This window comes from Amphibalanus amphitrite, unplaced genomic scaffold (genome assembly GCF_019059575.1).
Source record: "Amphibalanus amphitrite isolate SeventyFive unplaced genomic scaffold, NRLGWU_Aamphi_draft 000360F_arrow, whole genome shotgun sequence".
Taxonomy (NCBI): Eukaryota; Metazoa; Arthropoda; class Thecostraca; order Balanomorpha; family Balanidae; genus Amphibalanus; species Amphibalanus amphitrite.
In genome coordinates, this window is record NW_024881854.1 from 216,201 (window position 1) to 287,103 (window position 70,903).

The 70,903-nt window shown below is 48.4% G+C and overlaps 1 protein-coding gene and 2 long non-coding RNA genes across 4 annotated transcripts in view; 2 read left to right on the plus strand and 1 right to left on the minus strand.

Moving 5' to 3' along the window:
• LOC122389493 overlaps positions 1–11,643 on the plus strand; it is a 16,523-nt gene extending 4,880 nt beyond the window's left edge. Inside the window, exons 3-7 of one of the 2 annotated variants that reach the window (XR_006257982.1) lie at positions 2,967–3,091; positions 9,921–9,963; positions 10,573–10,643; positions 10,883–11,007; positions 11,181–11,267. This is a non-coding gene — a long non-coding RNA (uncharacterized LOC122389493). Of the gene's footprint in view, positions 1–2,966; positions 3,092–9,920; positions 9,964–10,572; positions 10,644–10,882; positions 11,008–11,180; positions 11,268–11,534 lie in introns of those variants that run through there. The other variant, XR_006257983.1, reaches the window with a different exon arrangement.
• Positions 11,644–41,386: 29,743 nt separating this feature from the next.
• Positions 41,387–52,994, minus strand: LOC122389494. Its single transcript, XR_006257984.1, has 3 exons — positions 52,585–52,994; positions 41,988–42,106; positions 41,387–41,530 (listed from the first exon to the last, which is right to left on the minus strand). It is a non-coding gene; the product is annotated as an uncharacterized LOC122389494 (long non-coding RNA).
• Positions 52,995–58,221: 5,227 nt separating this feature from the next.
• Positions 58,222–60,020, plus strand: LOC122389503 (trichohyalin-like). Its single transcript, XM_043381617.1, has 3 exons — positions 58,222–58,237; positions 58,544–59,314; positions 59,811–60,020. Exons 1-3 carry the CDS (start codon positions 58,222–58,224, stop codon positions 60,014–60,016), a joined length of 993 nt encoding a protein of 330 aa, XP_043237552.1. The 3' UTR covers positions 60,017–60,020.
• The last annotated feature ends 10,883 nt before the right edge of the window (positions 60,021–70,903 follow it).

The following is a 70,903-nucleotide window of genomic DNA, read 5'->3' on the forward strand; positions in this document are numbered from 1 at the left end:
AAAGTACTCATCTGAAGCGTCTCGTCGCGCTCTTTCGTTTGCCGCCTCGTGCGTTTCGCTGCGCCTATTGGTTCTCGAGTTATCGGCTGGGGGCGTTTAACGCCCCCCCCCCCCCCAGCAAAGGGTGGGTGGCGAAATACCCCAGCAACTGCCGGGTTAAATTGCATGTCATTTATATTAAAGGAAATAGTTCACTTTTTAACATGGGTTTTGAACTGGAATAGCAGTTCCGTAGCTTGGGCTGAGACGAGCATAAATCAGGAGCTTTTACAGCCCAACGATCACCCTAGGCAAAGATATTCTATTTCTCGTCCCGAAAAAGGTGTCTTGCGTTGAGGATGTGTGCCTTGCATAAATTTCCATCCAGTATGAAAAGAGCATGGGTCCCGAAAATTCTTCAGAAACTAAAGAAATTATCTACGAGAACTCTAGAGAAATTCTCGTACTGATCAATTAGGACATTCAGGGGAACATTATCAGATCGAGCAGATCGCCCAAATGCCGGTGGCTGCGATAATTTCTCTGTTTCTGAAGAATTTTCGGGACCCATGCTCTTTTCATACTGGATCGCGTGTGCCTTACAGAAACTGAGAAGTTCTTCCTATATCAAAATATAGAAAAAAAATCTTTTGTTATAAAAAGGTTTTATTTTCTTTGCTGATTATTTTGAACATAAAAAATAATAAATCGTTGCAAAAAAAAATAATTTCGTGAAAGTGAACTATTTCCTTTAACCCTCGCATGTGTAGGGGGGGGGGTCGGATGGACCCCCCCATGGTTTTTCGCGAATAACTCGCGTAAAAAGCGGCCGATCGCGACGAAACTTTCAGTACCCTCGCATTGATCAATTTTACACCTACCCTGAAAATTTCATGACCCTGACCCAAATGACCTTTGACCTGTGACCTCTTTTCCGAGACCATGTTTGGCCGGAATCGCGATTTCGCGTATGTCGGCTCGCACTAGCCGCGTGTTTGCAAGCTTTTCGTGGTTTCAAACGTTCAAACATGTGATTTGATGTTACTCCCGTGTGTGTCAAGGTCACCTGAAGGTCAGGTCAGGTCATTGACCTTTGGTGACCTCGGGTGACCTCGGGTCACTTTTTCGAGTTTTACATGTTTCTAGGCTAGTTTTTTGAGCTGAATTCGAATCTAGCAGCCATTTGAACATTTACGAAGTAGTTTTGGTGACTTCGTAACATGTTACGAAGCTGTCAGAGGCGGTTGACACGTACTACGAATACCCGTCACGACGCCTACTGGTTGACCTGACCTGACCTGACCCGACCTGGTCTAAATGCTTCAAGACATCATCTGTGATCAAAACTAACACGATATTCGTGATCAGCACCCCGAAAAAACCCTTAGCAGCCACACTTTACGACTTTCTAACAGGTCCCGATTTTCCCGACTTTGGGTCATTGACCTGACCTGGAAGGTCAACCAATGACCTAGGACCTTAAAATTGGGTATCATCGGCTTCCTTTCGTCACGGGCAACACGCTCGTTTTTTCCGCGAAGCTCTAGCTCGATCAGGGGCCAAACGGCAAGGGGGGGGGTCCAACCGACCCCCCCCCCCCTACACATTAGAAGCTGGCAAACGCCGCACACATGCGAGGGTTAATTTGCTTGTCATTTATTTTAAATAGCATGTCAGTTGTTTTAAGCTGAATGTCACGTGTTTTAATCCACCTGTCAATTGTTTTATTTCAGGAATCAACTGTTTTAAATCGGACTTCATTTGTCTTAACCCTCGCACGACCAGGTCATTTCTCATAACACGAACGACCAGGGGGGGGGGGTTGTTACGACCCCCCCCCCTGGCGTTTCGAAACGGAAGGTCGTAGAGCTTAGCGGAAAAAACAACGGATTGCTCTCAACGAGATCTCGCGATTGGTGGTATATTTTTTGGTCCTAGGTCAACATTTGACCTACTTATGACCGGTCAAAGGTCAAATTTTCCGAAAACATCAAACTTTTTCAACTTTCCGCGGCGATTGCGGCAAAACGGTGGGAGATATCGACTTGAAACCTTCACTATCGTGTTCCTTGATCAATTCTCTATCGTTTGGTATGTATTTCGTTTCCCTAGCTCAAAAAATGGCGCGTTGGGAGCGCCGGAAGGCGGCAAGGTCACAGTCGGCGGCAGAAATTCGAAAAATCAAAATTTAAATTTTTGAAATCTGATTGTATTTTTGGATTTGGGAGGTCCATTTGCTCCCTATAGAAGCTAATATTGCTGCATATTCCCATTGAGGTGACAAGAATTAGCAAAATAGTGGTTCGGGCGCTTTTCAAAAATAGTACCGGACGCTGTTCCTCTTGTGACGTCATAGCTCCGTGACCTGACCTGACCCGGTCAATTTTCTTGCACCACACGATAGCCAATGCTTGCCCCAACATGCATGGGAAGTTTCATCATGATCCATCAAACAATGTGGGTATCACCGGCAGAAAACCTAGGGATTCGGCGCACACGTTTGGTAACTGTCGGCCGGAGGCTGTACCTCTTATGACGTCATAACTCCGTGACCTGACATGACCCGATCAATTTTTTTTCGCCAAAAGATGCGCAAAGGTTGCCCCAGAGGGTATTGAAAATTTCAGCCCGCTACGACAAGCCGTTTAGCGTGCACTTCGAAAAAACCTCAGGGGGGGGTTGATACAACCCCCGCCCTAGGCGTTCTAGGGTTAAAATGCATCGAAAATGTGTAGAATACCTAGGGATTCTATAGAATGCCTGGTCGGTCAGGCATTCTATAGAATGCCTGATTCCACACATTGCCTGTAACATACACATATTTTTATGTGTCAATATCCTGTGTTCCGTTCCGTGTCCCGTCCCCGTGTACCTTTTTTATTTAGTCCCCTTTACGTGAAAAATAAGTAAATACAACTAGAAACATGCCGGTCATATCATAGATACATCAGCTGGAGTAACCATCTGTCCATTTACTGTACCGGCAGGTTGACGGAGGCGGGTGTGCGGCTCTGGCGCAGCTGAGCCGTCGACCGCCGGAGCCAATCCGGCAGTCCGGCATTTCAGCTGCCGCACACTCGCCCGTCACAGGATCAGAGGCCTCCCGAGACAGGTTAGTCTCGGGGAACGTTTTTTTGGGGAGGGGAATTGATGCTCTGGAATTAATTTGGAGCTGTACTTGATAACAAGCGAGCTGTTGATCATGCCATTTCTCAAAACCATTAAACCATTAAATTTACCGTTACCATACCATTAAATTTAAAGATATCTAATGAAAACATTTATTTTAGCTATCTCATTTCAGGTGCAGCTGAGAAGTGACAGTCGCCACATCGCTCCTCGGGTGGTAAGAGTCAAATGTGAAATTGGAGAACGATTTAAGAGTGTTGTGATAGCACAAGTGGAGTTTTACTCCATTTTGATGCAATAATTTCATTAACCCGCGCCCCGCTGGGGGGGGGGGGCGGGGCAGAATCTGCCCCCCACCCCACCCCTCCTCCCGTTTCTCGCCAATAACTTCTAAACGCGTTACGCCAGCAACGTCAAACTTTCAGTACCTTATCGTACTATAATATGACACGTTCCCGGAAAATTTGAGCGAAATCCGTCGGAAGTGTTTTGAGAAATTGACGTTTTAGTGACGTCATGTTCGCCATTTTCGCCTCAAAAACGGCAAAATTTCAAACGCTGCTAACATCTTCATTTTTAATAACCCGCGCCCCGTAGGGCTACCGGCGGACCCTACCACCCGTAGGGGGGGGGGCCGTTTCGGCCCCCCCCCCTAAGATCTCGGAAAGTTACCGGCCGATTTTCAAAATTCAAACGGCTTTTGATAGCCCTACCCGGGAACTACCTTGTGACCAAATTTCATTGACCTAGGTCAAACCGATGACGTCACAGGTCAGGTCAAAGGTCAGATTTTCACCGTTCACAGGCAATTCAAGAAATGTGCTGTGAAATCAAGTAAATTGGTAATTTATTGAAAACCATCGATGGTATATTGTTCGTCAACAGGGACGTATCCAAGGGGGGGGCGACGGGGGCGGTCGCCCCCCCCCCCCCCCTGGGCCCTGCCGGGCCCCAAAAGCGGGCCCGGCAGGGCCCGCTAGGCAGCAAGAAAGCGGGCCCGAAGGGCCCGCTTTGGGGCCTAGTCAGGAACAATTTGGGGTCGGCTGGGCCAAAAAGCGGAAAGGCATGTTCAGAAGGATTTGTTCGAATTTTTTGGTTCGCGGATGGGCCCCTGGGGCCCTGCCGGGCCACAAACAGGTCCGTAACTGGGCCCTTCGGCCCACTTTTGGGCAGAGCGAGGGCAATTTGGAGCCCGGCAGGGCCCCAAAAGCGGAAAGACCCGTTCAGAAGGATATGCTCGAGCCTTCGAGCTTGAGGAAGGGCCCCTATGGCCCTGCCGGACTCCAAACGGGTCCCTTATCGGGCCCAAAGGTATCGCTTTTGAGCTAATTGGCCCCGGAGAAGTTATGGTTAGCGGATCCGAAAAAATCCTCTTCCGTGCCCAGTCACAGGGCCTGTCTGTGCCCTAGATGTGGAAGGGCCCGCTGAGAAGATCTTGCCCAGGCTTTCGGGTCCAAAAAGGGCCCATAGGGTCTTGCCGGTGCTCATATGGGTCCCTAGCCGGGCCCCACAAGCGGACCGGGCCAAGCCAATGACAACCGGGGGCCCGGGAGGTCTACAAAAGCGGAAGGGCCCGCTCAGAAAGCCTTGAAGCAGGCTTTTGAGCTTAAGTATTGGTCCCTCGGCCTCGACAACGTATCAAGAAAGCGAGCCCAGATATACACTTCCGTGCCCAGTCTCAGAAACAGCTTGTCCTGGCCGGGCCCCAGAAACGGAAGGGCCCGCTGAGAAGGCCCTGCCCAGGCCATGGGGCCCGAGGAACAGGCAACAGCCGATGATGGGACCCTTTCGACTGACCTCATGGGGCTGCTCCTGTTTACAGTTTTCCGAACAAAATGAGCTCCATAGTTGCGCCACGGATGGCGTTTGGGACAGGCGGTGGGGGAGGCGTTTGAACACCCTCTCTCTCTAACTCGGCTCCTGGGCCACGTAGCGACACGTAAGCGTACGTGGCATTCGGAAGAGCGTAAAAAATCATGCCGAAAGTAACTCGGTCATTTTCTAGGTCAGGTCAAAGGTCAGGTCACCATAAGTCAGCAAAGGTCACATTTTGCCTATTTCAACATTGTTTGACAACTCCGGCGCATAACCCGGGTACAAACAGAGCTGCAACGCCACAAAAAGAAAAACGCATTCAATAGTTCTTTTAACGTTCTTTCCGTAAACTGTTCTCAGAATTGACCTGCGATTAACCCGCGCACCGACGGGGGTCCGCGCCAACTTAGAACCGACGGGGGGGGGGCGGATGACCGCCCGCCCCCTGAGATCTCAAGAACGAAGCAAGATAGCGACAAGCGGTAAACGGCATGGGGTACGCACGGACAAGGTCTACAATTTTTAATTAGGTCATTTCCAGATCAGGTCAAAGATGACGTCACAGGGGCAAAAAAAGTCAAAATGGCGGCGCTAGATATGAAGTTTTTCTCGAATAACTTTCGAATTAGCCAAGCTAGGAATAGGAACAAACTAAGGGCACCATCGTGATCCTCTCGTCAATCCGCATCGAATCATACTCCATTATCTACTGTAGCTCTGACACGACGTGACAAAGTTGCAAAAAGTGATTTGAGGTTGGGTCATTCGAAGTAACCTGGTGATCTGACCTTAAAAGTTAGGAGGTTCAAACTTGCACACCATGTGTAAAATTAATGAGAAAATAGTCATGCCAAATTTCGCGGCGCTACGCGCCGCGGTTTTCCCGCATAACCTCAAGGGGGGGGGGCGGATAACAGCCCCCCCCGTCGGTGCTCGGGTTAACGGTTTAGCCTCTTGAGAGAAAAAACTTTTAAAATAGTCGTTTTTATGAAACACTTTTTTTCTTTAACAATTTTCGACTCAGGAAAAGGCACGACATTTCTTTTGTCAGCATCGTGTTACTCTCGTCGAGACGCGTCGAATGAACTACATATAATTTGACCTTATCAGGTCATTTAGAAAATTTGAACTAAATTCAAGGTGACCTGACCTGAAAGGTCATGTTGCACATCCGTCAAACCGTATCGTCGATAAGGCCTGAACACATCTAAGGTGTTTTCAACGCTCTAGCGTGTCTCTAACAAATGCTATTGTCAAAAGCTGTGGAGACGTTTCGTGACCTGAGATGACCCCATAGACATAAGGAGGGGTCACGGGTACAAATTTCCGATCTAGGTTGTCATTTTTTATGTAACCAGGTGATTGAGGGTGCCTAGGATGACGTTTGCCTAAAAGAGGCACCTTTCGATTTTCTCCCATTTATAAAACCTAATGGAGAGGGTGCAAAAATTAAGTTGACCTTATGTCACCACCGGTATGCAAATTTCGAGATAATCATTTTATACATACTGTTACTCTTATCAATCGCTAAAAGTTTCAAGCCGATCGTTCAGTCGGTGTGGCTATGGAGAGCATTCTAACCTTTTCTGAGGTGAGGTCACTTGACGTGGTCTGGTGACCTGACCTTGAGCGACCTGGGTGTAAAATTTTCATATCTGTAGATAAGATTCATCCCTCTTTTTTATATCCACGCAAAACCGCAAGGAGGAGGTGTTCAAACAGCCCCCCCCCCCGGCCGGGCGCGGGTTAACGAACTTTAACGGAAGTGAACTGCAAAAACGAACTTCAACGGAAGCTAACTGCAAACATGTTATCAAGGTCGAGAAACGCAAGACAATGCATTTTCATTTACAATGCCAAATTCTATCGTAAATTTGCTGTTTTTTCGACATTCTCGAATTTTTACACGCCAGGATAGGCAGTCGCTGTGGGGCCCCTTTTGGCTGACCTCCGGGCCCTTCTCGGCTGTCGCCCCCCCCTGAGCGAAATCCTGGATACGTGCCTGTTCGTCAAATACATACTTTGCTATCTGAGGTCACTGATACCAGGTCAGGTCACAGCGAGGTCAGGTCACCGGGGGTCACAATATGAATGTGTCGTGTGATACATGTTTTATGGTCCATTTTACATGACAAATGCGATTATGTGGGTTAGGCAGCCTTTGGGGCCAGCCTAGGTCACGTTTTGGTGAAGGTCAGGTCAAGGTCAGGTCAAATTAGGTCAAATTTCAAAGTTGATATTTTTGCATAAAATGGGTATCCATTCGATGCAGCTCTTCACGGGGAGTCTAATGGTGGTCTTTGTTTTGCTCTACGAGTTCTAGAATTGCCAAAAATTGAGTTTGAAAATTTGACGTCATCATTTTTGAACAGTTTTTTCGCTATAACTTGGCCAAAAAACGAGGTATCGATCTGAAATTGGGTATGTAGATAGAAGACGGTAGGTACTATCACATATATTCCGGTTTTTTCGAAACTCAAAAAACTTTTTGGATTTTTCGGCTAATATATCCAAAAAAATGCTTTTTTGATTTTGGGGATCAAAACTCAAAAATTTCAAAAATCCGAGATAGCAGTTTTGTAGCCCTTTCAATTCTACACCTTTTATGTGTTGATCATTTTTCTGTATCTTCAAAGCTGTAGGCCTGACAGGTCTTCTCGCGAAGGTCTTTTTTCGGTCGAAAATGACAGAACATGACGTCATTCTGACGTCATTTGTGGCCAACCTATCACAGCCTCTGGAAAAATTTTTGGTCACAATGTGTAAAATTGATGCCCGGAGGGGTCCTGAAAGTTTGGTGGCGATATCTCCAGCCGTTTAGGAGATATTGACCGAAAAGGACAGGGGGGGGGGCCGTTTCGGCCCCCCCCCTACGGGGCGCGGGTTTAAAGGAATTAAGACGTAACAAAAAAAGGTTATACGTGGTTCTGTTTTGTCTATCAAATGGCTATCTCGGTTTTTTGAAAATGTTGGATTTTTGCCCATTTTTTTCTTCAAAAAACTTACTTTTTTGGGAAAATAATTATAAATTCCAAAATTTTGAGTGAATAAAAAAAAAAACGGAATATATGTCAGAGAAGTGGTCTATGTGCACCTAAATACCAATTTTTAGAAGAATCGGTTCAAAAATGTGGGAGTTATTTAAAATTTTATGAAGTCACTACAAACAAAACTTTTGAGAAAAAAAAAATTGGAAGTTCTAGACCTCGTACGGAAACAAAAACAGCACCATTCGATTCGCCTTTTTTGCAAAGAAATAAGCTGCCACTAAACACAAGTCAATTGTCTAGGTGCTGGTAATACAACTATCGTCTTTCAGGTTCTCTACCAGCATTGGCAGCACCATCACCAGCACCGCCGGCCTCAGGACCAAGCCCACCACCAGCGGGCGTGAGTACACCAGCGGAATCTGCTTATTGTTTTTTGTTTTACCAATTGACCGGTTATCGTGTCCCGTTCCCGTGTACCTTTTCCCGTGTCCTGTTTCAGTTTTGTGCATTATCAAGTCCACCTTACGTTTATTCTAACCCTCGCCGGACCTATTGGTTTTCTACATACGCGCCGGCCGTGGGGGGGTGGGGGGCGGGTACGACCCGCCCTCGCCGTTTCGCCCCTGGTGGAGCTAGCGTGTCGCGGAAAAAACGAGCGTGTGCGCCGTTACGAGACGCAGAGATTGGTACCCGATTTTAAGGTCCTAGGTCAATCGGTGACCTCTGAGGTCAGGTCAAGTGCCCCAACGTACGGTTCAGTTTTTGGTGAATAACTTCGCAAAAACGGCCGCAGAGCGCCAATTTTGGCAGCATCTTGTTTGCCTCGCTCAGGCGCGTCGATTGATATACTTTTTGTCCGGGTCAGGTCAACTTGGGGTGTTGACCTCAGGTCAAGGTCAGGTCAGCACCCTCAGGTCACGAAGTTGGTCAAAAGAGGTCACGTCGCATATCATTCGAATCGGTATGTCTTCCTGAATCCATTGGTTGCTTTCCCGACTCGCTAGCTCAATTTGATCAAGAGTTATTGACGAAAAACTAATATGACCTTGATGACGTCATAAACGACGTCACGTTAGGTCAACATTGCAAAAGTGACGCATCTAACCTTGCAAGGAGTGCATCAAATCACGATTCTGTGTGCTTGAGATAGTTAGAGATCGTTCGCGGCGCCAGAATAGCAGATTTCATTTTTCCCCATTGACTTATAAATTATAAGTCATTTTCGTCATTTTCATGACCTCACCATTATAAGTTATAATGGTGAGGTCACGAAAATGACCTGACCTCATATGACCTTTAGGAAAAATCCGAGATATACAAGTTGTGAGACTTACCTATAATGGATACTAGATCCTGCAAGTTTCATTTCCCTGTGACATTTCCTCTGGCAGTGAGGGCGTTGCGAAGTTGCGACATATGAAGACCGTGCATAGGTTCACTTATGACGTCATAGGTCAGTGACCTGACCTGACCCAAAAATGCGGTTGGTGTCAAAAGATCCGGCTTGAATCAAAGGTCAGGTATGCCAAGTTTCAGCTCTCTATCGCCAGCGTGCTCGGAGCTATCGCGAAAAAAAAACCCTATGGGGGGGGCGGCACCCGCCCCCCCCCCTCGGCCGGCGAGGGCTAAATAATGTTGACTACATGAATATAAAAACACCATACATAAATCATCTGGAATGACCATCTGTCCATTTACTGCACTGGCAGGTTGACGGAGGCGGGTGTGCGGCTCTGGCGCAGCTGAGCCGTCGACCGCCGGAGCCAATACGGCAGTCCGGCATTTCAGCTGCCGCACACTCGCCCGTCACAGCATGAGAGGCCTCCCCGAGACAGGTTAGTCTGGGGGACTTTTTTTTGAAGGGGGAGAGGATTTGATGCTCCGGAATTTATTTTGTAACTATACCTACTTCATAACAAGCAAGCTATTGATCATACCATTTCTCAATCATATCCACCAAATTATAGATCTCTAATGAAAACATTTATTTTAGCTATCTCATTTCAGGTGCAGCTGAGAAGGTGAAAGACACCACACCGCTCCTCGGGTGGTAAGAGTCAAATATGAAATTGGAGAACGATTGAAGAGTTTTGTGATAGCACAAATCGAGTTTTACTTCATTTTGAGGCAATAATTTCATCGAATTACTTTTAGCATAACGTTTCAGTTTGGCATATGCCTTATTCTTCTGCGTATCGAGTAGTGATATCAATTACGGAAAATCGGAATACCGATACCAAACCAAATACCAACCAAAACCACGGGAAAATACCGAAAACAAACCAACTTGGGAAATGAGGGAAATACCAACTTTTTCCGATTTCTTAGCCTCTTATACATTAGTGAAGGTTTATGATACAAACAAAATACCAAACACATTACGATTGAAATACCAAATACCAAGTTGGTATCGGTTTGGTATCGGTATACCAAAAAGTTGGTATGTGATTTATATCTCTAGTATCGAGTATCCAGTCGTATATAGAATATCGAGGAGAATATCGAGTAGACGTGCTGTAGAAAATTGATTCATAAAATACATTTGTAAGAAGTGACGAATTACAATGCTCTAACGTATGCGATTTTTTGCACCTAAATAAGCTGCCACTGAACACAAATCAATTATCTAGGTTCTGGTAATACATCTACCGTCTTTCAGGTCCCCTGCCAGCATTGGCAGCACCACCACCAGCACCGCCGGCCTCAGGACCAAGCTCACCACCAGCGGGCGTGAGTTCACCAGCGGAATCTGCTTATTGATTTTACCAATTGTCCGGTTATCGTGTCCCGTTTTCGTGTCCAGTTCCCTTGTTTCGCTTCCGTGTCCTGTTTCCCGTGTCCCGTTTCAGTTTTGTTCCTTATCAAGTCCACCTTACGTTCATTCTAAGTAATTGTGACTAGTCATGAAACTAGGAACATCATACATAAATTAGCTTGAATAATATTTTGTCCATTTACTGTACCGGCAGGTTGACGGAGGCGGGTGTGCGGCTCTGGCGCAGCTGAGCCGTCGACCGCCGGAGCCAATCCGGCAGTCCGGCATTTCAGCTGCCGCACACTCGCCCGTCACAGAATCAGAGGCCTCCCGAGACAGGTTAGATTGGTGGGCTATTTTTGCATGATGCATACCTGTTGATGTTCCAACGTTTGTGAATATACTTGATACGAGGCGATTTGTAGTTATATTCACAAATGACATCAGACTCATAATTACTGCATTACCAGCCCCCGGATGACTCGTTTTCCTTCCGCTGGTGGCGTCACCAGCTCCCCGCGCGGCCAGCTGTCGCCATGACGGTGACCAGAGCCCGGGGACAGACGCGCGGCCAGCTGTCTCCATGACGGTGACCAGAGCCCGGGGACAGACGCCCGGTCGGGTGTCCGTCTCTCTGGAGGAGCCAGTGTTCAGCCACGGGGCAGACAGCTGTACGTGGGCCAACAAATGGAAAACTGACATGTGCACATGTTATCGGAGCTGGCTTGGGTGACCTTCCCAGCTCGAGCATACATTATGATTTATCAGAATGTAAACCAATCTATTCAATGACATATTATGGAAAAATATATGATAAAACGCCAGTCGTTGTACGACAGTGCCCTGACCCACCGGTACATTTTCAGCCACCACGATCAGCTGGTGTAGGCCATCCATGACAGATGAGTGCTATACAAGCCTGCCTCCGCCGTGCTTGGAGAGCTGACTCACCCAACGGCCGTTTGTGCCGCCACCAATCGGCTGCGAGTAGCACACACCGAGTGCTACTCGGGGCCGTATATGGCTGCCGTGTCTTCCCTCAGGAAATGGTGGGCTCTGCACCACCTGAGGGGTCTCGGGCGATAATAGAGACGCAGTCCGATGTGGCAGCCTCCACGTGGCGGATTGCGGGTCATGCTAATAGCCACACAGAGCCACACGTAAGTATTGCACTGTAGTATTCACCAGATTTGAGTGTGTTACAGGAACCTGACATGTGACGTCACCTGTACCGCTGTTTCCGCTTCTAATGACGACGTGGTCAGGTGTCGGCTCTGCTGCAGTGTCAAGAGGACGCACGGGTTCTCCGACAGCATCATCTTGGTCGCGGTGGCGACTGTATCCGCCAGTGGGGGTGGTATTCAGGAGATCACTAACCTCTCGTCCTATTCTCCTCTCCATGTGGTGTACTCGACAACCACAGGTTCCGGACCAGACTGGCAGGCGGCGCTAGTGTCGCTGACGTGCTCTATCTGGGGTGAGACTAAATGCTTACTTTGAAATCTAAGCTGTGTTGCGGCATTGGCGGTTTTGTGCGGCGTGTATGCCGCATGATTAGTAAGCGGCGACCACTAAATTAAAGACGCAAACGCTCCGACCGGTTTTCAATGAATAACACTGCATACCAAAAATGCCAACCGGCAACCGCTCTCGTCATAAGATATTTAGGTTTAAATAACTAGGTTGTCTACATCATCATTTTGAGACAAATTAATACTTTCAACTTAACCCTCGCCGGCTCAAGGGGTTTAGTGCAACCCCCTAAGGTTTTTCGCGAATAACTCGCTTAAAAAGCGGCCGATCGCGACGAAACTTTCAGTACCCTCGCATTGATCAATTCTACACCCACCCTAAAAATTTCATGACCCTGACCCAAATGACCTTTGACCTGTGGCCTACTTTCCGAGACCATGTTTAGCCGGAATCGCGATTCGGCGTATGTCGGCTCGCATTATAGCCGCGCGTTTGCAAGCTTTTCGTGGTTTCAAACGTTCAAACATGTGATTTGATGTTGCCAGTTGCTCCCATGCATAAGGGTAGATGTCAAGGTCACCTGAAGGTCAGGTCAGGTCATTGACCTTTGGTGACCTCGGTTCACTTTTCGAGTTTTACATTTTCTAGGCTAGTTTTTAGAGCTGATTTCGAATTTAGCAACCATTTGAACATTTACGAAGTAGTTTTGGTGCATTCGTAACATGTTACGAAGCTGCAGAAGCGGTTGACACGTATTACGAATACCCGTCACGACCCCTACCGGTTGACCTGACCTGACCTGACCTGACCCGGCCTGGTCTAAATGCTTAAAGACATCATCTCTGATGAAAACTAACACGATATTCGTGATCAGCACCCCGGAAAACCCCATGGCAGCCACACTTTACGACTTTCTAACAGGTCCCAATTTTCCCGACTTTCGGGTCATTGACCTGACCTGGAAGGTCACCCGATGACCTAGGACCTTAAAAAATAAAATTTGATATCATCGGCTTCCTCCCGTGACGGGTAACACCCTCATTTTTTCCGCGAAGCTCTATCTCGATCAGGAGCCAAACGCGAGGGGGGTCGTACCAAATCCCCCCCTTGTGCCGTCGAAGGACGCAAAATGGCCTGTGCCGGCGAGGGTTAAAATTGGGTATCATCGGCTTCCTTTCGTCACGGGCAACACGCTCGTTTTTCTGCGAAGCTCTAGCTCGATCAGGGGCCAAACGGCAAGGAAGGGTCCAGCTGACCCCCCCCCCCCCTTATACGTTCGCGGCTGAAAAAAAAAACACCAACACGGGCGAGGGTTCAGGAGGGAAGAGAGTCGGTGGCGGTCAGGGGCACTACAAGCAGAACACCATAAGCCGGTGACCGGGCTGACATACCATGTTTTGATAGCATGACTGAAACAGACTTTTTTGGGTAGCCAGGAAATCGCATGCGAGAGCCTATTCAAATTCTTACATCGCACCTTTATATCATATATGCACCAGTCGCATACAGGTACGGGATTTAGCATTCGATTTCCAGACAATCGAAAGACTGTTTGAAGCCAACAAAGGAAGGAGTGAGCGAGTTCAGTTGAAGGTATTAATTTGGTTCAAAATGATGATGTGATGTAGATAACTTAGTTATCTAAATCTAAATATCTTATGACGAGAGCGATTGGTATTTTTGGTATGCAGTGTTATTCATTGAAAACCGGTCGGAGCGTTTGAGTCTTTAATTTAGTGGTCGCCGCTTACTAATCATGCGGCATACACGCCGCACATAACCGCCAATGCCGCAACGCAGCTTAGATTTCGAAGTAAGCATTTAGTCTCACCCCTCTGTCTGCGGCTCTGTGCTCCCCTCCTCTGCCCGCTGCTCCTGTTGCTCTACCCAGACCTCACAGGTGGGTCCCCCTCTTCTGGTGGTGTCTACTACACACATTGTCAGATGGCCGGTACAGTGATAAGTAATGGACAGTGCACAGTGGACCGTGGGGCAATATATATTGACGATAAACCAGTCTGTGTTGTTTGTCACGCCGATGTTGTTTACTATTTATGGCGACTCCGTTTGCTGTGTAGTGTGTGTGTCACATATCATCTATGGTGTTTGTTGTGTGTTTGTTGTGACTCTGTTGTGTTTGTTGTTTGTTACAGGTCCGGTCCGTACCGACATTGACTCACGACGAGTCTACTGAGTCATACAGAGTCATGAGGAGTCATCCAGAGTCAATGGAGTCCTGGTAGTGATCATGAGTGTCGAGGAGTCCTGGGGAGTCAGTGAAGTCCCCCCGAGTCCCTCGAGTGCCGGCAGTGAGAATGAGCTCGGTCGGCGGGTAAAGACGCTTGTTATCCGCCTCCCGCGCCGCTGCAGCTGCGGCTGACAGGAAGGACGGCAGATAGCCGGGCCAGTACCACAGAGTCCCAGAGCCGCAGGCAGGATGGTGTGGTGGACCCGACGGCGGTCCGGGGAGGGGGACGGGGCGGAACAGCTATCTGGTCGGCCGAACGGCGCAGTTTGGAGTGGGCGTCGCACAGTGGGCCAGGCGCTTCAAAAAAGCGGAATTAAATCAATGAGCACAGCTGCGGTGCCAAAAATGATTCGTTACAGGGTAAAATATCATGCTAAGCTAAAGCCGAATCCGATATCCATTTTCAATTTGATTGGTTACGCTAGGTCACTGACCTATGACGTCATTATTTAATTTCTGCGCTGCACATATGCCTGGGACAGGCGGGCACTATGCCGCATTGGCCGCGCGTTTGCAGTCTTTTCGTGGTTTCAAGCGCTCAAACATGTGATATGATGTTGGTCCCATGCTTTAGGGTGGGTGTAAAGGTCACCTGAAGGTCAGGTCAGGTCAGGTCATTGACCTTCGATGACCTCGGTTCACTTTTTCGAGTTTTACATGTTTCTGGGCTAGTTTTTTGAGCTGAATTCGAATTTAGGAACCATTTGAACATTTACGAAGTAGTTTTGGTGCCTTCATAACATGTTACGAAGCTGTCAGAGGCGGGTTGACACCTACTACGAATACCCGGCAGGACCCATACTGGTTGACCTGACCTGAGCTGACCCGACCTGGCCTAAATGCATGAAGACATCATCTGTGATCAAAACTAACATGATATTCGTGATCAGCATCCCGAAAAACCCCTTAGCAGCCACACTATACGACGTTCTAACAGGTCCCGACTTTCGGCCATTGACCTGACCTCAGAGGTCACCATTTGACCTATGACCTTAAAACCGGGTACCGTTGGCTTCGTCTCGTGACGACCTACACGATGTTTTTTTCCGCGAGGCTCTAGCTCAATTAGGGGCCAAACGCGAGGAGGGTCGCATCCCCCTGTGCCGTCGAGGGATGCAAAACGGCCTATGCCGGCGAGGGTTAAACCCTTATTTGTCCATTTCGCGCAAAAATGCGCAAAATATTTGCATTGGGCAGCAAGCTATACACCTTGAGGAAAGTCAGGCAGCAAATATCTTCGTGTTGTTCGGTGACGTTTTCTTTATATCCTTATATAAATTCATTGCGTCGTTGCACTACCACGGTTCCGAACAGGCACTGTAAACCCCACCGCTACTAGTAAGCATGAAATAGTTTCCGGGAACTTGAGTACGAGAAACATGCGCAGAAATACCGGCTGTTTTTTTAAAGCTATTTTGTACGGAATAACTTTAATGATTTTACGCTGAGAGCTTTTGAATCGGGGGAACGGAAAATGGTACACAGCAGTCATTTCCATCTTCAGTCGGTAAGTCCTACTTTGCGACGTTATAGCATTATCTGCCTTGACATTGGGGAAAGGAAACTTGCTTATTCGGAAACTTTGGACATTTTTACAATACTCTATCCCATAATTACAGGAATTTCACCGAAGTTGATTTTCGACTTAATTCCGCTTTTTTGATGCGCCTGGCCCACTGTGCGTCGGTGGGTCCGGGTCAGGTCACTGAAGAGGTCGATGGGTCGGGTCAGGTCACTGTAAAGGTCGGTGGGTCTGGATGAGGTCACTGGAGAGGTCGGTGGGTCTGGGTCAGGTCACTGTAGAGGTCGGTGGGTTCGGGTCAGGTCACTGTGAAGGTCGGTGGGTTCGGGTCAGATCACTGTAGAGGTCGGTGGGTCTGGGTCAGGTCACTGTAAAGGTCGGTGGGTCTGGGTCAGGTCACTGTAGAGGTCGGTGGGTCGGCTCATGTCTGGTCTCAGCTCCCCCCCCCCCCGTTGCCGCACACGGCGGTACCTTGCCGTCGCGCGGTGTCCCGTCTCTCCCCCCCCCCCGGGCCCGCCGCCCCCTCTCGACGGTATCGACGCGTCGCACGCGACACGGCTGACCAGACGGCGGTAGGGCGGCTCGGCGGCGGTGATCGGCGCCGGGCCGGACCCCGAGCGGCGGCCCAGCGGCTGCCCAACAGAGTGGGCCCGGCAGCCGCTCCCCAGAGCCACCGTGACGTCATCACGGCGTCCAGGCCGTGTGCGCTCTCACGAATCTCGGCAGTGAGACTGCGCTACCGAAGACTCGGAGAGTGACAATGCACCGGTAACTTATATACCGTGGGTAACTTGTACCGACCTGTTGGTGACGAATACTCTCTACTCGCAACGATTTGGCACTTAGTACCTAACTATATAGTCGCTCAATCGCTGTGAGTTATAATGGCAGCGTACTCTTACTTTCTTTTCGAAGAAAGCAAGCCAACTGAGCAATGAGCATATCACATTTAAAAAGTTTTTTTTTTCAACACCGGATTCGAGTCGCCAATAATGCGTAATTGGCGATCGATAAACGGTTGTTTGTTTACAACAGCTGCCTCAAAAGGTCAGCAGCATGTGCTGTTTTATGGCGACGCTTTGTGTCTGATATCTGGCGGCTGTGGACACTGGCTGTGACACCACAAACTCGGCACGCAGTAATCTAGACCGGCGGCCGCACGGTCTCCGCGCCCGACCCGCCGGCCGAGAGAGAAGGGGGCGGGGGGGTCCTTTAACGATAGCGTCCCAATGCGAAGAGATGTACCCGTAGAAGCAAAGCTTTGCACACATATTCCTGTACAGCTATTCGAAGTCGTTTTCGCTAATTTGGTGTCGATTCCATTTGAAATGACGTCACAGTGACGTCATCAGTCCAATTATATATCGGTGTTTCTTAGTTTACCAACGATGTATCCGATATATGGGGCCGAATGGTGAATATAAAGGACTGATGAATGTTTTTTTTTTTTTTGAATTTTGCATCCCGGTTGCACTGAGTCATACCGGGGAGGGGAAGCTAATAGCTGGCAATGAGCCAGAGCTTCCGTTTTACGTTACTTTACCACCGGCTATTCAAAACCGGCCCAAAACTAGCGACGAAGGCAAATAGTTACGTTATACCGGCTCATGTGACGTCCGGTGGGAGGAAAGCTAGGTAGAGCCGGAAAGAAGGCCAGAGTGGCAAAGCCGAAATTTAAATGAATTTTAGTACTTAGGTACTTCTGATGTCTTGCAGCTGTATCTTTGTGTGTTGTTGTGTGGTGTTGTTTCGTGGAGTGTTTGTTGTGTATGTTTTCTACCAGGAAAAGTCCTAACTAGAAAAAAACCTGGTGCCTAACCAAGAGGGCAAAACCTGTGCGTTTTTGCCAAAGTTGCACAGGAAAAATCCCTTAACCCGCGCACCGACGGGGGGGGCGGATATCCGCCCCCCCCTGAGGTTTTTCGCGGATAGCGGGAAAACCGCGGCGCGTAGCGCCGCGAAATTTGGTATGACTATTCTCACATCAATTTTACACATGGTGTGCAAGTTTGAACCTCCTAACTTTTAAGGTCAGGTCACCAGGTCACTTTGAATGACCCAACCTCAAGTCACTTTTTTGCAACTTTGTCACCGTGCCAGAGCTACAGTAGATGTCGGAGGCCTTTGAAAGTCGCAGGATGTTATTAGGTCATTAGTAGCTACAATTTGTATATCTCGGAATTTTGATGTCGGTGACCTAAGGTCAGGTCAATTTCGCGACCTCCCCATTATAAGTCAATGGGGGAAAAATCAACTCCCTGTTTTTACCACTAAAACGGGTCGGAATGGCCCCATATACCATACATGACTTCACATACGATCAACCTTCACTACCTTGAGGTCTGTTTTGCTGTTGGGCAGCTGTAAGGTCATGTGACGTCATCAAAGGTCACCAAAGGTTTTTTGCCAATAACTCCTTACAGGAACAAGATACAGCCGCGCGGATGGTCTCATTGTGTTCAGCTCGTCAAGACGCATCGAATGATATACATGATGACCTCGAGGTCACGTGACCTGAGGTCAACCTTTGACCTTGACCTTTCGAGGTCAACATATATATCATTCGATGCGGATTGACGAGAGGATCACGATGATGCCCTTAGTTTGTTCCTATCTTGACTACTTCGAAAGTTATTCGAGAAAAACCCTCTCCATATCTAGCGCCGCCATTTTGACTTTTTCGACCCCTGTGACGTCATCTTTGACCTGACCTGAAAATGACCTTTGTAAAAATTGTAGACCTTGTCCGTGCGTATCCGATGCCGTTTACCGCTTGTCGCTATCTTGCTTCGTTCTCGAGATCTCAGGGGGGGCGGTCATCCGCCCCCCCCCGTCGGTACTAAGTTGGCGCAGACCCCCGTCGGTGCGCGGGTTAATCCCTTTAGAAGTAATTACTTTACGTTATATCACTAGAGTGTCACTGTTTTGTGGGTCTGTGAATGAGCTGAAAGGTAGCGGGTAGTACCGGTGATGCATCAGCCTCAATTGAAGCCAATGCCGCATCGGTGGGCCAGGAGGAGGTTCCCCCGACGCCGCCGCCAGCACGCCCGCCGGTGCCGACCGCCGCCGGACCCAGCCCCCGCCCCGCCCCTACCCCATCAGCTAACGCGGAAGGGCCAGGCGCGAGCCGGGCCCCAGGCAGCGACCGGCGCCGCCAAGCGCGCCGACAACAACGCGAGTTGAACCAGGGGCCGATTCGAGATGGCGCACTAGGAAGCTAGTAAGACTACGCGGCCAAGTGACACTTGAATGTATGTAGTGACACTAAGCGATATTTTACACCAATCGGCTAGTGGCTCAGCGCGAACCGAAATTGCATAGTGACGCTTGAAATCAAGTGTCACTAGGGCCTTAGTGCGCCAACGCGAATCGGTCCCAGAGTTTCAATTCCAGTGAGTTTTATATTCGGGTAGTCATAGTCGTTTGGTGTGAATGTTAGTAGCAAATTTTGGCTCTCCCATCGATAATGAAGTAGCTCTTAGACTGACGCTGCGACTCAGTGGTTGACTGATGAATGGTCAGGAAGTATGTGTGTAAGTGTACTAAGATGTGCCAGGATGACAGCAGGTGCGGTTAAGTACATTTACCGTTGCGTGTCATGCTCAGTGACACCAGACACGCTCCATATCCCGCGCCCCACTGGGGGGGGGGGGCTATTTATAGCCCCCCCCTCCCGTTTTTCTGTAATAACTTCCAAATCGCTTGACGTATCGACGCCAAACTTTCAGTACCTTAGGCTGCATCAATTTGACACCTTGTGTCAAAATTTGAACTTCTTACCTACTATAGGTCGGCCGGAAATGACGTCAGAGTGACGTCATGTTCGGCCGATTTCGACGCAAAACCAAGGCCATCTATAGAAGGTACAGTCACTCCCCCGCCGACCAATCAGAGACAGATCCTGAGTGACGTCACCCCTGATGCTCGCAAAGGGTACTCCATTCCTTTGTAACGTAAAAATGACTAACTTCATTTGAAGATTATTGATGGCACTCTGCACATACCGCTCAGCCGTTGATGTCAATGGAAAGCCCAACTCATTTTCTAGCGACAAAAAAGGGGAGCAATATGCTAAGAAATGGCCGGTTTTGAAGATATAGACGATTTAAAAACCCTCTGCAGCGGCATGAAAGCAACGTAAAAACGCATCGAGCTTATATTTTTACTATGGATAAATCATTTTTCAGTAAGGTTTTATATATGGTATAGATTTAACTTACAACTTTATTACAATATTTTCATTACTTGAAACTTTATTTCAAAATAATATTTTCAAAAATGGCAGCTGTTGGCAAGTAGCTTGGGAGCGATTGTGGCGCACCGCGCCATTAATTGTCCTGAGGCCCCCTTATGATGTCATCAAAAGTGGAGTGACATGGGCCTGCGCAAAACATTGAACCACGGCAATCGCTCCCAAGAGCTCAGATTTTAGGCTAGATCCAATTTCTTTGCTTGAGAGGACTCAGAATAGACTGCGCTATCAAACTGTTATCTCGGATTGTCGAAATTTTGAGAATTTTGAAAATTTGATAAAATAATATCCAAAATTTATATTTTTACATTTTTTTTCAAAAAGTTTTTGACTTTTCGAAAAAAAAAACGGAATATATGTGATAGAACGCATTATTATGACTAACTCTAACAAGTTTTAGCTAAATATCTTCAAAAATGGCCAAGTTTTACGCATTATTGCAAAAAATTCACAATTATTAATTTTTCAAATCAATTTTTCAGCACGTATTTGACATCGTACGCCAATATAAATAGCACCATCCTGTTCCTGAGCTCAAGCTGCATCCAATAGACACCTTTTTTATTGAAAAATTTTAACTTCAAAATTTGACCTTTTTTGACCTGAAAGTGACCTAACATAAGCTAAATTCGACTCAAAATGACCTCAAATGACACAGACGACATCAAATTCGAAATCTCTGAACTAAATGGACCATAAAACATGTGTCACATGACCGACGCATGATAAAATATTTTCATGACCTGTGATGACCTGACCTTGACCTGAAAATCAAAGTACAAGTTTGGTACCCTCAGGGTAACTAGAGCATCTATTCCCGAGTGTGTGATCAAAAAATGAGCCTGATCTGACTTGTAAGACGGCGGCCAGAGCCCAAAACGTGAACAAGCCAAAATGCTAATAATTTTTACTTTGACCTGACCTGTGACGTCATCGGTGACCTTGAGGTCAATGAAATTAGATTTCGCTCGACAGTTTTTCCGGGGCTATCAGACGCCGTTTAAATTTTGACGATCGGCCCAGTAGTTTCGGAGTTAGGAGGGGGCTATGAATACTGAATAGCCCCCCCCCCCCCCAGTAGGGCGTGTTATACGCAGACCCCAGTGGGGCGCGGGATATCGGAAAACGACCAAAGTTTATGACGTCTCTCTGGTGCTATCTTCAGAGCTACAACCACCTAACTTTTTCTCAAGTTTGGCCTCGGTATTCATTTGAAGCTACACGAATTTTCAAGTTCACATCTTATCAGGTTCCGGTGATATGACCCAAAACGTAAGGGGGTAACTTTACGCCCCCAGCGGCTGGTGGGTTAGAGCGGTCCGAAGCAGTAGGAACTGGTGTCCGACTGCGGTCATCGGGCAACTGTTTGTCAGTGGTCGTTGGCAGTTCAGCGTCTGACCGAGTATCGTACCTGTCCGCCAGTCTTGGACACATCATGGTGACGTCACTAGTGTGGTAAGTGTGACGTCACACTAGTGGCGTCACAGTAGGAACGTCATAGCTTCTGCGTCACCCTGGAGTGTCTGGAGGCGCTGATCGGCCGTAGAATTGACTGCCAAATCGGCCTTGGTGATCTGTCGGATAGCCAGCTGATCCGGCGCGGGCAATACTCGGCCCCGGTTTGGCCGCACCTCTCAAATATATTATCGGTAGTGTATATAAACGGCAAAGGGTCGAGTCTGCGGACAGTGATCAGCCTCGGACCCCGCTCCCCAGTGGCGGTGCTGACTCACGGCCCCCTCCACTGTCCGCCGAGGGGGGGGGGTAGTGTAGGGGGGGGGGTCAGCTGCACTATCAGCGCGGTGGTGCAGAGCGGTGCATGCCGTGTGCAGTTTCTACATTGGGGACAATGTCGGCAGATGCTTTTAGCATGTGTGCTGAACAACTTTGCTAGCTACACAACAGTAGGTATCCGTCTATGAGATATCGGTGCTACCTGGAATAGGCTACTTTTTAGGTAGGAGGACTAAGTAAATGTAGCTGACCATTCAATACTTCCCACATTTCTATGTGAAATATTGAGTATCGGACGACGCTGCGGTAATACGTTCCGTTCCTGTGTTGCGCCATTTCGTTCCTGTTGGAGATCGACCTTCGCGGTAGAGACCAAAAACATTCTTTGGGATGAGACGAATCCAATGATACCCAGTTTTACCTTCTCAGGTCAGTCATTGACCTTCCAGAAAATGTTGCTGTTTTGGGTCACCGTTGGATATGTGCGCTGCTTATCATATACCGATGACGATGCCGTTTTCTGGTGCCAAGCCAGCTAGAGCCTCTTAGTCACACTACCCGACCAGGTTTTTGCTGCTGAGGTCATTTCAGGTCAAGTTAGGTCAAGGTCAATGATATGTGCTTGTATGTCTGTGTGTGTGTGTGTGTGTGTGTGTGTGTGTGTGTGTGTGTGTGTGTGTGTGTGTGTGTGTGTGTGTGTGTGTGTGTGTGTGTGTGTGTGTGTGTGTGTGTGTGTGTGTGTGTGTGTGTGTGTGTGTGTGTGTGTGTGTGTGTGTGTGTACTGATGTGTGCACCGATTGTTTATGTTTCCATATTACATGAAATCATGATCTAAGAAGCTTTTACCAAAAATGCAGTCAAGAAACTTCACGAAAAGTAAGTTCAGCTTGCCTAAAACGCAATTATTTTAGATGACCTAGGTTGACCTTGACCCTGACTTTGACATCTGTACATCGTCGAACATCATGTTCCATGATAGGTGGGAGGTATAAGATTGGCAAAAAGGCCGAAATCAATGTGTCTGTTACAGGGAGTATGCGATTTCAGTTAGTTTGCAACGACCCTAGGGTGGTTGTAACCTCCCTGAACGATCAGTTTGTTTGCAACGACCCTAGGGACGTTACAAAATAACTGCTCGTTCCGGGACGTTGTAACGAAACTAGGGTCGTTGCAACCTCCCTAGTTAGTATGCAACGAACCTAGGGTTGTTACAAAATAACTAGGGAGTTTAAGAATTCATCGAGTCTTATTTCACAGGAGGGCCGTCAACAATCTTGTCCAATGAAAATCTTGTTCAATCTAGTTCAGTTAACCTTCGCCCCAGTGGGGGGGGGGCATATGTTACCACCCTGTTGCGTTTTTCGCGTGTAAATAAAAAAGCGCGGCGCGTAGCGCCGCGCCGCTTGGGGTAGCTTTTTGTACATCAATTTTGGACAACGTGTGATGTTTTTGACCCCAGGTCATGTCAGGTCAGGTCACCAGGTCAAGTTAACTGACCAAGCCTAAAAAAGTTTGCAATCATGTCCAGCCTGCAGTGTTTGTCAGAAAGGTTTCAAACTTGGTGGATTGCATGATGTCATGGGCGCCTACAATTTGTATATCTCGGATTTTTATATCCGTGACCTAAGGTCAGGTCAGTGGCGTGACCTTACCATTATAAGGCAATGGAGAAAAATGAAAATGCCTCTAGATCCGTGTGCACGCATAGGAACAGTCCAAATATTTCAGAATCACAATGATTTAGTCCACTCGTGATGACCAAGGTGTCATTTTTGCTGATAGCCTCTAGACAGGTCATCTGAGGTCACTTGAGGCTACAAACAGTTTTTTGCCAATAACTCGCGATTGGAAAGAGATAGAACGCTGGGGATGGTCTCATTGTGTTTGTCTTGTTGAGACGCATCGACTGATATGCAATATGACCTTTTCCGGTCAGGTCATGACCTTGACCTGAGGTCAAATTTTCAAGTTGACCTTTCAAGGTCAAATTATAGTTCATTCGACGCGTCTCGGCGAGGGGAACACGATTCTGGCAATAGAAATGCCGTGGCTTTTTGTAGTCAAAAGTTATTGTCGAAAAACACTTTTCGTAAAAACAGCTATTTTTGGAGTTCTAAACCGTTGACCTGGGGTCAATATTGATACTGACCTTTTCAAAAGAAGAGCTCAAAAGCTATCGTTTGCTGTTCCATGTGTTTTTCTAGCTACCATAGTTCCTGAGATAGCGGCATGTTTTCTGAAAAATATAATGACAATTGGCAAATTTTCACCTTTGATGACCTCTGGTGACCCCAATATTGCTCTAAGGTGAAAAATAACCGAAATACTTTCAAACGTACGCATTGGGAGCTATCGACTGCCTTTTACCGCGTCTTTCTATCCCTCTTAGTTTTTTAGTTAGAGGTGGGTGGTAACATATGCCCCCCCCCCCCCACTATGGCGAAGTTGGCTGAGACCGCCGCTGGTGCGCGGGTTAAAAAGAAAAGGAAAACAAAATTTGAACATTCAGCTCTGGAGTATTTTTACGACGGCCATCTAAGTACACATTTGGTGCAGATTAGGTGCACATTTAGTGCAGATTTGTTCAAATTAGATGGGCATTCGCCAGGAAGCCCTTCGTAAAAACGGCTATTAGCCGTTTTCACGACGGCCATCTGGTACACATTTGGTGCACATCTGGTACAGATCAGGTGCAGATTTGGTCAAATCAGGTTCAGTGTGTCTCTTAGCAGCTATCAGCTAGGGTTGCACTAATTGCTTATATGCCTGCTTTGTCATATTATCAGAGAGCATCATCGATTAAAACACTGAAATAAATTCATAAAATGAAGATATTTGCTGCAAAAGAAATTGTGTGCAGATTTGGTCAAATCAGGTGCATTCGCTGGATAGCCCATCGTGAAAACGGCTATTATCCGCTCGTTTCCAGTCTTTTTGTGATAATAAACGTTCAAACATGTGGAATGATGGTGGTCCCATGCATTATGGTGGGTGTCAAGATCACGTGAAGGTCACGTCAAGGTCATTGACCTTTGATGACCTTAGTTCACTTCTTCTGGGCTCATTTATTTTTAGGCTAGTTTTTTTAGCTGATTTCAAATTTAGCACACATTTGAACATTTTCGATGTAATTTTGCCGCCTTCGTACCATGTCACGAAGCTGTCAGTGGTGGTTGACACCTACTATGGACAGCTAGCAAGACGCCTACTGGTTGACCTGACCTGACCTGACCCGACCTGGCCTAAAAACATCAAGACATCATCGATGATCAAAGCTAACATAAAATTCGTGATCAGCGCCCCGAAAAACCTCGCAACAGCAAACAACCTAACTCTCCAAAGTTTTAACAAGTCCCGATTTTCCCGACTTTTGAGTCACTGACCTGGCCTGGAAGGTCAACCAATAACCTAGCCCCGCCCTGTGCGTTTGCGGCTAGCAAAACACAAATAAGGGCGAGAGTTAAAGGGACTATCCCACCTTTAACCCTCGCCCTGGCAGGGGGGGGGGGTCGATGCGACCCCCCCCTAAGGTTTTTCGAAGATAGCGTAAAAACGGCGGCGCGCAGCGCCGCCAAATTTGGCACAGCCTATGGGGCAGCCTTTTTACATATGACCTGAAAATTTCAGGTCCGGGTGACCTTGGGTCAGGTCACCAGGTCAGAAAAACCGGTACAAGGTCATGGTCAAATTTCAAATTTCTTTTCGCATATGTCCAACTCACAGTTTTGAGCTGATTTCCTTCAAACTTTCAGGACGTGCTAAGTTCACCGAGTTGTATAACATATAGTTCGGGTTTTTTGAGGTCACTGACCTGAGGTCAGTTAAAGGTCATTACGTCATAATGTTAAGTCTATGGGAAAATACTAAATTCGGAAAATACTGGAGATATCCGCTTCGTTCTATCACTTTTGTGCTTTGAAACCACAGTACTTAACAGCAGGTCACTTGGTGCTTCTTTGTTTGGTGTACTTATCCATGGGTCAGGTCAAATGAGGTCAACTGAGGTCAAATTACGTTTTTGCCAATAACTTGGCACATAATGACGCTAGAGCTTAAAAAATGGTATCATTGTGTTCCTGGTGATCAGCCGAATCGAATGATATGCGATATGACGCAATTTGGTTAACTTGAACTTAGTTTATTAATTTAAGTTTACTTAAAATTTAAGAAAAACTTTAAGTACACTTAAGCAAGCTAAAAAGTATATCATTCGACGCGCCTTGACGTGCTGAGTTCACTGGTGCTTTCCTTTTTGCTCTATCTTAATTAGATCAAAAGTTATAAGCGAAAAACTTTTGACCTGTTTTTAGCGAAATTTTTACATTTATACCCCCCAAAACCCCCCTAAATATTGACCTAGAGCAACCAAATTTGCACAGGGGCGAGAACTCCAGGGGGTTCACCTACCTACCAAATTTGGTGTTTCTAGGTGCCATAGGAGCCAATCGCGAGGGGGGGGGGGTCGCATCGACCCCCCCCCCCCCCTGCCAGGCCGTGTTATGAAAAATGCCCTGCCAGGGCGAGGGTTAACATGAGGTTTGAGTTGAGATAGCCAAGTTTGCGGCGAGGTCCAGAAGCCACTATCTATCTAGGTTGCAACCCCCCGGCCTCTTGGTGTTGAAGAAATTCGCTCCCTTCATTTGAAAATGGGCCTTGTACAAGGCCCTATCTTCAACATGGAGCGACCGTTAGTGTGACGTCACCTCGTTTAGTCATTCTGATTTAAATGGGATTGTTCGTTGAAAAATCGCTTAAAACTTGGTCTGAACTTTGTTGTGGTGCCTACAGAGTAAAAAGAATCAGCTTTATGACAGTAATGTGAGCTGGGGAAGGAGGTTATTTTGGGCTGTGACGTCACATATTTGAAAGTTTGTGTTTGGAATATGGGAAGCCTAAGATGTTTAATGAAAAATAAATGCCAGAACCGTGTTCCTGGTCATCCAATCTATAAAGTCGGGCATAATTTAACTGGTTTTAACAACATTTTAGAAGGTGGGATAGTCCCTTTAACCCCGCCGGACCTGTTGGTTTTCTACATACGCGCCGGCCGGGGGGAGGGTAGGTACGACCCACTCGTCGTTTTTCGCCCCTGATGGAGATAGTGCGTTGCGGAAAAACGAGCGTGTGTGCCGTTAGGAGACACAGCAACTAGTACTCGATGTTAAGGTCTCAGATCAACCGGTGACCTCTGAGGTCAGGTCAAGTGACCCAAGGTACGGGTTCAGTTTTTGATAACTTCTTAAAAAAAAACAGTCGCAGAGCGCGATTTTAGCATCAACGTGCTCGCCTTGTTCAGGCGCGTTGAATGGTATACTTTTTGTTCGAGTGAGGTCAACTTGAGGTGTTGACCTCGGGTCAAGGTCAGGTCAGAGACCCCTAGGTCGCGAAATTGGTCAAAGGAGGTCATATTGCATATTATTCGATTTGGCAGGTCTTTCTCAGTCCATTGGTGGCTTGACCGACTCGCTAGTTCAGTTTGATCGGGACTTATTGACGAAAAGCTCGTATGACCCAAGTGACGTCATAAATGACGTCACGCAACGTCAACAATGCAAAATTGAAGCGTCTTACCTTGCAAGGAGTGCATGAAATCACGATCCGTGTGCTTGAGATAGTTTGAGATCGTTCCCGGCGCCAGAATAGCAGTTTTCATTTTCCTCAATTGACTTATAGTGGTGAGGTCACGTGACCGACCTGACCTCATGTGATCTTTAGGAAAAATCCTAGAGGTACAAGTTGTGAGACTTCTAGAAGATGCCCGTACTGTAAGTTTCATCCCCTGTAAAAGCTCCTCTGGGACTGAGGGCGTTGCGAAGTTAGGGCATCTGAGGACCGCTCACTTATGACGTCATAGGTCAGTAACCTGACCTGACCTGAAAATCTGGTTGGTGTCACAAGATTCGGCTTGCATCAAAGGTCAGATATGCCTAGTTTCAGCTCTCTGTTGCTGGCGTGTTCGGAGCTATCACGAAAAAAAAAACTAGGGGAGAGCGAGGATGAAGCTATAGGCTGGGTTGGGTAGGTTTGGGTCAAGTAGTAGGCGTCCCACCCGCACCACCTGTTTATAGCAGGTGTACCTAAACCACCAGCGACAGCTTCGTAGCAAGTTGCATTGGCACCACAACTATACGTACTTCTCAAATGTCTCAACGAATGCTGGATTCGAAATAGGCTAAAAAAATTCCCCTAAAATCGTAAATTTTGAAAGTCACCCGAAGTCACCAAACGTCAATGACCTTGACCTGGCCGACAACTGACAAGTCAACTTGAAACCCATCATGATGGATGGGACAACCATCAGTTCACATGTTGGCACGTTTATGTATATGTAATCGCAATAGAAGTCTGGAAACGCAATTTTATTTGCGCTAACATTAACGGCAAATCATTTCGGTCTGCGATGGTCTCAGAAATTAGATCAACGGTCAAAGGTCATTGGTTTCAGGATCATGAACTGTATAGGGAATGTGTATCTAACCAGTAACGAAGATAAGTTTGAGGACACTTAACCCTCGCCCATGTATGGGGGGGGGTTGGTGCAACCCCCCCCCTGAGGTTTTTCGGAAATAGTGCAAAAACGGCGGCGCGCAGCGCCGCCAAATTTTGGGTACTTTATGGGGCAAACCTTGCGCATCTTTTGATAAAAAATTTTGACCGGGTCATGTCAGGTCACGGAGTTATGACGTCACAAAGGGAACAGCCTCCGGCCGGATTTTCACAAACTGAGTGCCAACGCCCGAGGTTTCCTGCCGGTGGTACGGACATCGGTTGATGGATCGTGATGAAACTTCCCATGCATGTTGGGGCAAGTATTGGCTATCATATGGTATAAGAAACTTGACCGGGTCAGGTCAGGTCACGGAGCTATGACGTCACAATAGGAACAGCGTCCGGTACTATTTTTGAAAAGCGCCCGAACCACTATTTTGCTAATTCTTGTCACCTCAATGGGAATATGCAGCAATATTAGCTTCTATAGGGAGCAAATGGACATCCCAAATCCAAAAATACAATCAGATTTCAAAAATTTAAATTTTGATTTTTCGAATTTCTGCCGCCGACTGTGACCTTGCCGACTTCCGGCGCTCCCAACGCGCCATTTTTAGAGCTAGGGAAACGAAATACATACCAAACGATAGAGAATTGATCAAGGAACACGATAGTGAAGGTTTCAAGTCGATATCTCCCACCGTTTTGCCGCAATCGCCGCGGAAAAATTGAAAAAGTCTATTTTTCCGAAAATTTGAACTTTGACCGGTCAAAAGTAGGTCAAATGTTGACCTAGGACCAAAAAATATACCACCAATCGCGAGATCTCGGCGAGAGCAATCCGTTGGTCTTTTCCGCTAAGCTCTACGACGCTCCGTTTTCAAACGCCAATGGGGGGGGGTCGCACCAACCCCCCCCCCTGCATGGGCGAAGGTGGCAGATCGCCGTTTACGGGCGAGGGTTAACCCTATTCCTGGCGGGCTCCGCCGGGACAAGAAACTGGCGGGGGGGGGGCCGATTCGGCCCCCCTTCAGATCTCAAAAACTACACATCGCAGCGACAAACGGTAAACGGCATCGGATACGCACGGTCAAGATCTACAATTTTTACTAAGGTCATTTTCAGGTCAGGTCAAAGATGACGTCACAGGGGTCGAAAAAGTCAAAATGGCGGCGCTAGATATGGAGAGAGTTTTTCTCGAATAACTTTCGAATTAGTCGAAATAGGAACAAACTAAGGGCATAATCGTGATCCTCACGTCAATCCGCATCGAATGATATATATGTTGACTTCGAAAGGTCAAGGTCAAAGGTTGACCTCAGGTCACGTGACCTCGAGGTCATCATGTATATCATTCGATGCGTCTTGACGAGCTGAACACAATGAGACCATCCACGCGTCTGTATCTTGTTCCTGTACGGAGTTATTGGCCAAAAACCTTTGGTGACCTTTGATGACGTCACATGACCTCACAGCTGCCCAACAGCAAAACAGACCTCAAGGTAGTGAAGGTTGATCGTATATGAAGTCATGTATGGTATATGGGGCCATTCCGACCCGTTTTAGTGGTAAAAACAGGGAGTTGATTTTTCCCCCATTGACTTATAATGGGGAGGTCGCGAAACTGACCTGACCTTAGGTCACCGATATCAAAGTTCCGGGATATACAAATTGCACATACTGGTACCCTTACTAAAGCCTGAAGAGAAGAAATTGATCGGTCAAAAACTCTAGCTCTGGCATGATTGCAAACTTTTCTGAGGTAGGGTCACCAAACCGCCTCTGGTGACCTGACCTGAGGTCAGATCAACTCAAAATTTTCAGACATGTTGCGTAGAAGCCTTTTAGGAAAAGTCAGAAATATTGAGCTTCCTAGCTCAAAGCGTTTGGGAGAAATAACCAAAAAACCTCAGGGGGGGCTCCTGAGGCCCCCCCCCCCCGCCAGGAATAGGGTTAAAGTGTCGTCACGATCGGCCGCTTTTAGCGCGAGATAATCGCGAAAAAAAACGAGGGGTTTTATCCGACCCGCACCCCTAAAAGTGTGAGGGATAACCCGCATACGGATATCGACGGATATCCATCACACTTACCCCAGTAACTATATTTTCCTCATGTAAGCATATGCTGGCGATATAATGCAGCCTAAATTATCACAGTTACGTGCTTTGTCCCGGGCACCACATATACTCCTGAGCTCAATGTTCAAATTTTGTTCTCCTTTTCTTTTAAACTGAACTAGATTAAACAAGATTTTCATTGGACAAGATTGTTGACTGTGAAAACGAGACTCGATGAATTCTTAACCCGCGCACCGACGGGGGGGGGGGCGGATATCCGCCCCCCTGAGGTTTTTCGCGAATAGCGGGAAAACCGCGGCGCGTAGCGCCGCGAAATTTGGTATGACTATTCTCTTATCAATTTTACACAGGGTGTGCAAGTTTGAACCTCCTAACTTTTAAGGTCAGGTCACCAGGTCACTTTGAATGACCCAACCTCAAGTCACTTTTTTGCAACTTTGTCACCGTGCCAGAGCTACAGTAGATGTCGGAAGCCTTTGAAAGTCGCAGGATGTTATTAGGTCATTAGTAGCTACAATTTGTATATCTCGGAATTTTGATGTCGGTGACCTAAAGTCAGGTCAATTTCGCGACCTCCCCATTATAAGTCAATGGGGGAAAATCAACTCCCTGTTTTTACCACTAAAACGGGTCGGAATGGCCCCATATACCATACATGACTTCACATACGATCAACCTTCACTACCTTGAGGTCTGTTTTGCTGTTGGGCAGCTGTAAGGTCATGTGACGTCATCAAAGGTCATCAAAGGTTTTTTGCCAATAACTCCTTACAGGAACAAGATACAGCCGCGCGGATGGTCTCATTGTGTTCAGCTCGTCAAGACGCATCGAATGATATACATGATGACCTCGAGGTCACGTGACCTGAGGTCAACCTTTGACCTTGACCTTTCGAGGTCAACATATATATCATTCGATGCGGATTGACGAGAGGATCACGATGATGCCCTTAGTTTGTTCCTATCTTGACTACTTCGAAAGTTATTCGAGAAAAACCCTCTCCATATCTAGCGCCGCCATTTTGACTTTTTCGACCCCTGTGACGTCATCTTTGACCTGACCTGAAAATGACCTTTGTAAAAATTGTAGACCTTGTCCGTGCGTATCCGATGCCGTTTACTGCTTGTCGCTATCTTGCTTCGTTCTCGAGATCTCAGGGGGGGGGGCGGTCATCCGCCCCCCCCCCCGTCGGTACTAAGGTGGCGCAGACCCCCGTCGGTGCGCGGGTTAAACTCTCTAGTTATTTTGTAACAACCCTAGGTTCGTTGCATACTAACTAGGGAGGTTGCAACGACCCTAGTTTCATTACAACGTCCCGGAACGAGCAGTTATTTTGTAACGTCCCTAGGGTCGTTGCAAACAAACTGATCGTTCAGGGAGGTTACAACCACCCTAGGGTCGTTGCAAACTAACTGAAATCGCATACTCCCTGTAACAGACACATTGATTTCGGCCTTTTTGCCAATCTTATACCTCCCACCTATCATGGAACATGATGTTCGACGATGTACAGATGTCAAAGTCAGGGTCAAGGTCAACCTAGGTCATCTAAAATAATTGCGTTTTAGGCAAGCTGAACTTACTTTTCTTACTTACTGAACTTACTGAACTGAACTTACTTACTTACTGAACTTACTTACTTAAGTTGACCTTAGATCACGTGACCTAAGGTCAACTTTTGACCTTTCGACCTTTCGAGGTCAACATACATATGTTTCGATGCGGATCGACGAGAGGATCACGATGGTGCTATTAGTTTGTTCCTAGCTGGGATACCTTGAAAGTTATTCGAGAAAAACTTCATATATATGTATAGTGCCGCTATTTTGACTTCCTTTTGGCTCCTGTGACGTCATCTTTGACCTGACCTGAAAATGACCTCAGTTAAAAATTATAGACCTTATCCGTGTGTACCCTTTACCGTTTACCGCTTGTCGCTATCTTGCTTTATTCTCGAGATCTCGCTGTCGCTCCCGCTCGTAATAATGGACAGGTCATAAAAATGACCTGACCTGAGGTCAACGCAGGGCGAAAACCACTTTTTTTATTATCGCATATGAATGACAATTGATAAGGCTTTAATCGTCATCAGACAAAATTGCAACTTTCAGTGGTGAAAATATCAAGGTCACTCTTCGAAAAATAGGACAAAAGGTCACGTGATCAAAATTTTCAAAAATTGAAAATCCGAGATAGCCAAAATGTTTGTTGGTTGATTGTGAGTTGAACCATATAAAGTTTTTATCGTAAAAAACCAATGGTTTCTGAGTTATAGGCCGCCAAACATAGGGCTGCAGCGCGAACTCCAAGAATTGCCCGAGGCTATATCTCGGAAACCGTTGTTCAAAGAAAAAAAAATCCTTGCCACAGCTGGCTTCCCCGCCCATCACAACCCATTAGACCAATTTTAAGCAAAAAATAAAATATGAGGGTGCAGGGCACTTGTCGATTTGTCGTGGAACGCCCCACATCCAGCCAGCGAGCCGAGCCGGTCAGGCCACGGACAAAGACGGTGACGCTTCGTGAGCTGCCCTTCCGCTCCACCGATAGCGCTGCTCCGAACCGCCGCCACCACACAGGAAGGGTGACCGCGCCGCCGCAGCTGCGGCTGACAGGAAGGACGGCAGATAGCCGGGCCAGTACCACCGAGTCCCAGAGCCGCAGGCAAGATGGTGTGGTGATCTAAAAAAGGTCCTCTTCAATATTATGTATAAAAAAATTAGGTATAAAATTATAAGTATGGCCTACTGATCGCTCTAAGAAATCCTTTTTTTCACTAAGAAGGACCATCTTTCCGATTTCAGCGAGCCCTGCCAATCTACAGAGGGCCCTCTGTCAGCATTTAACCCTCGCCGGCCGAGGGGGGGGGGGGCGGGTGCCGCCCCCCATAGGGTTTTTTCGCGATAGCTCCGAACACGTTGGCGATAGAGAGCTGAAACTTGGCATACCTGACCTTTGATTCAAGCCGCATCTTTTGACACCAACCGCATTTTTGGGTCAGGTCAGGTCACTGACCTATGACGTCATAAGTGAACCTCTGCACGGTCTTCAGATGTCGCAACTTCGCAACGCCCTCACTGCCAGAGGAGATGTCACAGGGAAATGAAACTTGCAGGATCTAGTATCCATTATGAGTCCCACAACTTTTATATCTCGGATTTTTCCTAAAGGTCATATGAGGTCAGGTCATTTTCGTGACCTCACCATTATAAGTCAATGGGGAAAAATGAAAACTGCTATTCTGGCGCCGGGAACGATCTCCAACTATCTCAAGCACACAGAATCGTGATTTGATGCACTCCTTGCAAGGTTAGATGCGTCATTTTTACAATATTGACCTTGCGTGACGTCATTTATGACGTCATCAAGGTCATATTCGTTTTTCGTCAATAACTCTTGATCAAATTGAGCTAGCGAGTCGGGAAAGCCACCAATGGACTTAGGAAGACCTGCCGAATCGAATTATATGCGACATGACTTCTTTCGACCAACTTCGTGACCTTGGGGTGCTGACCTGACCTTGACCTGAGGTCAACACCCCAAGTTGACCTGACCCGGACAAAAAGTATATCATTCGACGCGCCTGAGCGAGGCGAACACGATGCTGCCAAAATCGCGGCTCTGCGGCTTTTTTTGCGAAGTTATTCACCAAAAACTGAACCGTACCCTGGGGTACTTGACCTGACCTCAGAGGTCACCGGTTGACCTAGAACCTTAAAATCGGGTACCAATCTCTGCGTCTCGTAACGGCGCACACGCTCGTTTTTTCCGCGACGCGCTAGCTCCACCAGGGGCGAAACGGCGAGGGGGGGGTCGTACCCGCCCCCCCCCCCTCGGCCGGCGCGTATGTAGAAAACCAATAGGTCCGGCGAGGGTTAACCCTCGCCCGTAAACGGTGTTTTGCCACCTTCACCCATGCAGGGGCCAGGGGGGTTGGTGCGACCCCCCCTGGCGTTTGAAAACGGAGCGTCTTAGAGCTTAGCGGAAAAGACCAACGGATTGCTCTCAACGAGGTCTCGCGATTGGTGGTATATTTTTTGGTCCTAGGTCATTATTTGACCTACTTATGACCGGTCAAATGTCAAATTTTCGAAAAAATTATCTAACTTTTTTAGATTTCCGCGCCGATTGCGGCAAAACGGTAAGAGATATCGACTTGAAACCTTCACTTTCGTGATCCTTGATCAATTCTCTATCGTTTGGTGTGTATTTCGATGTCATAACTCTAAAAATGATGCGTTGGGAGCATCGGAAGTCTGCAAGGTCATTTGTGCATTGGGTTACGTCAGGCGTGTGACGTCACTGACCTGACCCTGACCCAAAATGAACTACAAGAAACAACCGACGATGTCTGAAATGGATAGCAAATTCGAATTCAGGGCATCAAAATACCCCGAAAAGGCATACAAGTGCAAGAAGTCATTACAGGTCAACCGAGGTCACTGACCTTACCTTGACCTTTAGTAACCTTCAAAATGTCAACGGACATTGTGCCAATGTCAAATCAGCCAGTTGTGATTCTAAAACAATCCATCAGTGTGTCAGGTCAGTCGGCATTTATACCAATGTGAAGCAATCTCCAATTTAGCGTAAATCTGGCCGGAGGTTGTTCTCTTTATGACGTCATAACTCCGTGACCTGACACGACCTTGACAAAAAAAACAAAAGTTGCGCAAAGGATGCCCCAGAGGGTACTGAAAATTTGAGCAGGCTATCTGAAACGGTTCGGCGTGTAGCTAAGAAAAACCTAAGGGGGGGGGGGGTTGCACCAACCCCCCCCCCTACATTGGCGAGGTTTATCTCGCGCAAGGCCGGGGGGGGGGGGGTGTTTGAAAAGCCCCCTCCTTGAATGCTGACGGCTGATCACCAGGAACACAATGATACCATTTTTTAAGCTCTAGCGTCATTATGTGCCAAGTTATTGGCAAAAACGTCATTTGACCACAGTTGACTTCATTTGACCTGACCCATGGATAAGTGCACCAAACAAAGAAGCACCAAGTGACCTACTGTTAAGTACTGTGGTTTCAAAGCACAAAAGTGATAGAACAAAGCGGATATCTCCAGTATTTTCCGAATTTAGTATTATCCCATAGGCTTAACATTACGACGTAATGACCTCTAACTGACCTCAGGTCAGTGACCTCAAAAAACCCGAACTATAAGTTATACAACTCGGTGAACTTAGCACATCCTGAAAGTTTGAAGGAAATCAGTCCAAAACTGTGAGTTGGACAGGTGCAAAAAGAAAATTGAAATTTGACCATGACCTTGTACCGGGTTTTGTGACCTGGTGACCTGACCCAAGGTCACCCGGACCTGAAATTGTCAGGTCATATGTAAAAAGGTTGCCCCATAGGCTGTGCAAATTTGACGGCGCTGCGCGCCGCCGTTTTTACGCTATCTTCGAAAAACCTTAGGGGGGGTCGCATCGACCCCCCCCCCCCTGCCAGGGCGAGGGTTAAAGACTGGTATGGGAGCTGTAAATAGCTGGCGTGGGTTTCTTATTAAGCCTCGTGACAATCGAAAAGGACCAGAGCCCCATACGCCCATGGGGCCGGTTGTTGGGGGGGGGGGCAAATGATATGATGGCCCCCTGATTAGCCTTTGGAGGGGGAAGGGCATGGCCCTAATCCCCCTCTGCACTGAAAGTGGAAAGGGGAGGGGAAGATAGAGACATTGCTGACCCCCAGCCTGTTTGAACCGAGGCAGGGGGCACGGTCACCCTGACCCCCAGCTACTACGCCTTTGACGAACTATGCCGACTCCAAGCAGATCCGGTCAAGCGTTGGTCGTTTGTATAGTATTGTTGCTAGTTGCTAGTATTGTCTTATACCTTTTCAGTGCCCGCTCATTCCGCGTCTCGCATTCAACAAAATGCTGCCACCAGGACTCACAGTTTTGTCTGATATGGTTTCCTTCATTGAGTGAAGGAAATTGCGGCCAATAACGCTGTAGAAACAAAAGGGAATGTCCATTAACCCGCGAGTTGCTGGGGGGGGGGGCGTTAAACGCCCCCACTTTTTCGCCGGGCCATAGCATAAAAACGGCGCGCCGCAGGCGCGCCAAATTTTGGGTACCTGTAGGGAATTGATTGAAGTTTATTGTGACAAAGTTTAAAGAAAATCGGTCGGAAAAAAAATTTGAGATATCGAGCTTTTAGTGACGTCATGATTTCTGAGTTTTCGACCAAAAACGACATATGTTCAAAAAATCATATAAAATCACAGAATAGACATATAGACATGCTGCAAACGCCATTAGACTGCCAATACCATGAACAATCAAATGGCTATCTTCGATTATTGATTATGGATCCGCATTTTCCAAAATCTTGAACTGAATCTTGGCAATTTCTCGTGACTACTTCACGACCATGATACATTAATTTCTTAAATTGAACTTTTTTAGCCAAACACGTACACATATGATAAAATGAATGTCACCATCGTGTTCCACGCCCCAAATTACCCATAAAACATGTGTCACAGGCTGCGTATATCAGTTTTTATTTTCGGGGATATGTGCCTGCCCGGTTGACCTGACCTTGACCCTGACCTATACTTGACTGACCCCTGCATGGAGCTGACACTCTTGTAGGCCTTATATGATGGATTGTGCACCGTTTTGGCAGAGTTTATGACGAGAGGCGCCTATTGCGAAGTCCTGAAGTCCATGCTACTGAAAGCCCGATTTCAGGTGTTTGACCTGACCTTGACCTGACCTGTGACCTCGAAATTCAACTTTAAAGTACTCATCTTAAGCGTCTCGTCGCGTTCTTTCGTTTGCCGCCCCGTGCGTTTCGCTGCGCCTATTGGTTCTCGAGTTATCGGCTGGGGGCGTTTAACGCCCCCCCCCAGCAAACGGTGGGTGGCGAAATACCCCAGCAACTGCCGGGTTAAAGGGCAGGCTGAATAGTCGTCAAGTTCTGGTGTTTAGAGTAGGCCGGGTGGTAGGTAGGTACAGACAGAGTCAGACACTAAAGTCAGCAAAGAAATGGGGGGGGGGCAGTTAACATTGCTGCCCCCCCTCACCTCCGAAAGTGTGGGGCAGGGCCTGTTCCTACGCATATGATTGTGCTTGCATGTTACCAACGTTTGATGGTTGAGCCTTCACTTCCAAGCAATCGCCAATCACCGTTCTACAAACGATGTTGAACCGTTAGTTTTCAGGATAGGTGTGAGCTGCGTGCCCCCCCCCCCCCATCTCTAGCTCCCCCTCGCTCCCCCCCCCCCCAGCAGACAGCCAAGGGTTCCAAGAAGTCGTTTATTTCAATACTTCAGCACTGATGTTCCAGCATCACCGCACTCGGTGCTCATTGGACGTTCCAGTACGGACGGACGAGTCCATTATTTTGCTCATACAAACGGGGGAGGTAGTTTCTATCCCGTCGTGTATAAACAGCACGGCTGCACGGAACAAGGCAATTATGTTTGTTTGCAACTAACAAGGCTAAAAAATGATTTATTTTGTAATGAATAGATCGGCGCAGGTACCACCTCTGGTGTGTGGCCCCGCGCCGGCCCGGCTCGTCTCTGTGCTGGCCGTGACGCCGGCAGCCGGAGGTGGCCGACGGCCGGCTCCAGTCGGCGCCGCGCGCCTGTCGCTGCCGGCGGCCGGCGGCTCTTATCGGGGCCGCCGCCGGCGCGGCGGTCGGTATATCAGCAGCGGCGCCGGACGGCACCGGCCAGTCCTTCTGTGACAGTGCCACAGTGACTGTGTGATTTGCTACTTGCAAGTGACCTCTTACAACAACAAGATGTCTAACATCCTTGACGCCATCTCTGCCCTCAGGCTGGAGCAGGGGAGGAGGCTGGTGGGGACTCTGAGCCCCGCGGTGCAGCAGCTGGTGGCGAGGTGCGGGTCGGCGGCCCACCTGGTCGCCGACACGCTGCTGGTGACCGATGACCTGGTGAACAACCACGGCCCGGGACGACAGGCGTACATCACCGCTATGGAGGTCGGTGACGCCGTCGCTGATCTGGTGCGCCGCCCTCTGCTGTCGGCGCTGGCGGAGGTCGGGGCCGCCGCCGACGCCGCCCGGTGTCGTCACTGCCAGCCCCGCCAGCCGCTCCGGCTGGTCACCTCTAACAGGTCGGGGAGCTCGGCTGAGGGGCTGCATGACGGTATCATCGGTAAGGGGGGCACGTCAGACTACGACATTATGTTGGAGTTTGACGGCCCCTTCCGCTGGGCGCCGCCGGGCGCGGAGCCGGCCGACATCGAGCCGCGCTCTGCGCCGCAGCTGTGGGCCCGGCCGACCGACAACGCCGGCTTCGTGACGCTGCACTGGGTGCGGACGGACCGGTGCGGCCACGAGGAGCCGCTGGAGGCGCTGCCGGCCGACTCGGTCCGTCGGCTGATGCTGGAGTTCTGCCGGGTCATGATGGATGGTGAGATCACCCCCACCGGCCCGGCAGTCAACGTCAAGAGGCCTGGTGCTAAAGACGGCGGTCATGACTTCGTCTTCTGCCTGCTGGTGCGCGGCTGGTGGCCCGCGTCAGTCTGGCCCGACGGCGCCCCCTGGGACACCAGTTTCGGGGTCCACCTGGTGCCCACCGGCCGGCCGGGCAGTAAGACGGCGTCTATTGAGTACCGCATCTCGCTGTCTCGGGCGGAGCTGCTGGCCGTCCGTCAGCTCTGCCCGGGGCTGCGGGCTGCGGTTACAGCCCTAAAGGCCATCAAAAACATCCTAAGGGAGAGCGGGGTAGCCATCGTCGACTTAAAGTCGTACTTCATGAAGACGGCGGCGCTCTGGCTGGCTCAGGAGCCGCACAGTGGACCGCGGACGGGCGTCACGGACGGCGTCCACCGGCTCCTGGACTGGCTGGAGCGGCGCCTCGATGACGGAGTGCTGCCCTGCTTCTTCTACCCGGACATCAACGTGGCGGCGGAGCTGACCGCGGACCAACGGCAGGCCATCATCGGCTCCCTCCGGCTGGTGAGGGAGCACCTGACACCCCTCCTGATGGCCTGCTGTGAGAAGCGGTGGTCCCTGGACACCCTGCTGGAGGGGCGGCCGACGGAGCCGCTCTCAGAGCGCCAGCTGCGGCTCCGTCTGGGACGGACGCTCCTCCGGCAGGCTGTGGTGGCCGGTATCCAGCTCCGCCCCACGGCTCCCTGCTGGGAGAGCTGGTGGAGTTGGTCCATCCCCAGCCTGGCCCGCGCGGCCCCCCGCCTGCTCCAGTGGTACCACCACATGATGTCGGGGACACACTACCAGCAGTGTTACCTGCTCATGGCCTGGAGCGTGGTGGACCCGGCGGACCTGGCGGACGGCGAGCCGATGACGTCACCGGTCGGTGACGTCACCGTCACGCTAGACGTGACGCCGCTCACCCGGCTCCTCACCGACTCCGACCTGGTGCTCCTGCTGGGTGAGCCGGCCGCGGTGGCCGCCTGGTGTCGCCGGGAGCGTCCGGCCGGCCTGACCGCCGAGCCGGACACGCCGCGGGGCCGGGCCGAGCTGCTGCTGCGGCCCGAGCTGCTGCTGCGGGCCCTCGGTGAGGCCGTTCCGGGGGAGATGGACCGGTGGGGAGAGGTGGACCGGAAGGTGAAGGAGGCCTTTGAGGGGAACTACCGACCACCGGCCACCTACCAGCAGTGCCGGGAGGTGTTGGAGCGGGACCTCAGCTGTGACCTGCAGTACACGCTCCGTGTCAGACTACCGGAGATGGACGGCCCGACGGTGGTCGCCACGGCCGGCCTCTGGCGCCGGCGGCTGCAGCAGCTGCTGACCGGTGACCGGCTGCGCGCGGCCTACGACGCGGCCGTCGGCCGGTGGCCGGACCGGTGGCAGCTGCTGCAGCATTACCTGGCGGAGGACGACACACAAGGTAAGTCCGCCGCCGGCGCCGCCGCGCGGGTTTCGCTTTAGCAACCGAGTTACTGACTGAATAAGTGCTATTTAGAAACACAGGCAAAGGCAAACGGATGCACCCGGCCCCGAACCCACAACCACTGGCTTGGAATGCGACTGCGCTATCTATCACGCCACGCAGCCACTTTTCTTGCATCGACTTATTAGTGAGTTATAAGGAAAGTGAATTATTCTCCGGATGGCTCCTCCTCCTCCCGCTGACACACAGACACACAAGTGGGCGGTGCACTCCGTCACCCGGTGGCCACAACACTGGACCGGATTGGTCATCACTGTACAGCGGCAATACGAGAGACCACCGACTGTTCAATGGCCGTGGACCGATCCTAAATCGGAATGTGACTCGTGAAATTGATCAATTCTACATATATAAGTAAATTATATGATATGACGTTATGATTAGTATGATTATATAATTATATGTATGCACCTAGGCTCTATTATATGATCTAAATGCGATTTAGCCATACCTATCATGCTAGTGAATATCTGTAAAGTTTGCATCTCTCTAATGACGTCAAAGTTTATGCAATCCCGTTCATACCTCCAATACAATACCAATACCACGGTGTTGAAAAGCCTCAGTAGCGAAGACTGTCCTTGGATACAATTACAAATGTCCTGTGTCCAAGATATGAGCTGCAGTCGGCTCCGAAAGCAGTTTGACAGATGGCAGCACCGTCAACTGATGCTTGTGTAGGTGGCAGCACCAGTCACAGTAACACCAGGCCAGAGCTGCAATCACAAACAAAAGGGTTATTGACAACGAGACGAATACCGTTGAAAGGTGCGTCGAACTCTACGAATACAGCAAAACGGAAAGGTATGCCAGTCAAACTCGTTTATAGAGGAAGCAAATTATAAATCATTTTCAGCTGCTGCATTGATTATTAATTATTTCTCATGTTTGCGTTTCAGATTAGCTATAGGTAGCCAGGATATTTGCAATAGGAAATAAAATGGTTCAACGAAACTAGATTCAGCAGATGAAAAGTACATTTATTGTGCTAAGTACAATTATAACGTTTGAATAGAGTCAGACTTCATCCTGTCCAAGATACCCATCTGCTGCCGTCGGTGGCGGTGCCGGAATATGCCGTGAGATGACAGTGAGATATAGGGCCGACATCAAAATATGGAACCGACTGAAATGTCCACATCAGTCTCAGAAACACCAGAGTCGAGCTGCGAACAGAAACAACAAAAACATGTCAGTGTGACCGAAACGTGCAGCTGAGTGAGCAATTATTGTCATTTCTGGGATGGACAAATAGGAAACAAATCAAGAAACGAACAAAACAACAAACATGCATCGTTAGCTCATGTTGAGGTCATCGTTATGGACAACTCAGAGTCTTGCATATCTCAAAGTGGTTTGACAAAAATTGACTCTGGGACAACTTTGCACAGAAGGGCGATAGACCCCCCTCTCCCCCTTAGGATCTCGAAAACGATTCAGACTGAGGCTAGCGACAAGCGGTAAACGTATGGGATACATTCGGTTGGTATCTGCAATTTTTACACGGTTTTTATTTTTCTCTTTCAAGTCAGTGCAAAGATGACGTTGCAGGGGTGAAACTAATCAAAGTTGTGGTGTGTGAGGTCAAGAAAGTATTTTTGTAGGTACTCCTGTGCTCCTTACCTGTAAGGCGCTATCCGGATCGTTGACACCAAGCGGCCGGCGAGATGCCTCCGTTAGGTGAATTGATACTGCCCCTGAGAGTCTAATGGTACCTGGTAAGAGGCTACTACGGTCTGTTTCTGAAAAAGAGAAACAAGCTCGTCAGTTGCGTTCCCTATCTGAGACTGAGCCATTCTCCGTTGAGTGGCCAGGAATGGACCGTGCTCGATGTTCTTTAACCCTCGCCGGACCTATTGGTTTTCTACATACGCGGCGGCCGAGCGGGGGGGGGGGGGGGGGTAGGGTATGACCCCCCCGCCGTTTCTCCCCTAATAGAGCTAGAGGCGAGCGTCGCAGGAAAAACGAGCGTGTGCGCCGTTACGAGACGCAGCGATTAGTACCCCTTATTAACCCTCGCCGGCACAGGGGGAAGGGGGTTGATGCAACCCCCTAAGGTTTTTCGCAAATAACTCGCGTAAAAAGAGGCCGATCGCGACGAAACTTTCAGCAATCTCGCATCGATCAATTTTACACCTACGCTAAAAATTTTATGACCCTGACTCAAATGACCTTTGACCTGTGACCTACTTTCCGAGACCATGTTTGGCCGGAATCGCGATTCGGCGTGCGAGTATGTCGGCTCGCATTAGCCGCGCGTTTGCAAGCTTTTCGGGGTTTCAAACGTTCAAACATGTGATTTGATGTTGCTCCCATGATGCATGCATCCCCTGATGCATGCATGCATCAGGGTGGATGTCAAGGTCACCTGAAGGTCAGGTCAGGTCATTGACCTTTGGTGACCTCGTTTCACTTTTCGAGTTTTACATGTTTCTAGGCTAGTTTTTGGAGCTGATTTCGAATTTAGCAACCATTTGAACATTTACGAAGTAGTTTTGGTGCATTCGTAACATGTTACGAAGCTGTCAGAGGCGGATGACAGGTACTACGAATACCCGCCACGACCCCTACCGGTTGACCTGACCTGACCTGACCCGACCCGACCTGGTCTAAATGCTTAGACATCATCTCTGATCAAAACTAACACGATATTCGTGATCAGCACCCCGTAAAACCCCATAGCAGCCAAACTTTACGACTTTCTAACAGGTCCCGATTTTCCCGATTTTCAGGTAATTGAACTGACCTGGAAGGTCACCCGATGACCTAGGAGCTCGCTAGCTCAATTTGATCAGGAGTTATTGACGAACAACTATTATGACCCTAGTGACGTCATAAATGACGTCACGCAAGGTTAACAATACAAAAGTGAAGCATTGCAACTTGCAAGGAGTGCATGAAATCACGATTCCATGTGGTTAGCCTTCGCCCCAGTGGGGGGGGGGGGGGGCATATGTTACCACCCTGTCGCGTTTTTTGCGATTGAATAAAAAACCACCACTTGGGGTAGCTTTTGGTACATCAATTTCGGACAATGTGTGAAATTTTTGACCCCAGCTCATGTCAGGTCAGGTCACCAGGTGAAGTTAACTGACCAAGCCTAAAAATAAAATTTGCAATCATGTCCAGCCTGCAGTGTTTGTCAGAAAGGTTTTAAACATGGTGGATTGCATGCTGTTATGGGCGCCTACAATTTGTATGTCTCGGATTTTTTATATCCGTGACCTAAGGTCAGGTCAGTGGCGTGACCTTTCCATTACAAGTCAATGGAGAAAAATAAAAATGCCTCTAGATCCGTGTGTACGCATAGGAACAGTCCAAATATTTCAGAATCACAATGATTTGGACCACCCGTGATGACTAAGGTGTCATTTTTGCTGACAGCCTCTAGAAAGGTCATCCGAGGTCATTTGAGGCTACAAACAAATTTTTGCCAATAACTCGCGAAGGAAAAGAGATAGAACGCTGGGGATGGTCTCATTGTGTTTGTCTTGCCGAGACGCATCGACTGATATGCAACATGACCTTTTCCGGTCAGGTCATGACCTTGACCTGAGGTCAAATTTTCAAGTTGACCTTTCAAGGTCAAATTATAGTTCATTCGACGCGTCTCAGCGAAAGGAACACGATTCTGGCAATCGAAATGTCGTGCATTTTTGTTGTCGAAAGTTAGTGTCGAAAAACACTTCGTAAAAACAGCTATTTTTGTTTTTGTTTTTTGAGTTTTTGCCCACTGGAGGCTAAACCGTTAACCTGAGGTCAATTTTGATAATAACCTTTTCAAAAGAAAAGTTCAAGAGCTATCGATTGCTTTTCCATACGTTTTTCTAGCTACCATAGTTCCTGAGGTAACGGCATGTTTTTTGAAAAATATTATGACCATTGGCAAATTTTGACCTTTGATGACCTCTGGTGACCCCAATATTGCTCTAAGATGAAAAATGACTGAAATACTTTCAAACGTACGCCATTAACCCGGCAGGCGATGGGCCTACCAGCCACCTTCCGCGCGGTGGGGGGGGGGGGCACTTTTTTGTCCCCCCCCCGTATCTCCGAAACTACTGGACGGATCCGGAAAATTCAAACGGCGTTCGATAGCCCTGTCAAATTTGTCGAGAGAAACCAAATTTCATTGACCTCAGAGTCACCGATGACGTCACAGGTCAGGTCAAAGATAAAATGTTTCACCGTTCACGGGGCTTCTAGGGAAAGCGCTATAACACCGAGTAAAACGCATTTTGTCGAAAATCAGCGATAAGGCGTCAGTTGTCTAGTACATATGTTGCTATTAGAGGTCACTGGTCATACCAGGTCAGGTCACAGGTCAGGTCACCAAAGGTCACCAAGGGTCACCACATGAGCCCAACTTTACTAAGGTTATGTGATGCATGTTTTATGGCCAGTTTCTCATTTCCAACTCAATGGTGTTGGTTATAAGACCATCAGGTACGGTTTAGGTCACTTTCTGGTGGAGGTCAGGTCAAGGTCAGGTCAAAAAGGTCAAATTTCAAAGTTGATATTTTTGCATAAAATGGGTATCGATTCGATGCAGCTCGTCACGGGGAGTCTAATGATGGTCTTTGTTTTGCGCTACGAGGTCTAGAATTGCTAAAAATTGAGTTTGAAACTTGACGTCATCAATTTTGAACAGTTTTTTCGCTATAACTTGGCCAAAAAAAGAGCTATCGATCTCAAATTTGGTATGTAGATAGAAGGCTGTAGGGGCTATCACATGTATTCCAGTTTTGTTCGAAATTCAAAAAACTTTTTGGATTTTTTGGCTATTATATTCAAAAAATCTATTTTTTGATTTTTGGGGGTCAAAATCCAAAAAATTCGAAAAACCGAAATAGCAATTTGTAGCCCTTTTAATTTCACACCTTTTATAACTGACACATTTTCTGTATCTTTAAAGCTGTAGGCCTGATAGCTCTTCCCGCGAAACCTTTTTTTGGGTCGAAAATGGCAAAAATGACGTCACTCTGACGTCATTAGCGGCCAACCTATCATAGCCTTTGTAAAAATTTTTAGTCACCATGTGCGCTAGCTGCTCCCGGGAGGGTACTGAAAGTTTGGTGACGATCGGCGCAGCGGTTCTCGAGATATATCGAAAAAACTAAAGGGGGGCAAAAAAATGCCCCCCAACCGCCTGGAAGGTTAAGAGCTATCGAAAGCTTTTAACCGCGTCTTTCTAGCCCTCTTAGTTTTTGAGTTAGAGGTGGGTGGTAACATATGCCCCCCCCCCCCCCCACTAGGGCGAAGTTGGCTGAGACTGCCACTGGGGCGCGTGTAAAGTTAATGTGACATCGTTCGCGGCGTCAAAATAGCAGTTTTAATTTTTCCCCATTGACTTAGGTATTGACATTGACTCAGCTAATGGTGAGGTCTTGTGACCGACCTGAACTCATGTGACCTTAACACGCGCACCGACGGGGGGCGGATATCCGCCCCCCTGAGGTTTTTCGCGAATAGCGGGAAAACCGCGGCGCGTAGCGCCGCGAAATTTAGTACGACTATTCTCTTATTAATTTTACACATGGTGTGCAATTTTGCACCTCCTAACTTTTAAGGTCAGGTCACCAGGTCACTTTGAATGACCCAACCTCAAGTCACTTTTTTGCAACTTTGTCACCGTGACAGAGCTACAGTAGATGTCAGAGGCCTTTGAATGTCGCAGGATGTTATAAGGTTATTAGTATCTACAATTTGTATATCTCGGAATTTTTATATCGGTGACCTAAGGTCAGGTCAATTTCGCGACCTCCCCATTATAAGTCAATGGGGGAAAAATCAACTCCCTGTTTTTACCACTAAAATGGGTCGGAATGGCCCCATATACCATGCACGACTTCATATACGATCAACCTTCACTACCTTGAGGTCAGTTTTGCTGTTGGGCAGCTGTAAGGTCATGTGACGTCATCAAAGGTCACCAGCGGTTTTTTGCCAATAACTCCGTACAGGAACAAGATACAGCCGCGCGGATGGTCTCATTGTGTTCAGCTCGACAAGACGCATCGAATGACATACATGATGACCTTGAGGTCACGTGACCTGAGGTCAACCTTTGACCTTGACCTTTCGAGGACAACATATATATCATTCGATGCGGATTGACGAGTGGATCACGATGATGCCATTAGTTTGTTCCTATCTTGTCTAATTCGAAAGTTATTCGAGAAAAACTCTATCCATATCTAGCGCCGCCATTTTGACTTTGACCCTTGTCACGTCATCTTTGACCTGACCTGAAAATGACCTTTGTAAAAATTGTAAACCTTGTCCGTACGTACGTATCCGATGCCGTTTACCGCTTGTCGCTACTCGCTATCTTGCTTCGTTCTCGAGATCTCAGGGGGGGAGGGGGGCGGTCATCCGCCCCCCCCGTCGGTACGAAGTTGGCGCAGACCCCCGTCGGAGCGAGTGTTAAAAAAAAAGATCCGATATACAGGATGTGAGACCTCTGGAGGATACTACATAGGTCCTGTAAGTTCCATCCCCCTGTGAAAGCTCCTCTGGCACTGAGAGCGTTGTGAAGTTGCGACATCTGACGACCGTGCAGAGGTTCAATTATGACGTCATAAGTCAGTGATCTGATGTGATCCGAAAATGCAGTTGGTGTCACAAAATGCGGCTTGGATCAAAGGTCACGTAACACAAGTTTCAGCTCTCTATCGCCCCGTTTTCGGCAAAAAAAAAACTATTAGTCGTTGGGTGCCGTCCCCCACCCACACATTTTTATTATTAATGGCGTCACTTGGGTCATAAGGGTTTTTCGTAAATAAATCTCGGTCAAATGGACCTAGCGAGCCGGGAAAATCACCAATGGACTCAATGGGGCACTGACCTGACCTTGACCCGAGGTGAGCACCTTAAATTGACCTTACCCGAACAAAAAGTATACCATTCGACCCGCCTGAGCGAGGCGAGCACGATGATGCCAAAATCGCGGCTCTGCGACCGTTTTTTCGAAGTTGTTAACGAAAAACTGGTCCTGTGCCCGGGTCACTTGACCTGAGCTCAGAGGTCCCCGGTTCACCTGAGACCTTCCAGTCGATGTGCCTCGTAACGGCGCACACGTTCGTTCTTTCCGCGCCGCTCTAGCTCCATCAGCTTATCAGGGTCGAAACGGCGGGGGGGGGGGGTCGTAACACCGGCGGCCGGCGAATATGTAGGAATAACACCGGCCCTTCGGCCGGCGAAAATGTAGAAAACCAACACTCGCCGGACCTATAGGACTAGCGAGGGTTCAGGGGCAAAACAGCCCCCCCCCCCTACGGGTGGCATTGTCCGGCGATAGCCCTACGGCCCACGGGCCACGGGGTGTGGGTTATACGAATCATTTGGATAACCAGTGGCGCGGGAACTACTTTCAGACTGGGGGGGCACACTTTTTAACCCGCGCCCCGTTGGGCTCTGCCGAGCAACGCGCCCTGTTGGGGGGCATTTTGCCCCCCCCCCCCTAAGATCTCGAGAACCACGCAACCTAGCGACAAGCGGCAAACGGTGTTAGATAGCCCTATCAGGGAACTACCTTGTGACCCAATTTTATTGACCTAGGTCAAGCTGATGACGTCACAGGTCAGGTCAAAGGTCCAATTTTCACCGTTTACAGGCATTTCAAGAAATGCGTTGTAAAATCGAGTAAAATGCATTTCATTGAAAATCATCGATGGGGAAATGTTCTTCAAACACATATTTTGCTATTTGAGGTCACTGATACCAGGTCAGGTCACAGAGGTCAGGTCACTGGGGGGTCACAATATGAAAGTGTCGTGTGATACATGTTTTATGGTTCATTTTACATGACAAATGCGATTATGTGGGTCAGGCAGCCTTTGGGGCCAGCTTAGGTCACGTTTTGGTCAAGGTCAGGTCAAGGTAAGGTCAAGGTAAGGTCAAGGTCAGGTCAAGGTCAGGTCAAATTAGGTCAAATTTCAAAGCTGATATTTTTGCATAAAATGGGTATCGAATCGATGAGGCTCGTCACGGGGAGTTCAATGATGGTCTTTATTTTGCCGTAGGTATGTGGTCTAGAATCGCTAAAAATCGAGTTCAAAAATTTGACGTCATCATTTTTAACCCTCGCCCTGGCAGGGGGGGGGTCGATGCGACCCCCCCCTAAGGTTTTTCGGAGATAGCGTGAAAACGGCGGCGCGCAGCGCCGCCAAATTTGGCACAGCCTATGGGGCAACCTTTTTACATATGACCTGAAAATTTCAGGTCCGGGTGACCTTGGGTCAGGTCACCAGGTCAGAAAAACCGGTACAAGGTCATGGTCAAATTTCAATTTTCTTTTTGCACCTGTCCAACTCACAGTTTTGCACTGATTTCCTTCAAACTTTCAGGATGTGCTAAGTTCACCGAGTTGTATAGCATATAGTTCGGGTTTTTTGAGGTCACTGACCTGAGGTCAGTTAGAGGTCATTACGTCGTAATGTTAAGCCTATGGGAAAATACTAAATTCGGAAAATACTGGAGATATCCGCTTTGTTCTATCACTTTTGTGCTTTGAAACCACAGTACTGAACAGCAGGTCACTTGGTGTTTCTTTGTTTGGTGTACTTATCCATGGGTCAGGTCAAATGAGGTCAACTGAGGAAAAATGACGTTTTTGCCAATAACTTGACACATAATGACGCTAGAGCTTAAAAAATGGTATCATTGTGTTCCTGGTGATCAGCCGAATCGAATAATATGCGATATGATGCAATTTGGTTAACTTTAACTTAATTTATTAATTTAAGTTTACTTAAAATTTAAGAAAAACTTTAAGTACACTTAAGCAAGCTATAAAGTATATCATTCGACGCGCCTTGACGTGCTGAGTTCACTGGTGCTTTTCTTTTTGCTCTATCTTAATTAGATCAAAAGTTATAAGCGAAAAACTTTTGACCTGTTTTTAGCGAAATTTTTGCATTTATACCCCCCCAAAACCCCCCTAAATATTGACCTAGAGCAACCAAATTTGCACAGGGCCGAGAACTCCAGAGGGCCCACCTACCTACCAAATTTGGTGTTTCTAGGTGCCATAGGAGCCAATCGCGAGGGGGGGGGGTCGCATCGACCCCCCCCCCTGCCAGGCCGTGTTATGAAAAATGCCCTGCCAGGGCGAGGGTTAACAGTTTTTTCGCTATAACTTGGCCAAAAAACGAGATATCGATCTGAAATTTGGTATGTATATAGAAGAGCGCAGGGACTATCACATATATTCCGGTGTTTTCGAAATTCGGATTTTTTTTGATTTTTTTCATTTTTTTTTAATTTGAATTTCTTTTTGGTCAAAAACCCAAAATTTTGAAAATCAGAGATAGCAGTTTTGTAGCGCCGCTTTTTCTCTACTAGACCATATAAAGAACTTTGAAATTGCTTGATAACTGTAGATTAACCCGCGCCCCAGTGGCGGTCTCGGCCAACTTCGCCCTAGTGAGGGGGGGCATATGTTACCACCCACCTCTAACTTAAAAACTAAGAGGGCTAGAAAGACGCGGTAAAAAGCAGTCGATAGCTCTCAATACGTACGTTTGAATGTATTTCGGTCATTTTTCACCTTAGAGCAATATTGGGGTCACCAGAGGTCATCAAAGGTCAAAATTTGCCAATTGTCATTATATTTTTCAGAAAACATGCCGCTATCTCAGGAACTATGGTAGCTAGAAAAACGCATGGAAAAGCAATCGATAGATTTTGAACTTTTCTTTTGAAAAGGTCATTATCAATATTGTCGTCAGGTAAACGGTTTAGCCTCCAGAGGGCAAAAACTCCAAAAATAGCTGTTTTTACGAAAAGTGTTTTTCGACAATAACTTTCGACTACAAAAAGCCACGACATTTCTATCGCCAGAATCGTGTTCCCCTCACCGTGACGCGTCGAATGAACTATAATTTGACCTTGAAAGGTCAACTTAAAAATTTGACCTCTGGTCAAGGTCATGACCTGACCGGAAAAGGTCATGTTGCATATCAGTCGATGCGTCTCAACAAGACAAACACAATGAGACCATCCCCAGCGTTATATCTCTTTCCAATCGCGAGTTATTGGCAAAAAACTGTTTGTAGCCTCAAATGACCTCGGATGACCTTTCTAGAGGCTATCAGCAAAAATGACACCTTGGTCATCACGAGTGGACTAAATCATTGTGATTCTGAAATATTTGGACTGTTCCTATGCGTACACACGGATCTAGAGGCATTTTCATTTTTCTCCATTGACTTGTAATGGAAAGGTCATGCCACTGACCTGACCTTGGGTCACGGATATAAAAAATCCGAGATATACAAATTGTAGGCTCCCATAACAGCATGCAATCCACCAAGTTTAAAACCTTTCTGACAAACACTGCAGGCTGGACATGATTGCAAACTTTTTTTAAGGCTTGGTCAGTTAACTTGACCTGGTGACCTGACCTGACATGACCTGGAGTCAAAAATTTCACACATTTTCCAAAATTGATGTACCAAAAGCTACCCCAAGCGGCGCGGCGCTACGCGCCGCGGTTTTTTATTCACACGCGAAAAACGCGACAGGGTGGTAACATATGCCCCCCCCCCACTGGGGCGAAGGTTAAGTGAGCGTTTCAAGATTGGATGTTTTTTGCTCATTTTTGCTCGAACATGACCTCAGTTTAACCTCAATAACTCCTGACCTAAGGTGACCTAAGACTTGAAATTTGGTGTGAAGGTGTTAAATTGATGCCCGGGAAGGTACTAAAAATTTAGCGGCACTGCGCGCCGCCGTTTTCTTGCTATTCAGGAAAAATAACAGGGGGGGCCAAAATGCCCCCCCCCAACGGGGCGCGGGTTAACCCGCGCCCCGCTGGGGGGGGCAGAATCTGCCCCCCCTCCCGTTTTTCGCAAAAAACTTCTAAACACGTTACGCCAGCGACGTCAAACTTTCAGTACCTTATCATACATCAATTTGACACGTTCCCTGAAAATTTGAGCGAAATCCGTCGGAAAATTTTTGAGAAATTGACGTTTTAGTGACGTCATGTTCGCCATTTTCGCCTAAAAAATGGCAAAATTTCAAACGCCGCTAACTTCTTCATTTTTAAAGGAATCAAGACGTAACAAAAAAGTTATACGTGATTCTACTTTGTCTATCAAATGGCTATCTCGGTTTTTTGAAAATTTTGGATTTTGGCCAAAATTTTTCCAAAAAACTGACTTTTTTTTGGAAAATATTTATAAAATCCAAAATTCTGAGTTTATCGAAAAAAAACGGAATATATGTCAAAGAAGTGGTCTATGTGCACCTACATACCAATTTTTAGAAGAATCGGTTCAAAAATGTGGGAGTTATTCAAAATTTTATGACGACACGACACACAAAAATTTTGAAAAATGATTTTTTTGGAAGTTCTAGACCTCGCACGGAAATAAAAATAGCACCATTCGATTCGCCGTGAAAAACTGCATCGGATAGACACCTTTTTAGGCCTTAACAACCAACTTCAAAATTTGACCTCACTTGACCTGACCTTGACCTGACCTCGACCTGAAATTCATCCAGAGGTGGTCCATATCACTTATTGAGTGTGCCTATTGAATTCCATGAGTAAAATGACCCATAAAACATGTGTCGCACATGCCCTTTTCTATATTTTGTTTTTGGTGACCTGACCTGACCTGACCTGACCTTGACCTTGACCTTTGAATGACATTGTGTGCAACGAATATTGTCTTGGTAGTCTAAGAACACGTTTTGGGCAATCAGTCTCAGTCCATTCTTCGGCTACTACGGTGCAAGGCCGATACTGTAGAAACTTGCATTTTGTACCCTTGACCTGACCTTGACCTGACCTCTGACCTACTTAAGCAAAAAAATTTGGGCTCTTAAGATCCGCCTTGTTGAGAGCTTTCGATTGCCGTTTTCCCCGTCTTTCTACGACCATCGGTTCGGAAGTTAGACAGGGGGGCAGAATCTGCCCCCCCCCCCAGCAGGGCGCGTATGGCTGAATAGCCCAGCGGGGCGCGGGTTAATAGAGGTCAACCTAGGGTGCCCCGAAATCTAGTTTTCTCATCGTTTTTTTGGCTTCTTATTTCTCATCCCTTGACCCTTTCAACAAAAAAAGAACACATTTGCATACAAAGTGCGATATTCCGTCTCAAAGTTGTGGGGGCACCGCGGCACCGCCCCCACGCCCCCAGAATTGTGGGGGCAAGCTGCCCCACTGCCCCCCCACACTGCGCGGGTTTCCACGCCTATGTAGATAGCTTACCCTCTGTCATGACGAAATATAAGTCTTGCTTTTTTGTAATAAAAAGTACCTACTTGCACAAGCGGTCACTATGGCAACAGAATCTAAGGCGAAAAATAAAAAAATAACACAAAATGCAATAACACATTAAGATAAGAACAATTGTGTCACTCATATTCCATGAAACTTACACCTATACCTAATTTATTATTATTACTAGGGATGAATGAAGCTATACCTATAATATTTTCGAGTATTTACTTTACTGTTTACGTATGTCGTAGGTATCGTGACCGAGTTGTGTCCCAAATTCCTGAAGGCCGTCTTTCTGATCTTCGCTCTCAATCACGTTCACATCTTCTCATACCTATTTAGAGCTGATGCCACATGAACACACAAGAATCCGTTTTCGCCGGCATTTCCATCTGCTCCCTCCCTCCGCTCCCCGATACAAGCCGTTGCCAGGCAACCGTTGCCATGACAGCCAATCTGGGCATTCCAATTGGCCGAGTTTCCCGCCATACCGGGATCCAAGATTGTGAAGGATGCACAGTTCACAGTTCGCATGTCGCATTGGCCTGGGGGGGGGGGGGGGACTTCCCTTTTCGTTGATTCACTATCCACCCACAAAAATGCCTGTTTTTTGTTATATGGTGAGCTTGAGTGGGGTTAACCCGACCCCCGTATGGCCGTCAACCGACCCTGCCACCCGTGCCCCACACCCCCTCCCAAAGATCTCGGAAAGTTACCGACCGATTTTCGAATTTCAAACGACATTCGATAGCTTATTTGTTTATTTGTTTATTTATTTCATAACAACCACAGGCCGAGGCCCACATTAACCCGGCCGGGCCCGGGGGGTAATCCCAACCACCGCAGCCCGGGGGGGGCGTTTTTCGCCCCCCTGCCTAACTCCGTAAATAAGGGAGCTACGGAAACAAAAGCGATACCAAACGAAAGGTCCTTACGAGACGATTCTAAAGCACCTAAAATTTTTGACCTCAGGTCAATTTTCAAGGTCAGAGGTCAAGGTCAAAGGCAAAAACCGGCACATGTGTAGTGATCTCAAAGTAAGCCTTCTAGAGGACGGCAGGCGGCATCAAACCAGCAAAATTGGGTGTAAAACGAAAGAAGAGAATCTGAGACAATGCCATCGTAGAGGATTCCGAAAATGTGCTCAAAATTAAAGGTCAAGGTCAAGGTCACGCTCAAAATTGACCTCAAACTTGGCACTTTTTCGCACATCTTGCATGCTAACTTTCAAGATGTTTTAAAATGTTTTGAGGCTTATCAGTTCCCTATTTGTGGTTCCTCTTACGATACAAGGCTGCTCAAAGGTCAAGGTCACTGAAGAGTATCCCTGCTAGAGGCTTTTTCACTAATTCAAGTTAGTAATAATAAATAAGACAATTTTGCCATCCGGAAGCTCTAAATGAAGGCTTAGGGGAAAATAGATGCCAGATTCGTGATCAGCGGGTACAAATCCATCATAAACGACCTTTCATGCGTCAAGGTCAACCAGAGGTCATTCGAGGTCACATGAGGTCAACATAAAACTTGACCTTTTCCGAACAAAATATATATCATTCGACGCGGCTTGACAAGGTGAATGCGATGGTACCACTGCCGTAGCTCTAGGACCATTTTTGTCGAAGTTATTTGCGAAAAACTAAAACCACATTCGGGGTCGTTGACCTGACCTCTGACCTCAGGTCACCAAAACTATTTTTCTATTTTTCTCTAGGTCAAACGCTACACAACCGTACTCGTAATTTGTCTTTATCTCTAAAACTCTATTTTTAGCAGCTATTTGAAGTTTGCGTCTGTGACGCCGAAGTTTGCCGTGCAGGGGTCTAGAAAAATGGACCTTGTGACGTCATCAAGGGGGCTAGGTCCAATTTTTTTACTTCAGAAGATGTCAAATTGATGGGACAAAAGGTACTGAAAGTTTCGCTTTCCTATCCCTAAGCGTTCGGGAGCTATCGCAAATATTCGCCAGGGGGGGGGGCGAAAAACGCCCCCCCCCCGGGCCCGCGAGGGTTAGGCTGCAGTCGCAATAAAATCTAATTTCCCATCCCACCCCCTCAGGCATTCAACCCGCACTGCCGTCCCCCTACACACATACAATCCCCTCCCAGCATACATACACATACACCAGACGCGATCACAGAAAGTAAGTAGCAAAGAGTGCTGGCTGACATCAGTCGATATCACTCATTAAAAGTGCCCTGACTACTCGCAAAGCGGAGCATGGTAGTGCTCTCCAATGACATGACGGCCCTGTAGGTCGTAGCCCCAGCGGAGAACTACCTTGTGACCAAATTTCATTCACCGTTTAACACGCGCAGTGGAAGGGTTGCGAGTACTACGCCCAGTGGAAGGGGGGGGGCGGATGTCGCCCCCCCCTAAGATCTCAGCTCCCACTGGAGCTAGAAAGACGAAATTTGGAGGGTAGGTGGGGGCCATGGGGAACTCTGTTGTGTGTGAATTTCATGACCCTAGGTCAATATCTTCAAGGTCAAATGAGGTCAAATGTGGTCAAATCTGCCATATTAGCGACTTTTTTGCGTTTACACGCCGATAACTCAAAAAGTTACCGGCCGATTTTTTTAAATCTTTCACTATACGAAAGAACAAACATTTGTGAGTAAGTATGGTGACTTTCTAGATAATCCAACAATAAATATGGCAGTTAGAAGCCTGCTAAGGGTAAGATATCGCCGGCTGAAGCGGCATCGGCCGACGCGGGAAACGCGGCAATCACAATTTTGTGTTTACACACTCATAACTCAAGTTGTTACCGGCCGATTTTCAAAATTCTTTGACCATATGATTGCCTGTACATTTCTCAGTCTTCTCACCGAATTTGACGCGAATCTAATATAATCAGCGGTAAGGAGCGCGATGTAAAGACGGAACCGTCCCGCCCCGGCACAGTCTACAATTCAGGCGGCGCGTAACGGCTAGCGCCGGCCGCCGCGCCGCCGCGCCGCCGCGGCGGCAGGATGTTTGACTTTACACCGCTATTACTAGAAAAGTTGTGAACCGATTTTCTTACGTCTTGCACGAGAAGATCCGCAATTCAATTCTGGACAGGTAGCCGAAATTTCACATTGATATTCTGCTTGCGGCGCGAGTTATTGGCGAAAAACAGGAGGGGTGGGCGAAATCCGCCCCCCCTTCCACTGCGCGTGTTAACCCTCGCCCGTATTGGTGTTTTTCCAGCCGCGAACGTAAAAGGGGGGAGGTCCGTTGGACCCAACCCTTGCCGTTTCGCCCCTGATCAAGCTAGAGCGTCGCGGAAAAACGAGCGTATTGCATGTGACGAGAGGAAGCCGATCATACCCAACTTAAAGGTCCTAGGTCATTGTTTGACCTTCCAGGTCAGGTCAATGACCCAAAAGTCGGGGAAATCGGGACCTGTTAGAACTTCGTAAAATGTGGCTACTCTGGGTTATTCGGGGTGCTGATCACGAATATCCTGTTAGTTTTTTAATCAAAGATAATGTCTTCATGCATTTAGGCCTGGTCGGGTCAGGTCAGGTCAGGTCAGGTCAGGTCAGGTCAATCAGTAGGGGTTCTGCCGGGTATTCGTTGTAGGTGTCAACCGCCTCTGACAGCTTCATAACATGTAACGAAGGCACCAAAACTACTTCGTAAATCTTCATATGGTTGCTAAATTCGAATTCAGCTCCAAAAACTGGCCTTGAGGCATGTAAAATTTGAAAAGTGAACCGAGGTCACCAAAGGTCAATGAAACGATGTAAAGATGTCAGGGTCAGGTTCAAGGTGAACCTAGGTCATCTTAAACACTGCGTTTTAGGCAAGCTGAATTTACTTTTCGTTAAGTTTCTTTGACTGCATTTTTGGTAAAAGCTTCTCAATTCATGATCTCATGTAACAGGGACACACAAACCAATCGGTGCACACATCACTATACACAGACACAAACACAGAAATACAAACACAAAACATTGACCCTGACCTAACCTGACCTGAAATGACCCCAGTCAGCAAAAACTTAGTCGGATAGTGTGACAAAGAGCTGTTCTAGCTGGCTTGGCACCAATACTGCAGCATCATCGGTATATGATGGGCACTGCTTTGCACGTGATCCAACGGTGACCCCATACAGCAACATTTTTTAGTTTGACCTGACCTGAAACGTCAATGACTACACATTGAGGTAAAATTGGATACCATTGGATTTGTCTCTTCCAAAGAAATCTGTTGGTTTTTACCGCGGAGCTCTATCTCCAGCAGGAACGAAATGGCGCGGGGGTATAGCATCCCCTCCATGTGCGCTCTACGGTGGAAAAATGGCATGCGTGGGCGAGGGTTAACCCCCGCCCCAGTGGCGGTCTCAGCCAACTTCGCCCTAGTGGGGGGGGGGGGCATATGTTACCACCCACCTCTAACTCAAAAACTAAGAGGGCTAGGAAGACGCGGTAAAAAGCAGTCGATAGCTCTCAATGCGTACGTTTGAAAGTACTGGGTCATTTTCATCTTAGAACAATATTGGGGTCACTGGAGGTCATCAAAGGTCAAAATTTGCCAAATGTCATTATATTTCTCAGAAAACATGCATTTATCTCAGGAACTATGATAGCTAGAAAAACGAATGGAAAAGCAACCGATAGCTTTTTAACTCTTCTTATGAAAAAGTCATCATCAAAATTGACCTCAGGTCAACGGTTTAGCCTCCAGAGGGCAAAAACTCCAAAAATAGCTGTTTTTACGAAAAGTGTTTTTCGACAATAACTTTCGACTAAAAAAAACCACGACATTTCTATTGCCAGAATCGTGTTCCTCTCGCCGAGACGCGTCGAATGAACTAAAATTTGACCTTGAAAGGTCAACTTGAAAATTTGACCTCAGGTCAAGGTCATGACCTGACCGGAAAAGGTCATGTTGCATATCAATCGATGCGTCTCGGCAAGACAAACACAATGAGGCCATCCCCAGCGTTCTATCTCTTTCCAATCGAGAGTTATTGGCAAAAATCTGTTTGTAGCCTCAAATGACCTCGGATGACCTTTCTAGAGGCTATCAGCAAAAATGACACCTTGGTCATCACGGGTGGTCCAAATCATTGTGATTCTGAAATATTTGGACTGTTCCTATGCGTACACACGGATCTAGAGACATTTTCATTTTCCTCCATTGCCTTATAATGGTAAGGTCACGACACTGACCTGACCTTAGGTCACAGATATAAAAAATCCGAGATATACAAATTGTAGGCGTCTATAACATCATGCAATCCACCAAGTTTGAAACCTTTCTGATAAACACTGCAGGCTGGACATGATCGCAAACTTTTTTTTAGGCTTGGTCAGTTAACTTGACCTGGTGACCTGACCTGACATGACCTGGGGTCAAAAATTTCACACATTGTCCAAAATTGATGTACCAAAAGCTACCCCAAGCGGCGCGGCGCTACGCCCCGTGTTTTTTTTTTTATTTACACGCAAAAAACGCGACAGGGTGGTAACATATGCCCCCCCCCCCCCCACTGGGGCGAAGGTTAAAAAACTAACCCCGACCACTCTAAGTAGGTACCCTGTCCAGTGTCCACCGACTGCCGTCCTGTGTTCTTATCAAACATCATGGGCTAGATGGCGATAGTAATGACGCTGATACTGAACAGTTCTAGTCATGTACAGTACCGCGAGTCAGTGTCTTATTTGTTACATTATCACCGTGAGGCACGATGCAGTGTTCATTATTTGAATAAATCGTAAAAATGAAAAATCACTTTTTGAGCAAATCGTAACGAATCGTAAAAACAAATGCATAAAAAAAATGTTGAGCGAAGTAACTAGATTTTGCAACTCTGTTGCCCATGCTGATAAATGGCATGCCATAACACAAGGTCTTTTACATTGTACTATGAATAGTGATCCAGTTTTATTTCGATTTGGTCGCCTATCGACCGTCCTCCCAGCATATGACTTCTGCCTGACCTGCTGTGTTCCAGACTCGCCACAGGGTGACCGCGACGGAGAGATCGAAGACGAGAAGCAGCACTGCGATGAGGAGGAGCGGCCATCAGATGGTCCTCCTCGCCCAAACCAAGGGCGATGTCAGGAGCTGAAACCGAGAGGTGCCGCACACAGTCGCAGCGGTCTGAACAAGAAACACGCAGAGGAGCGTCGGCAGCAGGAGCAGGAGCACGGCAAGGAGTGGCAGGAGCTGGACGAACGTCACTATGAGGAGCGCATTGAGCTTCATCAGCAGCACAGGGGGGACACCAGATGCATCAACATGCCGTCTGAGGACCAGTTAAGGCAGTTGGATCGCTCCCACCAGAAGCAGTGGGAAGAACTCCTACAGACCCTGCAACAGCAGTGTCGAGAGCTGGAGCTCAGACACCAGAGAGAGTTACGAGAGCTGGAACAGAGACGCCAGAGAGAGCCACGAGAGCTGGAACAGAGACGCCAGAGAGAGCCACGAGAGCTGGAACAGAGACGCCAGAGAGAGCCACGAGAGCTGGAACAGAGACACCAGAGAGAGCCACGAGAGCTGGAACAGAGACGCCAGAGAGAGCCACGAGAGCTGGAACAGAGACGCCAGAGAGAGCCACGAGAGCTGGAACAGAGACGCCAGAGAGAGCCACGAGAGCTGGAACAGAGACGCCAGAGAGAGTTACGAGAGCTGGAACAGAGACGCCAGAGAGAGCCACGAGAGCTGGAACAGAGACGCCAGAGAGAGCCACGAGAGCTGGAACAGAGACACCCCAACGAGGATGGTGAGCGGCAGGCTTAGAACTCAGATGGTGAAGTCGAATTTACATTGAAACAGTCAGACGTCAAAATGTTTCTGAGCACCCACGCTATTTACGTGGGAAAGAAAACGTGATTTGTTTGACCCGAACCTTATTAAGACACCCTCACAATGTTTTGTAAATACTTTTTGAAAGCTGGCCGAATTGAGCTAATTTTTCTTATATACTGAGTCCTCATTTTCTTACATTCACAAAATAAATACACATGTTATCCTTACGAGAGCCCAATGTAATTAATTTATCTTTAAAGATTTCTACCTCCGTTTGATCTGTATCAGAATCGCTTTGTCCCTCTATTTTCTCTCTGTCCCTTTGCCCTAAGAGGTGTCCCTGACTCTGTTCGATACGAAATTTTATTTATTTTCTTCTCTCCCATCGATCCAAGAACTCATATTCTTTCTGTCCTTCTCTGGCCAGCTTGTTCAACGACGTGAATTGTATTGGCCCTGATCTGCTGCAGAATCTGACGAGGAGCGGCAAGACCGGCGTCTCAGTCAGAGGCTGTTCGAGGCGAGCGAAAGACACCGCCGACAGCAGCTCCAGCTCAGTGAACGACACCGCCAGGAGCTGGAGGAGCAGGAGAGCCGACACCGCCAGGAGAGGAAGGATCTGGAGCGGCGCCTCAGCCGCCGGCGGCACGGCCAGGGGAGGCACCATGGACACTGACCGCCGTGAGTATAGGCTCTGAAACAAACGGTATGCGGTAAATGACGTGTTATTAGTTGGTCAGTCACTGAGCGGCGCCATGAACACTGACCGCCCCGTGAGTATAGGCTCTGAAACAAACGGTATGCGGTAAATGACGTGTTATTAGTTGGTCAGTCACTGAGCGGCGCCATGGACACTGACCGCCCCGTGAGTATAGGCTCTGAAACATACGGTATGCGGTAAATGACGTGTTATTAGTTGGTCAGCCTCAGTGGCGGGTAGAGCGGTACTGAATGGCCGGTCTGGACCTGCCTGTTTACTCAGTCGGACCAGCAGTTCGGGTGTGGGAGTGACGTCACACCACTGTCAGACCCGGTGTGGGATAGCGGTAGCGACACGGCGGGTGTGGGAGTGACGTCACACCACTGCCAGACCCGGTGTGGGATAGCGGTAGCGACACGGCGGGTGTGGGAGTGACGTCACACCTCTGTCAGACCCGGTGTGGGATAGCGGTAGCGACACGGCGGGTGTGGGAGTGACGTCACACCACTGTCAGACCCGGTGTGGGATAGCGGTAGCGACACGGCGGGTGTGGGAGTGACGTCACACCTCTGTCAGACCCGGTGAGGGATAGCGGTAGCGACTCAGCAGGTGTGGGAGTGACGTCACACCACTGTCAGACCCGGTGAGGGATAGCGGTAGCGACACGGCGGGTGTGGGAGTGACGTCACACCACTGTCAGACCCGGTGTGGGATAGCGGTAGCGACACGGCGGGTGTGGGAGTGACGTCATACAACTGTCAGGCACGGTGTGGGATAGCAGTAGCGACACGGCGGGTGTGGGAGTGACGTCACACCACTGTCAGACCCGGTGTGGGATAGCGGTAGCGACACGGCGGGTGTGGGAGTGACGTCACACCACTGTCAGACCCGGTGTGGGATAGCGGTAGCGACACGGCGGGTGTGGGAGTGACGTCACACCACTGTCAGACCCGGTGTGGGATAGCGGTAGCGACACGGCGGGTGTGGGAGTGACGTCACACCTCTGTCAGACCCGGTGAGGGATAGCGGTAGCGACTCAGCAGGTGTGGGAGTGACGTCACACCACTGTCAGACCCGGTGTGGGATAGCGGTAGCGACACGGCGGGTGTGGGAGTGACGTCACACCACTGTCAGACCCGGTGTGGGATAGCGGTAGCGACACGGCGGGTGTGGGAGTGACGTCACACCTCTGTCAGACCCGGTGTGGGATAGCGGTAGCGACACGGCGGGTGTGGGAGTGACGTCACACCACTGTCAGACCCGGTGTGGGATAGCGGTAGCGACACGGCGGGTGTGGGAGTGACGTCACACCACTGTCAGACCCGGTGTGGGATAGCGGTAGCGCGACACGGCGGGTGCGGGAGTGACGTCACACCACTGTCAGACCCGGTGTGGGATAGCGGTAGCGACACGGCGGGTGTGGGAGTGACGTCACACCTCTGTCAGACCCGGTGTGGGATAGCGGTAGCGACACGGCGGGTGTGGGAGTGACGTCACACCACTGTCAGACCCGGTGTGGGATAGCGGTAGCGACACGGCGGGTGTGGGAGTGACGTCACACCTCTGTCAGACCCGGTGAGGGATAGCGGTAGCGACTCAGCAGGTGTGGGAGTGACGTCACACCACTGTCAGACCCGGTGTGGGATAGCGGTAGCGACACGGCGGGTGTGGGAGTGACGTCACACCACTGCCAGACCCGGTGTGGGATAGCGGTAGCGACACGGCGGGTGTGGGAGTGACGTCACACCACTGTCAGACCCGGTGTGGGATAGCGGTAGCGACACGGCGGGTGTGGGAGTGACGTCATACAACTGTCAGGCACGGTGTGGGATAGCAGTAGCGACACGGCGGGTGTGGGAGTGACGTCACACCACTGTCAGACCCGGTGTGGGATAGCGGTAGCGACTCGGCGGGTGTGGGAGTGACGTCACACCACTGTCAGACCCGGTGTGGGATAGCGGTAGCGACACGGCGGGTGTGGGAGTGACGTCACACCACTGTCAGACCCGGTGTGGGATAGCGGTAGCGACACGGCGGGTGTGGGAGTGACGTCACACCACTGCCAGACCCGGTGTGGGATAGCGGTAGCGACACGGCGGGTGTGGGAGTGACGTCACACCACTGTCAGACCCGGTGTGGGATAGCGGTAGCGACACGGCGGGTGTGGGAGTGACGTCACACCTCTGTCAGACCCGGTGAGGGATAGCGGTAGCGACACGGCGGGTGTGGGAGTGACGTCACACCACTGTCAGACCCGGTGTGGGATAGCGGTAGCGACACGGCGGGTGTGGGAGTGACGTCACACCACTGTCAGACCCGGTGTGGGATAGCGGTAGCGACACGGCGGGTGTGGGAGTGACGTCACACCACTGCCAGACCCGGTGTGGGATAGCGGTAGCGACACGGCGGGTGTGGGAGTGACGTCACACCACTGTCAGACCCGGTGTGGGATAGCGGTAGCGACACGGCGGGTGTGGGAGTGACGTCATACAACTGTCAGGCACGGTGTGGGATAGCAGTAGCGACACGGCGGGTGTGGGAGTGACGTCACACCACTGTCAGACCCGGTGTGGGATAGCGGTAGCGACACGGCGGGTGTGGGAGTGACGTCACACCACTGTCAGACCCGGTGTGGGATAGCGGTAGCGACACGGCGGGTGTGGGAGTGACGTCACACCACTGTCAGACCCGGTGTGGGATAGCGGTAGCGACACGGCGGGTGTGGGAGTGACGTCACACCTCTGTCAGACCCGGTGAGGGATAGCGGTAGCGACTCAGCAGGTGTGGGAGTGACGTCACACCACTGTCAGACCCGGTGTGGGATAGCGGTAGCGACACGGCGGGTGTGGGAGTGACGTCACACCACTGTCAGACCCGGTGTGGGATAGCGGTAGCGACACGGCGGGTGTGGGAGTGACGTCACACCTCTGTCAGACCCGGTGTGGGATAGCGGTAGCGACACGGCGGGTGTGGGAGTGACGTCACACCACTGTCAGACCCGGTGTGGGATAGCGGTAGCGACACGGCGGGTGTGGGAGTGACGTCACACCACTGTCAGACCCGGTGTGGGATAGCGGTAGCGCGACACGGCGGGTGCGGGAGTGACGTCACACCACTGTCAGACCCGGTGTGGGATAGCGGTAGCGACACGGCGGGTGTGGGAGTGACGTCACACCTCTGTCAGACCCGGTGTGGGATAGCGGTAGCGACACGGCGGGTGTGGGAGTGACGTCACACCACTGTCAGACCCGGTGTGGGATAGCGGTAGCGACACGGCGGGTGTGGGAGTGACGTCACACCTCTGTCAGACCCGGTGAGGGATAGCGGTAGCGACTCAGCAGGTGTGGGAGTGACGTCACACCACTGTCAGACCCGGTGTGGGATAGCGGTAGCGACACGGCGGGTGTGGGAGTGACGTCACACCACTGCCAGACCCGGTGTGGGATAGCGGTAGCGAGAGCGACACGGCGGGTGTGGGAGTGACGTCACACCACTGTCAGACCCGGTGTGGGATAGCGGTAGCGACACGGCGGGTGTGGGAGTGACGTCATACAACTGTCAGGCACGGTGTGGGATAGCAGTAGCGACACGGCGGGTGTGGGAGTGACGTCACACCACTGTCAGACCCGGTGTGGGATAGCGGTAGCGACTCGGCGGGTGTGGGAGTGACGTCACACCACTGTCAGACCCGGTGTGGGATAGCGGTAGCGACACGGCGGGTGTGGGAGTGACGTCACACCACTGTCAGACCCGGTGTGGGATAGCGGTAGCGACACGGCGGGTGTGGGAGTGACGTCACACCACTGCCAGACCCGGTGTGGGATAGCGGTAGCGACACGGCGGGTGTGGGAGTGACGTCACACCACTGTCAGACCCGGTGAGGGATAGCGGTAGCGACACGGCGGGTGTGGGAGTGACGTCACACCACTGTCAGACCCGGTGTGGGATAGCGGTAGCGACACGGCGGGTGTGGGAGTGACGTCACACCACTGTCAGACCCGGTGTGGGACAGCGGTAGCGACACGGCGGGTGTGGGAGTGACGTCACACCACTGTCAGACCCGGTGTGGGACAGCGGTAGCGACACGGCGGGTGTGGGAGTGACGCCACACCACTGTCAGACCCGGTGTGGGATAGCGGTAGCGACACGGCGGGTGTGGGAGTGACGTCACACCACTGTCAGACCCGGTGTGGGATAGCGGTAGCGACACGGCGGGTGTGGCTGTCAATATCAGGGGACCTAAAACTGGACACTGGTGTTTCAGATCACCACACACGTCACCATCACCAGCAGTGACAGCACCACCGGCACCACCGGCAGGCGTGAGTACACCAACGGCAGTCGAGTCCAGCTTCATGGCTTCCGAAACCAAGATCAAGTGAACTGCCGTTGACTTAGAGTTACCGTAAATGATAATACAGCTACTATAAGACAATGTATGATGTTATTTTTACAATTTTTCTGCTAACTCAAAATATTTGTGATTGTAATTCTGCTTCTTTAGCGTTGTATCTAAGATATAAACATCAAAGACGACATTAATAACTAGCGCCTTCTATTTCAGATCCACCATCACCACCGTCCCCAGCATGACCATCACCATCACCATCACCATTACCAGCACCACCGGCTCCGGGATCAAACCCGCCACCAGCATGTCCGTAAGTGTCGAATCATAAAATGACAATGGACATGTAAAACTCAAAACCTTTTTCCAATCGTCCTAATTTTGACCAAATTCCTCTGTTTGTGTTACTTCTTGCTCTTACAGTTTGTAACACGCTGATCTAAAAACATACTGACTGTTTTTCAGATCGTCTACCATCACCGCCATCACCAGCACCACCACCATCACCACCGGCTCCAAGACCCAGTCACCGCCACAAGCCTCCGTGAGTACAGACGGGATGTCCGGGCAGACTGTTCTCTGTTGCTTGTCTCTAGGAAAAAAAACATTTGACGTTGCTGAATGATGCAGAAACTATAAGAAACTAAAAATGAAAACAAGAATAAAGCAGTGAAATATTTGATTTCTTTCATTGTCTTCGTTAGGTACATTTATACTTATTTGGTCTATCAAATTGTCAGTTCCCACTCTTCTTTGATCTTACCAATAAATAGTCCTTTACTTGGAATGAAAAACACCATAAACGTATTCTTTTTTCAGTTATATATTTCTCGGTCTTGCTTAATGTTATCGATACTTTTTGTATTGAATGTACTTGTCCGAACATTTTTGTTTATTTTGCCGTAGACATTGCTACCACTCTGTCTGTATGATGAGGTGATCGTTTGGTCTGTCATATAGAATGATTCAATCGTTTATATTATTTCAGGTCCGCCATCACCACCATCACCATCATCATCACCATTACCGCCACCAGCACCACCGGCTCCGGGATCAAGCCCGCCACCAGCGTCCGTGAGTGTCTTATCATTGAATGCATCCTGAAACGTAAAACTTGTTCTTTCCGCAATGTTACATAGGATTTGTGGTCCATATTTTTTTTTTCATAATCAGATCGATAGGAATAACAAATAGTAATATTGATATAATGATACAACAATAATAACGGATTCCGTCAGGATTTTGCTGACCGTAGGACGGGTTGAGAGGTGAATCCACTGTATTTTATAGGAGTTCTATCGGTTTGCGGTTAATTTGTATTTCCTCCTTTTCAGATCATCTACCAGCACCACCACCAGCACCACCGTCCTCAACACCAAGCCCGCCACCACCAGCAACACCGGCCTCAGCACCAAGCCCGCCACCACCAGCACCACCGGCCTCAGCACCAAGCCCGCCACCAGCCTCCGTGAGTATCTTATTATCAAGTGACCATAAAAGCGTATATTTTTGTATTTTAGTCGTAAGTTCGAGACACACTGATATTTCATTTTCCATCACCAATTTTTTATCGATAGGCTACATATTTTATTGTAACATATATTTCATCAGGAATGCAGTGCTAATTAGCGCAAGAGGTGTTGAAATTGGCGCAATAGTTTTCTTACAGTGAATAACAATTGGAGCTCAACATGTGCTACTTCTCTTCCAGGTCATCTACCATCACCACCACCAGCACCACCGGCTCCGGGACCAAGCCCGCCACCAGTCTCCGTGAGTACAGACGGGATATCGGCGGGAACACAGTCTTCTGTACCGCACGACTCAGTAGTTTGATATTTAGCCAACATATGGCTCTGGCATACAGCGCCTGAAGCATGCTGTAGGGTAGACCGGGGCAAGTCGCCCCGCCGAGGTAAAACGCCTCACCGATGTTTCTCGGAACTGGCAAGGTTCTGGAGAAACATCATCTCTTCTATGAAACGTGCACTATATGATCATTATATGAGCAGACTGGAAAGAAATTGTGATGACTCTTTAGGGAGATATAGCCAAAAATGTGTTTTTTTTTTTAGTGATTTTTATGTTTTGTTGTCAGATTATGTATCATGGCGTTCTTTTATGGTCCACATCAGGTTAACGACTTTTACATGTTTTGAACAACTATTGTCTAACGCTTATCATGCCGGGTTGGTTCGTGTTAAATTATGTCTTGCTGGAGTGCAAGGCGTTGTTCTCTGACCGAACTACGTGATGGGGTAAAACGCCCCAGTAGGTCGCGGGGCAAAAAGCCCCTGGGGCATTTTACCTCATGTGTTGTCTGGCTACCCACTTTCTAATGTTCGGTAGCTGGCGAACAGTAAGTTTCTATGCCTTTATGTGTATTTTTCTCAGCAACTGGATGGCAAAGGAAGTATTTTGTTAACATTTGCATTGTAATAATTTATTATTTGGTCTTATGAGGTAGGTGAAAAACCTGCTCATACAATAGTGTCATAGCTGAACACCCGACAGGATGGAATGTGCTAACTTCAGTGCCGTGCCTCCAGAGGTCTAACGGACCTCTCACATAAGATTTAGCCAACTACCATGTTAAATCTTTAATCTTAAGTATGGGGCTACTTGCCCCAGGCCGTGGGGCGTTTTGCCCTGGGGTTTGGGCAAAATGCCCCATTTGCAGTTGCTTCACAAATCACTTCCTAGCTTGCAGTCCGATCATAAGTGAATGAATTTGAGGGGTGCAATTTAAAGTAAAATGTCCAATGAACGCATTGAGCACAAATTTGGCCTTCCAGGTGAGGTGGGACAAAATTTATGTAGCAAAATAAATCATCTGGGGCGTCTTGCCCCAGGCTACCCTACCACTCGACTCAGTAGTTATTCATCTCGACAACAGATGGATCTAGCATATAGCGCCTGAAGCATGCTGTACCGCACGACTCAGTAGTTTCAGTGTTAGCCAACAGATGGTTCTGGCATACAGCGCCTGAAGCATGCTGTACCGCACGAGTCAGTAGTTTCAATGTTAGCCAACAGTGACCAAATGGCTCTGGCATATCGACACCTTTTTTTAAACCACACATCTGTTCTCCGGTGAATTTCCGGGAAGCATGAAATATCTCTTTTTAGAAGTGTCCAATCGTCCGATCCTGATCAAATATGTGCGTTCGTAAGCTTGCTCTGGCATTGCTTGATCTGCCAAAATAGACAAACTTGTACCTTTTTTGAAGGTTTCTAAGTAACTTGTCTGAACTTCACGGGAGAACAAATATGGGGTTTAACCCTATTCCTGGCGGGGGGGGGCCTCAGGAGCCCCCCTGAGGTTTTTTGGTTATATCTCCCAAACGCGTTGAGCTAGGAAGCTCAAATTTTCTGACTTTTCCTAAAAGGCTTCTACGCAACATGTCTGAAAATTTTGAGTTGATCTGACCTCAGGTCAGGTCACCAGAGGCGGTTTGGTGACGCTACCTCAGAAAAGTTTGCAATCACGCCAGAGCTAGAGTTTTTGACCGATCAATTTCTTCTCTTCAGGGTTTAGTTAGGGTACCAGTATGTGCAATTTGTATATCTCGGAATTTTGATATCGGTGACCTAAGGTCAGGTCAATTTCGCGATCTCCCCATTATAAGTCAATGGGGGAAAAATCAACTCCCTGTTTTTACCACTAAAACGGGTCGGAATGGCCCCATATACCATACACGACTTCATATACGATCAACCTTCACTACCTTGAGGTCTGTTTTGCTGTTGGGCAGCTGTGAGGTCATGTGACGTCATCAAAGGTCACCAAAGGTTTTTGGCCAATAACTCCGTACAGGAACAAGATACAGACGCGTGGATGGTCTCATTGTGTTCAGCTCGTCAAGACGCATCGAATGATATACATGATGACCTCGAGGTCACGTGACCTGAGGTCAACCTTTGACCTTGACCTTTTGAGGTCAACATATATATCATTCGATGCGGATTGACGAGAGGATCACGATGATGCCCTTAGTTTGTTCCTATCTTGACTAATTCGAAAGTTATTCGAGAAAAACTCTCGAGATCTAGTGCCGCCATTTTGACTTTTTCGACCCCTGTGACGTCATCTTTGACCTGACCTGAAAATGACCTTTGTAAAAATTGTAGATCTTGGCCGTGCGTATCCGATGCCGTTTACCGCTTGTCGCTATCTTGCTTCGTTCTCGAGATCTCAGGGGGGGGGCCGAATCGGCCCTCCCCCGCCAGTTTCTTGTCCCGGCGGAGCCCGCCAGGAATAGGGTTAACCCGCGCACCGACGGGGGGGGCGGATATCCGCCCCCTGAGGTTTTTCGCGAATAGCGGGAAAACCGCGGCGCGTAGCGCCGCGAAATTTGGTACGACTATTCCTTCATCAATTTTACACATGGTGTGCAAGTTTGAACCTCCTACCTTTTAAGGTCAGGTCACCAGGTCACATTGAATGACCCAACCTCAAGTCACTTTTTTGCAACTTTGTCACCGTGCCAGAGCTACAGTAGATGTCGGAGGCCTTTGAAAGTCGCAGGATGTTATAAGGTCATTAGTAGCTACAATTTGTGTATCTCGGAATTTTGATATCGATGACCTAAGGTCAGGTCAATTTCGCGACCTCCCCATTATAAGTCAATAGGGGGAAAATCAACTCCCTATTTTTACCACTAAAACGGGTCGGAATGGCCCCATATACCATACATGACTTCATATACGATCAACCTTCACTACCTTGAGGTCTGTTTTGCTGTTGGGCAGCTGTGAGGTCATGTGACGTCATCAAAGGTCACCAAAGGTTGTTGGCCAATAACTCCGTACAGGAACAAGATACAGCCGCGTGGATGGTCTCATTGTGTTCAACTCGTCAAGACGCATCGAATGATATACATGATGACCTCGAGGTCACGTGACCTGAGGTCAACCTTTGACCTTGACCTTTCGAGGTCAACATATATATCATTCGATGCGTATTGACGAGAGGATCACGATGATGCCCTTAGTTTGCTCCTATCTTGACTAATTCGAAAGTTATTCGAGAAAAACTCTCCATATCTAGCGCCGCCATTTTAAATTTTTCGACCCCTGTGACGTCATCTTTGACCTGACCTGAAAATGACCAGTGTAAAAATTGTAGATCTTGACCGTGCGTATCCGATGCCGTTTACCGCTTGTCGCTATCTTGCTTCGTTCTCGAGATCTTAGGGGGGGCGGTCATCCGCCCCCCCCCCGTCGGTGCGAAGTTGGCGCAGACCCCCGTCGGTGCGCGGGTTAAAAAGAAGGTGTCGATATGGCGCCTGAAGCATGCTGTACTGCACGATTCAGTAGTTTGATATTTTGCCAACCGATGGCTCTAGTATACAGCGCCTGAAGCATGCTGTACCGCACGACTCAGTAGTTTCTTATGTCGACAACAGATGGCTCTGGCATACAGCGCCTTAAGCATGCTGTACCGCACGACTCAGTAGTTTCTTATGTCGCCAACAGATGGCTCTGGCATACAGCACCTGACGCATGCTGTACCGCACGACTCAGTAGTTTCTTATGTCGCCAACAGATGGCTCTGGCATACAGCGCCTGAAGAGTGCTGCGCCGCAGGTCTCAGTAGTTTCTTATGTCGACAACAGATGGCTCTGGCATATGGCACCTGAAGACTGCTGCGCCGCAGGTCTCAGTAAATACATAGGGAAGACCACCACCAGTATCTGAGAGCTCGGACACGATGTCATTGGTACACTGTCGCCCGTGGCTAGTTTCTAGCAAAGGAACACTTGACGTTGATAATTGATACACAGACGAAACAAATGGAATAATTTGTGCCGTCGTTGTCTTGGATACACTTCTTTAGATTCGATATACGAAACTGTAAATTGCGACTCTTCTTTGCTGTTTCTAATAGTCCTCTATCTATGTGAAAAACAGCATGAACAATTGTTTTTTTCAGCTACAGATTTTACGGTTGCGTTATTGGTGTCGAAACTTTTTGTATTGCATATTAGTGTCAGAGCAATTTTGTTCATTTTACCGTAGACATTGCTACCGCTCTGTCTGTATGATAAGGTGATCATGTTAAATACAATTAATAAATCGTTTGTATTTTTTCAGGTCCGCCATCACCACCGTCCCCAGCATCACCATCACCATCACCACCACCAGCACCACCAGTTCCAGCACCACCGGCTCCGGGACCAAGCCCGCCACCAGGCTCCGTGAGTGTCTGATTTTTTAAATTGAAACCTGAATACTTGTTCTTCTCGCTATGTTACATAGGATATTTTGTTCGGTAATTTCTTCTTCATAATCAGATCAATAGGAAGAATAATATGTATAGGCCGTTTTCACGACGGAATAGCAGGCATCTATTTAATCCCCATTTAATCCTTTAGTTCCTCAGGAATTTTAGTAGTTCTTTTTAGTAGGTTCCCCAGCTTTCGAATGAATGGTGCGTTAGTTTGCTATTTTTCTATTAAATATCACATCGATTTACTTTATCTAAGGATTTATCACTAATATCAACATAAAGC

Excerpts from the sequence above, each read along its gene's own strand:
- LOC122389503 (XM_043381617.1), top strand. Across the intron at positions 59,315-59,810 it reads GAGACACCCCAACGAGGATG|AATCTGACGAGGAGCGGCAA; the intron begins GTGAGCGGCAGG and ends GATCTGCTGCAG.